The sequence below is a fragment of the Magnolia sinica genome, chromosome 6 (genome assembly GCF_029962835.1).
Source record: "Magnolia sinica isolate HGM2019 chromosome 6, MsV1, whole genome shotgun sequence".
Taxonomy (NCBI): domain Eukaryota; kingdom Viridiplantae; phylum Streptophyta; class Magnoliopsida; order Magnoliales; family Magnoliaceae; genus Magnolia; species Magnolia sinica.
In genome coordinates this window covers 13,223,630-13,295,718 of record NC_080578.1, presented here as the reverse complement: position 1 = coordinate 13,295,718, position 72,089 = coordinate 13,223,630, and the positions used below count along the sequence as shown (strand labels likewise).

General features: G+C 39.7%; 3 protein-coding genes and 1 long non-coding RNA gene across 4 annotated transcripts; all 4 read right to left on the bottom strand.

Annotated features, from left to right (window-relative positions):
* Window positions 1-3,097: 3,097 nt before the first annotated feature.
* On the bottom strand, window positions 3,098-3,694 carry LOC131249502 (36.4 kDa proline-rich protein-like). Its single transcript, XM_058250313.1, has one exon. It carries the CDS (start codon window positions 3,692-3,694, stop codon window positions 3,098-3,100), a length of 597 nt encoding a protein of 198 aa, XP_058106296.1.
* A 29,479-nt stretch (window positions 3,695-33,173) lies between these two features.
* On the bottom strand, window positions 33,174-33,713 carry LOC131248321 (14 kDa proline-rich protein DC2.15-like). Its single transcript, XM_058248570.1, has one exon. It carries the CDS (start codon window positions 33,639-33,641, stop codon window positions 33,228-33,230), a length of 414 nt encoding a protein of 137 aa, XP_058104553.1. The 5' UTR covers window positions 33,642-33,713; the 3' UTR covers window positions 33,174-33,227.
* A 15,095-nt stretch (window positions 33,714-48,808) lies between these two features.
* Window positions 48,809-49,725, bottom strand: LOC131249876 (uncharacterized). Its single transcript, XR_009172886.1, has 3 exons — window positions 49,480-49,725; window positions 49,256-49,342; window positions 48,809-49,142 (listed from the first exon to the last, which is right to left on the bottom strand). It is a non-coding gene; the product is annotated as an uncharacterized LOC131249876 (long non-coding RNA).
* Window positions 49,726-51,895: 2,170 nt separating this feature from the next.
* LOC131248320 (L-lactate dehydrogenase B-like) lies at window positions 51,896-60,936 on the bottom strand. Its single transcript, XM_058248569.1, has 2 exons — window positions 60,230-60,936; window positions 51,896-52,538 (listed from the first exon to the last, which is right to left on the bottom strand). Exons 1-2 carry the CDS (start codon window positions 60,830-60,832, stop codon window positions 52,086-52,088), a joined length of 1,056 nt encoding a protein of 351 aa, XP_058104552.1. The 5' UTR covers window positions 60,833-60,936; the 3' UTR covers window positions 51,896-52,085.
* Window positions 60,937-72,089: the final 11,153 nt, after the last annotated feature.

Below are 72,089 nucleotides of genomic sequence, written 5' to 3'. Positions count from 1 at the left end.
AAAGTACTCCAAACATTCTTGGAGATCTTCAACATGTTATATCATTCTCTTACTATAACACTTGTCATTTCCAATTGAGTTTTGTAAAAACGATCAGAAATATGATACAAAAACAATGTATGAGCATCCATACACATGGCATAAGTGTACGCTATCCAAGTAGTTCAAGTAGTGAGGACATCTTAGATTGGTCATAACCCAAAAATCGCATTCAAGAATCACCATGACCGTCCAATGTATGGGGAAAAAAAAAAAAAAAAAGGATGGCTACAATGTAAAATAGTAGCAGATTCAACAAGGAAAATTCCATTAATAAGAAGTGAGGATGGCCCAATTAGGCTGATTTGGGGATATGTCATGCATGAAAGATGGGCCCGTGATCTGCCAGCGTTTCAATTAACCTTTGGCTTGTTATTTTAAATTTTTCTTTGGGCAGGCACCATGGTAAAAAGACTCGTATTAACCCGTTTAGCCTGAGTTGAGTCGGGAGTGTTCTTACCGGGCATGTACCCAATCCAGGTCCACTCAAACTCGTCACATTGGGCTCGCCCGAGACCTAAAACCTACCTTCCTTTTACTCCCAAACGTATAAAACTCTTTCTCCTTTCCTCACACGTGCCACTTATGCATTGCAATCCTCACTACCTAAACCATTAGGTGCGTTAAGGATGATGGAGCACATCTCTAGAATCTCTCCGAAATAAGCAGTCTCAGCAATGTAATTGAAGGCTATCTAATGGTTATTCAAAGGTAAAATAGTAAGTAGTCCAAGTCCCAGGGCAAAGTAGATGCATTCTACCGTCTTCTAAGATCACCATTCATAATTGGGTTTGACAGTTTGGCGAGGGGATTAGGTATTTACCGGATAACACCGACTAAGGTGTTTCCCATGATGTGGCACCTTCGCATTCACTTGCAGTGCCTGTCAGTAAAGATTCGAGTACATACTCAACTTGTAAAAGTTGATGGCACCTTAACACCTAATCTACTTCCGATAGTTCGGACTGTGGGAATTAGTACAACAATGCCAAATGTCATGCATATGGTTAATAAGTCACGCCACTTTTCAAATGGTGGTAAACTACCATAAGAATCCAGTAGACCTAAAGAAACCTGATTGAACCAGTCCCCACCAGATTGAAATTAACTCCTCTCCAAGCAAATTGCGTGTACCACATTTCTATTTCTATTATTTAATATAGAATTTATATTCTGATATTTTTAAAAACAAATACCTCATTAATCGAGGTGATTATTGGTTCCTTACTCATGCCTCAGTGGTAGATTCACAGGAGTCAACACGAGGTCATGGGTTCAAGTACCTATTGTGTAAAAAATAATAATAATAATAAAATAAAAATAAAATTGATCGAACAAATGGTGGGCAGCACGGGTGAGCCCATAGGGCAAGTGTGGTGAATTTTGATGTGATGCAAAACCACTTTAACCACACATAATTCCTGTTTAGGCCCATAGCAAAAAAAAAAAAAATCAGACTGACTTGTGACTCAAGTGGGCCACACGAAAGAAAATAGTAAGATGAGAGACATTCGTCCTTAATTTTTATAGGGTCCATTGTGATGCTTATATGAAATCCACTTCATCCATTAGATGACACACCAAAAATTTAAGCCTGAGACCTAAAAACCAGTACCATCCATGATTCATGCGGCCCAAAACAAGGTAAATAATTTACAGTGTGATCATTGCCATGTGCATTGTTTCCAATCATGTGGTCCACTTGAATCATGGATGGGGATGAATTGTCGGTCCTTGGCCTAACATGAGGTGTCACTTCTCTTGGTTGAGCTGGATTTTACATAAACATGATGATGTGGCCCACACAAGCAGCAAACCCATTTGCAGGCGAGGATAATTATATGGCTAATGAGGTAGTGTTTTGATAACGGTACCACAATGTAAGTTCCTATAGTTTTTTTTTCGTAAAATTCCCTATTTATTATGAAGACAACTCTTATGACCTGGGCCAAGCTCTATCCAAGCCTGGTTGCAATGTTCAATATAAGCCCGAGTCAGGCCCGGGTCCTTGATAAGTCAAAATAGTCTAGCCGAAGTCCTGATAAAAATGTTTACGCTGGGCCTAAGTCTGAGCCCGAGTTTTTCTTAGGTGAATCATAGGATACAAAACAAATATGAGTTGTGCAGTATATTAAATAGGAATTTTTATGGTGTATGTTACAAAATTGCCTTTGCACACCTTAACAGGCTGGGGGGCTTACGGACTGTTGGACATGGTCCAAACCCGACCCAATTGAGAGAAGGGCCTGAATTAAGCCCCCAAGTACAGTCCTAGGCATGCCCGGCCAACAAGCCCATGGGCCAGCCTGGCCCATTGACAGCCCACTGGCACACTAACTAAAACAATCAACGCCATTCATCCGGTAGAACGACGTACGAAAAGAATGGAGAGTTAGAATAAATGAACGATTCAAGTTACATATGTGACCTGCTTGATGCTTAGACTTGCTATTTTTAAACCAGCACGTGCTCCAGTGAACCCCATCTAATGAATGGCCGGATCATCCCCACCATCAAGACTCTAAAAGAAAATCAGGCTCGTCCATTCATCAGATCGACCCTCTACTATACAGCACGTGTTTATCCATAAATTCATCATCCAAACAGTAAGAAAATCCTTTTTTAAGGGCCTGTTTGGCTTTATCATGTTCTGTATTTGGGCTTTGTGATATGAATAACTTCCTTGTTTTGACAAAAAAAAAAAAAAAAACAGTAAGCAAATTAATCCCAGCTCTGTGCAACATGAGGTACCGCCCAATTAATCAATCGAATTGAAACACCACAAATCTGCATACATTACGTAACCAAGATAAGATTTGAATAAATTAGATAGAGAAAGCTCAAGACTACACAAATCACAACCTCCACAAACTAGTAGGAAACTCATCCATCATAATCGACTGGCAAGAGCACCCTACCTAAAAATGAGACATGAGATATATCCATTTTTTCCCTTCTATCTCGACAACTAAAAATAAGAAAACAAGCTAACCCTAAAACAAGAAAAAGACCCACTGGCCGAAACCCTAATACAACGAAAACCCTAGAAAAAATGGAGTTAGTGAAGAGGTGGGCAAACGAAACCCGGTGGGATGGTCTTCCCACATGTGACCAAAGCTGTAAGAGTGAGTGGGATGATGATGTTGAGGTTGAGAAGCTTGAGTCTTATAGTGGTGCAGAGGCAGACTGCAGCTTCGATCTCTAGCAACCCTTTAAGCACAGGGCAGCAAGTATTGACTACTGGGTCTCCCAGCCCAGTATGGATCAGCCCTCCAAGAACGTCGACGCACAACCCTAATTTCAGGTGGTCGATCGAGCACGTTGCTGAGGATGATGATGGAGGGTTGGTGATGGGAATACCACTTGAAGGCGGCGTTAGATCTCCCGAAGGTGGTTTTTGATAGACGGGCGGGGGATTCACAACCGGAGGTGTTATCACTGGGGGTGTGATGATGATCGGTGGGATGATCACGGGTGGGTTCATGGACGGTGGGGATGATCTGGGTGGTCTTTTGAAGTAAGGAGGATGGGTGGTTTTTGGCGGGTACGAGCCGGAATAAGGCGGGGAGCAGGTGGCGCATGCGTACGTTCGTGGCAATGACGTTGCCGTGTAAATCATGAGGATGAAGGACGTAGCGGTTAGTCTGGGACCCATGTTGAGTTAGACCGTTTGATTGGAGGATTCGGATCTTTGTGAGTCTTGATTGATTAAGATCTAAGCAATATTTATAAGTAGATATTAGGAGCTTAAGAACAGCCCGTGACTGTTATTTTGTTTAAGCTCCTTGAATGAAAATTAGAATTAAAACTCATTAGTTGGCGGGAAAGAGTAGAGTACTTATATATTTTAAAGAGAGGAGTTTGGAATGTTGTTGCATATGAGGTGTGGATTTCGAAAGAGGATAATCGCAAACCATGTGTTCTCTCTCTCTCTCCACACACATAAAACACCCACCTACTTTTCACAAGACACGAATGTCCCCAATACAAACCATCCAAATTATAGATCCCAAGGTCGATGGAGTATTACACAAAAATCGCATTGATGAGGAAATCCTAATCTTCAGATGAATGGACAGCCGCATTTTGAAGTTGAACTAACTATCCTATGGCCACTGAAAAACGGTTAGACCCTATATTCGTTGCGTTGGGTTTGGATCATCCAAAGTGGACCCACTGTTTGGACGGTTTGAATTGAGTCACGTGTAAGCTAGGTATATGTATGAATATGAACTCACATGTAAAGTGGATATGTGCAAGCATATGACATGCCATACTCTAGCAGAGTATGTTATATAATAGGAAGTGGTTGGACCAATCCCACCGTCCATTGAGACAGTCGGAACTACCTACGTACGAACATCCAACATGTCTCCTGAATTCGGGGTGGCAAGGGGCCTGACTGACCCGTAAATCCCAGGCATGAGCCCATCAATCAGAAAATTGGTTGGGCCGGCCCATAAGTTGATAACATACATGTTTCACACTTGAATGTTCCTAATCCATCTGTTGATCAACTGGGCCACACATGCAATTGAAATTGACACTCAAAGGAGTGATACCAACGGTCTACATTCAAGATTCATGAGTTACCTAATTGAGAATTGAAATAGCATATTTGTGGGATATAACATGGAGTGTCAGGCCAGATGGTATTAAAATGACTTGAGCCCAAGCCCAGCTCAAAATTTTTATAAAGCCACGCATGCCATGCACATATACGGCCCGTGGGCCAAGGTAAATGGGCCAACTTGTTAGGCCAGGTAAATATGAATGTGCAGTGGAATACCTTGCCCACCGTCAACATACCGTGGGCCATTGGGATAGACTGGCAGGGGCGGCTCAAATGGGTAGGGCAGGTGAGGCAATCGCCTAAGGCCCCCTAATTATGAAAGCCCTATATCATAGCAAAATTAAAATTTCTTAATTACGAAGGTCCTATATTATAGTAAAATTAAAATTAAGAAGAAGAAAAAAGTCTAAAATTTTTTAAATAAAATTTATTAAAGGGCCTACAAAATAGAAACATCTAAAAATTAGTTTACAAATTTGAAATTAAAAATTAAAATACAAATCCTAGAAACTATCACTATCAATAATAGCAATCTAACTCTATCATCTCATTTCAAGAGAATAGCATCATTCCTAATAAATTCTTCACCTAAAACCTAAGACCACAACTACCTACTTTATTGCTAATTAAGTTCTCAAAAAATTAAATTCTAACATCATTTTTCAAAATTAAATTCTAACGTCCGTTTTCTAATGGTTTCCATTTATTTTCAGAATTTAAAAGCCTCATTTTTATGACTTGCCTAAGGCCTCCAAAAATGTTAAGCCGATGCGAGTTAAGTGTCAATAAACATTAGACAGCGTGAGTGCACGATAGTAAGTGTACCTACGGATACACGGAAATTGAGCTCTATCAAAAAGCGAATAGCTCCCTGGTGTACTCATTTTGATTCAGAACGTTGATACTGTGAGACTGATCGCAGATGGTGGACAACACGTGGAAGATCCTAGCCATCATCCTTAGCCTTGTTTTTGGGCTTTACGGCTAACATATATAGGGGGGCTAACATGATGGATGAGGTGGATCTGATGCATAAATCACGTGGTGGTGCCAGTACATTTGAGCGCAATTCTTTTTCTGCAAGGTGCACTCACTTGGGCTCGGTACCACCATACTTGTGGGTCCATATGATGTGTGCATAAGATATATTCCGTCCACTACGTTCGCCCTTTTGATGTTAGGCGATGGCGCCATCAGACTTATAAAATACTCACGTAGACCACACACTACAAGGAACAGTTGGGAGTGACGCGCACCCAATAAATCCTGCTAGAGCTTTTAGGATCGGATTTGCCGCGTTGTACATATGCCATCTAATCCAATCACCAAACATTAGGATGGAGGGTCACCAAGAATCAGGCCATTCGAAAACTGAAGGGCGCCGCACCATCCGAATTTAGAAGCTTTAGGCGTGATTGGCAATGTTTCCTACTGCATATGTTAGGTAACTGCAGAGCGCACATGGACCAATCAAGTAAAGTACTACCTAACACACATGCACTAACAATTCACAATTTACATGGAAAAATTCTTTCAAAATAACTATAGGAAAACAGAAATTAAGAGGGAGAGTTATAGTTTCAATCTACCTCACAAGCTTAAACTATGCCTTTAAAATTCTTAAGAACGAATGAAAAAGCTCTAAAACTCATCTCGTACTTCTTAATTTTCAATTACGGCCGATATATATAGTATCACAATTGTAATATGAAATAAATCATGTACTTAATACCTTTGATGATATCGAGTGACAACACCAAAACATTTTCAGCAATCAATATGAATTTTTTCAAATTTTTCCGATGACATCAGGCGTTGTACGTTGATGGCATTGAGTGATTTGTCAACGGCACCAACAAACACTCTTGTTTACGCATTTAAGACATCAACAACGGCATGGAACCCTAAGTTCTTTGGATTCCGCTGTGAAAAGGAGTGATATGGATTTGGTGAGTCCAAGGGAACATCGACTTCGATGAGGATTATGATTGCGCTACCTTGATATATATGTGGATCGTGGACCACACCACATGAAACAGATTGTGCGGGCCACACCACATGTTGATGTCGAACCCTCACCAGATTATGCGGGCCACACCACATGATACAGTACTGGTGGTTCAACGCACATCAATAAAAGCTTCCTAGGGCCCACCGTAATTTTTATTTTCCTTCAAACCCGTTGATATGGCCACACGGACCTCGACGAAGGAAAAACACAAATATCGGTTTGATCCAAAACTTTTGTGGCCCCACAAATATTTAATCACCACTATTTCCAGTTGTGTGGGACACCTGAGATTTGGCCCTGCTTCATTTTCAGGTCCATGCCATAAAACGAGCTGCCAAAACAGATGGATGGCATGGATGGCATGAACATACAACACATAAATCAAGCTGGGCCCCACAGTCACGGCCTCACCAAATCCGCGTTCCAACAGGAGGGGCCTAACACGATGAAATGGATTATCTGTCGACCCAACAACAGATCCGTACCATGTGAATGCACCTCTGTACTGTTTAGTGTCGGTCTAAGGACATTGATGGAAGTTTTAGTTCCAGTACATTTTTTGCTACCATCCATCCGCCCACAAGTTCCAAGAGTCTGGATTATAAAACCATTGGCGACATTTGACCAGACCGACGTGGACGACAACTAACCAGCCTGTCGCATCAGGACCCTATCGTGTCCTGAGGTACCAGGACTTTATAGTTACTCCTTGGTTATTTGGATTCTATTACTCTATAGGCGGTTTGCAGAGAGAATATACTCGCAAGGCGTATATTGGATTTGATTGACAGAAGATTATCTTTAATTAATTAAGTTGTTTCTCGTGGATCAGCATAATAAAAATTGAATGATGATAACAAGGGTCGTGATTCAATGAGGGGCCGCTTATGTGATGGGCCCGAAATAACCAATGGATCAACCGTTGAATGGTACACATGTCAGAGATCCGGCCATTCTTTTGGGTAGGGTGAATAATGATCGTGTGATGGACCCAAAAAATCTCTAGTCTCTGATTGGGCTAGTCAAACTTGTATGAAAGAAATGGGCGGTTCAAGAAAAAGCTCGGCCGTCACAAGTCAATGTTCACGTGTGGCTCACTTGGTGAGTTTACTACCCTGATTTTTGGCACATCCCATGTTTACAGTGTCCACTACCTAATGGATGGACCGGATATCTGACATGCTTGTTATTTGATGTGGGAACCAGCCCCGCGTGGCAGCTGTCATGCGGGCCCGGCATTCTATCCCAATCCCAGTAGGAATCTTTTGGGACGCGGATTGGCTACTAACGCTGCCAGCAGCGAGGTGACTACTGGACAGTGCCCGATGGCCCACCATTATATATATGGATTTATCCACGCCGTTCATTTACTTTTAAAGATCATTTTATAGCATGACCCCAAAATTTATGTAGATCTAAATATCATTGGACCACACCACAGGAAACAGTGGTGACTGAATGTTTAATAACCACTGTTTCCTGTGGTGTGGTCCACATGAGATTTGGACCTACCTCATTTTTCTGTTCCTGCCTTAAAATGCTCTGGAAAAATGGACGGACGGCGTGGATAAAACATGTACATCATGGTGGTTCCACATAGCACAGTCCAGTACCTACTAGCTGCTGACAGCGTCAGTAGGCAATCGGCGTCAAATCTTTCGTGTCCTTCGCCATCCTCGAGGCAAACATGTGAAGTTCATTTCCTAAATAGAGACTACGGTGATAGTTCACCACCACAACTAAGTAAATATTAAGTTCATTGTACATATGGCATACACCTACTGGAATCTAGACCGTCGAAGTCTTAGTTTCCATCGTGGATGGTACTTAGCCTGAAACTCGGATTGATATGATGTCTATAGCCATATGATTTTTACTATTTAATTTGACCCGTAGACCATAATAGTTTTAGGCACATTTCACAGCATTCAGTACGACGGTTATATAGGATCATTTGTCGACCAATGTCACTCTGGGCCCATCCTCCATGCATAGTGGGCCTTACTATTTGGATCGCCCTGGTTTTCGTACTTCTGAGGATGAATCATCACTATTTTGAAAATGGTATAATATAGGCCACGCTCCTTCTTGCAATTGATTTTGTGAGCATTTGCCACAGAGAGAGCAACATGAATACAGGAGTTCACCATCCCGAGCAACCTCGGTGTAAATAGCAAAGGCCTGAAAGTAACATAACCAATGAACTATACAGGCCACCCGTTCAAGCCTCCCCATGCGAATGTTACACGTGTGTGCATATGAGAAAGCCATCAGCTATGCCTAAATGCCATCGCCAGTAAAGCCAATCCACAGGACTGGTTCAGCTGTCAATTTATTTTGTATCCTCGTTGATTGATGTCTTAAATATTTAAAGCAGTAAGTCTGTTGACGGCAGCTTGGTGCTTGATGTAATCTGAGTTAACTTCGTTTTTATGGAAGGTTGCTCAATGTCATTGGAAAAATTCAGAAATTTAATAATTGATTATTGGAAACTTTTGATATCCTACTCGGTGCTATCGAAATGAGTTTGATGTCATTAAAGTCGCATCAAAGTGTCATCGAAAATATTCAGAAAATACATGTTTAATTGTTGGAATATTTTGGTGTTTTATTCAATGACATCAAAGAAGTTTGATGCCATCGAAGTGACATCAAATGCGTCATCGAACAATCGCACAGAGTAACGCTGAGTTCCGTATCTGCGGTATTTGTTTCCTATTTCGATTGTAATTCTCATAAAAGTTATATATATAGTTGTAATCGGGAATAAGTGATATTCTAAGAGCTTTCTAATTCATTCATAGGATTTTAAGGGCTAGTAAGGGGAGATTTAAAGCTTGTTCGAATAGAGTATTCTTTATATCTCTTGTTGGGAATTCTCCACCTAAGCAAGTTGATCGGGTTGGTTGGGTGTATACGTGATAATATTTTCATTATCACATTAGTTTATTATATTTTAATATAGGACCTATTTTTTGTATCTATGGTTTTATTAATTATATATGTGATTATTCATCGTAAAGAACTTCATTTTTTTTCTTTAAAAAAACAAGCTAAAATACAGGACAACTACTCCTTTAAAAGTCATGTAGCATAGCACGCAATCTATTTGGGAGAGAGAAATTCGGCATATCTTGTTAGCATAAGTACTTGGAAATGACGTGGACAAATGAGACCCGACATCACTAGTGTGCCTTCGACACAAACGATCCACACTCAATTATAATTTATAAGCAACTAATATATTGATCGGGTTTGGGTTGGGTCGGACAACTAGAGACCTCAACTCGAGCCCAACCCAAGTTTTATCAGGTTGGTGTTTGTGTAGCCCAAGCTTGAGATCGGACTCGATATATCCTGCCCGAGTTGTAATCGGGAATAGGTGATATTCTAAGAGCTTTCTAATTCATTCATAGGGTTTCAAGGGCAAGTAAGGAGAGATTTAAAGCTTGTTCGAATAGATTATTCTTTATATTTCTTGTAATTTCTTCTTTCCTAGTGTGTTAACGTCACTTTGTGCCATAACATTTTTTCAAAATGGTTTTTCCACGTTAAATTCGGAGGGTTTATGATTGGACTTAATTGTTGTGATTAGAAAATTGCTTGATTCATCTCTATGTGCTTCCATGGTCTCCAACAATTTTGTGGTCTACCAAATAAGGACTAGCCTTATTTTTGGATGCGGGTACCTACAGTGGCTGGGCCACTCACACCAAGAGGGTAGAAGTTTATCCAGAACCAAGCAATTAATAGTACTGGGCGAGAGAGAGCTTTGCTAAATGCAGAGCGGTGTGCAACAAAACTCATGTACAGGCCACAAATCTGCCCGCATGGAACAAAGGTGCGAGATCTAATCCATCCATCTAGTTGGTCTGACCTTCTACGTGTTGTCCAATCCTCTCAGCATGTGGACCTAATATTGGAAACAGGTGGATGGGTTAGAGAACTCCAGCCAAAGTTTTTCACTGTTGTACGTACATTTGTTTTGTAAACAGTCGGATGGATGTATGGATTGGATCTTATGGAGTGTTTGGTAAAGCTAAAACAACTACAAAATTACCAAAAAAAAAAAAAAAAACATTAAATTGTAATTATATCACATGCGAGGTCTATCAAACCGTTCCTGATCAATTAGATAGATGAAGATCTACTGCATAAACGGTGGATTGAGGCTTGTTTATCTCCCACCCATTGCGGGATAATCAAACTGTTAGTTGTTACGTTGCCACTGGAATAAAATAAAATAATTAAATGAAACTGTTATAATAATTTATAAGGCATGTGAGAGTTCAAATCTAGATGTGTATGTGCATTATTATTGAAAAAGGGAAGAACAAGATGACAAAAAGTATTATACTATATCACATGATCACACATGGAATGGACCAGATATTCATGTGCATATAGATATCTCTTCCCATACTCATATCAGTGAAGCTACTTGGCAAGGGTAATCCAAGGAAATGAAATTTCTTTCCAATGAAATGTCTTTCTTTTTTGTTTATAAGATTTCTACCGTAAAATTCCTCACACATTAAGATTTTACCAAATAATTCACCTATGAACTAATAGAATTGTTAAGAAAGTGCTTTTTGAGCAGTGAAATTGCGCATTATTCACATTTTTCTTTAGAAAGTTGTAAAGTGAATAAATATGAGGCCCATGTGATATTTTTATGACGTTCACTTGTCCAAAAGAAATAATCCACCATGTTGTAATGAAGAATCAAAATTTTGGAGTCACACCATAAAAATAAAATACACCACTTAAAAACATCAAATTAAGTGATGGAGCGTAAAACTCATTTGATGAATTGCTTAGAAAGATTTCTTCAGATGTGATTATTATGGTTGGGGGCGGGTATGTATGGTTGCCAGGCTTGATGCCACGCACATATCTTGTGGGCTCCTAAATTTTCTGACTTTATCACTATTTAAATAAAGACAATATATAAAGGTACTAAAAAAAAAAAGCACTAGCGAGGTATTTTGATTCGTGAAAGAATTCTTTGGAAATCTTAAGATTTACGAGGACTTTTCCTGTAAAAATCCTGTTTATAATACTTTCCCATCATCTAAAAAGTGGCCATAAGTACTCTTCAGTGTATGCCATGCATAGTTGTACCAAATCTCTAACCTATCTTGACACACTGTTGCTGAGCGATGATCCAATGATCTGATTGGTTGAGCAATTCTAACCTCCAATCAGTGGACACATGTTTATTGAAATAGAACTATTGGATATTTTTCAATTTTAACAATCCAATATTTGTCCACCATTGCAACAGTAGATTTAATTGTATGCTAAGTATAAATTATCTTACTAATTCATGGGTATCATCAAAGGTATCAAATAAAAAAAATTACAAAAAATTCACGAAAAATGCAGTGTACTGCTCTTTGGGAAGGGAAGTTACCATGTAGTGCTTTTTGGGTAGAGCTGTACACGAGCAGAACCAAGTCAAGCTTGGCCCAACTCATCTTACTCATCTTGGCTGGGCTAGTAGGCTACCCCAGCTCGGCCTGACCAATAGGCTACCCCAGCTACAACTCGACCTAGCTTGATCCTCAAGCCTAATTGGCCAACTCAGCTCAATCAGCATTTCAGGCTAGCTCCAGCTGAGTTTGAACTCGATCTTTCGAGCCAAGTTTGAGTTCGAGCCTACGAGCTAAGTTTGAGTTTAGAGTTTAAGATTTTTAATATATATATATATATATATATATATATATATATATATATATATATATATATATATATATATATATATATTTTTTAAATATAAATATGTGTGTATTTTAAATAAGGGAACCTAATCTGAGTCGAATCAATTCGAACCGAGTCAAGTTCGAGTTAAGTTCCTAGTGGAGTCAAGTCAAGCTCGGTCTAACTCGGACTCAGCTCAAAATTTTTTTAGCTAAAAAAATCAGCTCAACTCTGCTCGAACCCAATTTCAAGCCAAGTCGAATCGAGCTCTTCCTTGTCGAGTCAAGCCGGTTAACCAAGCTAGTTGGTTTTGTGTACAACTCTATTTTTGAGAAAGAAAGTTACCAATGTACCCCATATATAGCTTTTTCTTTAGAAAATAATAAAGTTATAAATTTTAAAGCCGCATCATAAGTGACTTCCAACCTTTCAAATATAAGCATTCAATTGTTATAATCATATTGACCAAAAATCTTTCTAATCCAATCACCAAATGGGCAGTACTTGCATTTTGATGTTTTTTAAGTGGTTTATATTATTATTTATGGTATTGCTTACTTTATGTTTAGATCATCAAAAAAATTTCTTTGCTTAAATATTATGTCAATTTACATCTATTAAATGGGTTGGATATCATATAAATATCACGTAGGGCACACAATTCTCTATATTATCACTTCTAAAGGAAAAAGTGTACAATAAATGTTATGATAATTTCACCACTCAAAAAACACTATCCCCAAGCATTATTTGAAAAAATATATATATATATATTCAAGAATTTTTACGATAAACATACTTAGAAATAAAACCTTTGTTGTTTTTTATGTCTTAAATTGAGTCAGAAACAGGGTCTGTCGATGACATCGACAAATTGTTCGATGCCATCTAACAGTGCTCAATCCCATCAAAATTTTTTAAAATTTTCCCAATTGGTTGTTGGACTAAGTGTTTTTTTGATGCCATCGATGAGTGCTCGATGACATCTAAGATTAGTTCGATGTCATCGAAGATGGCTCAATACAATCAAAGAAAATCAGATTTTCATGTTTTGTCTCTGTACTATTTAAGTGTTAGTTTGTTGTCATTGAAGGATATGTTTTGATGACATCGAAGTGTGTTCAATGACATCAATCGAATCTCATAGATTTACACATAATTGTGATTTTGCGGGATTTGTTTTCGAATTTGCTTGGGATTCTTCTATAAGTTATATATGTATGGGTGTAAGCAGGATTGGGTTGGACAACTAATGTTTCTTATTTGTCCAAAGGATTTCAAGGGCGTATCAAGGGGTTGATTCGAGGTTGTTCGAATCAAGTAAGTTCTCTTCCTTTGTAATTTCTACTTTCGTAGTGATCATCTATCGCTTCGTGTCATGGGTTTTTCTCCTGTAAGAGTTCTTTCTCGTTAAATCATTGTGTTATATTTGTATTTGCTTGGTGTGATTGGATTACTCTCCTAGATTCATTTTTGTACGCTTATGCGGTCCCCCAACAACATTTGCACCTCTCTCTCTCTCTCTCTCTCTCTCTCTCTCTCTCTCTCTCATATATCCACACCCACTACTCTAATAATCAGGTTGGTTGAGTATTTTGAATGTCGATGTTGATCCATCGTGTATTTTGAAAGTGGATGGTGACCATTTTTGCTAACCTGCATGCATACTTGCATACAAAATGACCAGAACAGACAGTTTTCAAACCAATGCAAGTATACGGTGGGAACCACCTGATTAACAGCCAAGATCTCACATTGTAGTGTTAGGGCACAATTAAGGAGATGCCATTGGAATAGTAAAATTCGATGCACCCCTTTTTACAAAGGATTTTATAGGAAATACCAATTGGCTCACAAAAATACAAACTTGGAATTTTTACATAAAAATCTTAATAAAAACTAAATTTACCAAAGGCGGTCAAAATACCTAGGTAGTCCTTTTTGCTTAAAAAGTGGCATCTGACTTATCAAACATATGCATCCAATCATGATGATCATGTTAACAAAAATAACTTCTAATTGTATCACCATGAGTTGCATTTGCTTTTAGTGTTTTAAAGTGGTGTATGTTATTTTTCGTGGTGTGGCTTATTTTACTTTTTGAGTAACTAAATTTTTTCTTCTTCTAAAAATCATAGCAGATTACATCTAAGTAGATGGGTTGGATATATATCATAAAAACATCACATGGGCTTAATAATTCTTCTCTTTATCACTTTCTAAATAAATAAAAAGTAGATGTTGGTCAGTATGATAATTTTACTGCGCGAATTTTGGTTGGTAGTGGTGTTATTTGGTAAAATCCTAGTTTGTGAGAAATTTTGTTTCGGTGGGTAAGTACTTCACCTTATATATCCAGACCATGGATCTGTTGGACCCCTAGGGGTCTCTAATTATCCCCAGGTTCAGGAAGCTAGCCCTTCCATAATTGTTAAGAAGAAAATACAACAATGGGGGAAGATAACATCACATGTCACGTGAATATATTGTAATTACCATATGTGCCCACCCATGATGTTTATGCTGAATCCAAACCATTCATCTGGTGAGACTCATGATGGACACCTTGTTGGGTTTGTATCCCAACTACTTGCCGATGTGTGGCTGCAGCCACCGTAGAATAAAAGACTGAAAAGAGAAAGATATGAACTGTTGCTGTATTCTCTTATGAATAGAAACGAATTACATTGCTGCCTTTATAGGCTTTCTTATACTATGAAATTACTAATTTATCCCTGTCTAGATTCATCCTAGGGGCATCTAAAGAAAGAAAAAATCCAAAGGAAAAATCTACTGTTTATCTTCTCCAACTAATATTCTAAACTTAGAAGAATCTCACAGCTAAAAAAATCTTACAGCTAGCATGCACAGCTAGCACACACACCCTTCACACGGTTTTGGATTTGCAAAATCCTCTACCGTATCCAACACTCCCCTTCAAACCAAAACCGGCTTCATTCCGAGCATCGTTCTTAGTCGTTTGAATGCATCTGTCGACAATGCCTTTGTGAAAATATCCGCCACCTGTTCCGTAGTATGACAATACTCTAATTTCATCGTTTTCTGCTTCACATGATTTCTCAGAAAATGGTATCGGGTATCGATGTGTTTGCTTCTTCCATGCTGCACCGGATTTTTGGCTAGCTCGATTGCCGACTTGTTATCCACATATATGACTGTGGATTCTTCCTGCGGATGTTTCAGCTCCTTTAGCAGATTTCTCAACCAAATTCTTTCACAGACGGTGGACGATGCTGCCATGTACTCTGCTTCACATGTGGACAGGGCGACCACACTCTGCTTCTTCGAATTTCATGTGAATGCTGTCGACCTAAGATAGAAAACATAGCCTGTGGTGCTTTTTCTTTCATCTTGATCACCACCCCAATCACTATTAGAGTATCCATACAACATCGCATCATCATTGTACGGATAAAAGAGACCAAACCCAATAGTCCCTTTGATATACCTCAGTACTCGTTTTGCAGCTAGCCAGTGTGACTCTTTTGGGGCTTCCATATACTGGCTTAGAAGCCCAACACTGTAGACTATATCTGGCCTAGTGATTGTGAGGTACCTTAAGCTTCCGATTAGGCTCTTGAATAGGGTTGAGTCGACATTTCTTCCTTCTCCATCTTTCGTGAGCTTCAGGCCTGTTGTAACAGGTGTATATACGGCTTTACAGTCGACCATCTGAAACTTCTCAAGAAATTCCTTTGTGTACTTCTTCTGGGATATGTGAATGCCGCCGACTTGTTGCTTCACCTCAATGCCCAAGAAGAAAGACATCAATCCACCATCAGTCATCTCGAACTCTTTGAACATAGCCTGCTTGAATTCTTCAAACATCGCCTGACTGCTCCCAGTGAACAGCAGATCATCAACATATAAACAAGCGATAAGCATATCACCACGGGCATTCTTCTTTGTGTAGATGGCATGCTTATATGGACATTTGACGAAACCATTTTCTTGAAGATAACTGTCGATCCATGCATTCCAAGCACGAGGAGCTTGCTTCAACCCATACAGGGCTTTCTTCAGCCGATATACCTTGTGTTCCTCCCCTTGCATGACAAAGCCTTCAGGCTGGTCAACGTATACTTCTTCTTCAAGTACCCCATTTAAGAATGCAGATTTCACATCCAGTTGGTAAATCATCCAACTGCGATGAGCTGCAAGGGAGATTATCATTCTTACAGTGTCAAGGCGAGCAACTGGGGCGAAAACTTCTTCATAGTCTACGCCATATTTCTGTTTGTAACCTTTTGCTACGAGCCTTGCTTTATATCGTTCGATCTTACCATCGGCATTCCGCTTGATTTTGTACACCCATTTGAGACCAATGGTCTTCTAGCTTTTGGGGAGTGAGGTCAACACCCATGTTCGATTCTTCTCGATGGCATGAATCTCTTCTTCCATAGCCTTTCTCCAACATTCTTCAATCACAGCCTCCTCGAATGTGAGAAGCTTATGGTCCACATACAGGCAGAGTAAATTTACTTCCTCAGTTTCTGCATAGACATCGTTGAGGCTTCTCATTTTAATAGGAGCCAAGGGTGAAGAAGAATCGGATGAAGATGTGCTGGATGAATTCTGATTTGATGAAGTACTTCCATGAGAGATGGAGCGTACTCCTGGACTTCGGTGATTCGAAGGGGGTGATGTCTGCTCTTGAATCTCAGGTCTCTCTTCTTCATATTCTTCGACCTCGATCTGCTTTTCTTTGGCCGAGTTTCCCTCGTTCCATTTCCATGCTTCTTTCTCACAAAATACCACATCTCTACTCACCACCAGCTTATTGGTTAGTGGGTTGTAGAGCTTGTATGCCTTTGACTCTTCGCTGTAACCGATGAAGATGCATTTCTCGCCACGATCATCAAGCTTTTTCCTTCTCGTTTCTGGAACTTGAGCGTAGGCGACACACCCAAAGATCTTAAGGTGCGCCACGCTCGGCTTGTATCCACTCCATGCTTCTTGCGGTGTCTTGAATCTAACACTTTTGGTCGGACACCTATTAAGCAGATAGGCAGTACATGCAACTGCTTTTGCCCAAAAATTCTTTGGCAGACTTTTCTCCTTTAGCATGGTCCTCGTCATGTCGAGGATGGTGCGGTTCTTCCGTTCTGTAATTTTATTTTGTTGTGGCGTGTATGCTGCAGTGTGTTGTTACTTAATGCCATGTTCCCTGTAATATTCTCGAAAAACATTTGAGGTGTACTCCCCACCTCTGTCAGATCGGAGAGTTTTGATTTTAAGACCACTTTCTTTTTCAACAAGGGCCTTAAAATTTTTAAAAATAGTAAAAGCAGCAGACTTATCTTTAATTACATACACCCACAATTTTCTACTGAAATCGTCAATGAAGGTAATAAAGTATTTATTACCTCCAAGAGAGATTGGCTCTAATGGTCCACAGATGTCAGTGTGAACCAACTGCAATGGTTCTTTTGCTCTTCGGGATACTCCACTCGGAAAGGAGTTTCTTTGTTGTTTCCCAAGTGTGCACGTCTCACACACATGTTCTGGAGCTTCAATGGCAAGCAAGCCATGCACCATGCTTGATGAGGACAGAAGTTTCAAGCCACTGAAGTTTAGATGGCCAAAGCGAAGATGCCACGTCTAGGAATCATTCTTTGCTTTCCCATAAAAACACTTCTCAAGCATTGTGTTTATATGGAGAGGAAACATACGATTCTTCGCCATCTAGACTTTTACAATCAAACGTCCATGGATATCTCTTATGGAAAGAGAAGAGTTCTCCATGTGTATGACATACCCTTTTTCGAGGAGTTGTCCGAGACTCAGTATGTTACTTTTCATGTTGGGCACATAGTACACATTAGAGATATAGTTTGGAACACCATTCTTCTGAAAAATTTTGATTTTGCCTTTACCTTTCACTAGCGTTTTTGATGAGTCTCCAAATGTTACATCGCCATGAACTCCTTCTGTGAGTTCCACAAAAAGTTTCTTGTCGCCACACATGTGATTACTTACACCCGTGTCGAGATACCATACATCCTGCTGATCACTACTTTTCTCTTGTGCAAGGAGAAGTGTGGAGCTTTCTTGTTCATGGCCTGATGCTTCAGCATAGTTGGATACCTCGTCTTGAGTTACCGGCTTGCTCCATCAATCAGATGCATAGTGGCCAAGCTTGTTGCAATTATAGCATTGGATGTTCTTTGAACTTCCCCGTCCACGCATAGATCTACCTCTACCATTTCCTCTTCCACGGAAATTGGTATTCTTCTGTTGGTTTTGGCCATGACTTTGTTGGTATCCGCGCCCTCTGCCTCTTGCGCGATTGTTAGTAAAACGTCCACCACATTGTGAACTTCCACGTCCACCATTGTTATCATTCAGAGTCAATCTTGACTCCAAAGCTTGTTCCATCGGCATGGAACTGGCATTCTTCTGCATTCGTTGCTCATGAACTTGCAACGATCCCATCAACTCCTCAATGGAGAGTTTCTCAATATCTTTTGATTCTTCAATCGCCACAACCACATGCTCAAACTTGGTTATGAGGGATCGAAGTATCTTTTCAATAACTCGGACATCTTCAATCTTTTCACCATTTCTTTTTAAATTATTGACAGTTACAAGCAAACGCGAAAAATAATCAGTAACATTCTCACCTTCCTTCATGTGAGTCGCTTCGAACTCGGCTCTTAATGTTTGAAGGCAAACCCACTTCACTCGATCTACACCCTTGAAGATGGTGCCAAGGGTATTCCATGCTTGCTTGCTTGATGTTGCTTCGGCAATCTTTTCGAAGGTGGATTCATCCAACCCTTGATAGAGGAGAAACAAAGCCTTATTGTCTCTCTTCCTTTGATTTTTGAGCGCAGTCTTTTCTTCGTTGGTGAAGGCGGTTTCTTCTTCCATAGTGGGTTCTTCATACCCATCGGTGACGATCTCCCATAGTTCTTGCGACCCGAACAATGCCTTCATTTGGATGCACCATTTTTCATAGTTGTCCTTTGACAACTTAGGAACCTACAGCTGGATTGTGCTAGCCATCCTTTTCTATTTCTTTTTTTTTTTAAAGGATGGACTAGAAGAAGAGATTTTTTTTTTTTTTTTGTGTGCTGAAATCTGATTTTTTTGAATTTTTTTTTTTCAATCTCTGATTTTTTTTGAAACAGATTATTTGCTGCAATCTGATTTTTGGAAAAACAAATTTTTCGAAATCTGATTATTTTAAAAAACAGATTTTTCTGCTCTACTGCAATTTGATTTTTGAAAACAGATTTTTTTTGAAATCTGATTTTTTTTTTTAAAACAGATTTGCAAACCTCCTTCTCACGGCTTTTGAAAAACAGGTGTTGAAAAACAGCTTTTGAAAAACAGCTTTAGGATCTGATTTTGAAAACAGGTTTTTTTTTTGAAAAAACCAGGGAGTGCAACAGGATCTGCCTTTTTGCTGATGAGGCCCAATGATCGAATGCTGCTCTGATACCACTTTGTTGGGTTTGTATCCCAACTACTTGCCGATGTGTGGCTGCAGCCATCGTAGAATAAAAGATTGAAAAGAGAAAGATATGAACTGCTGTTGTATTCTCTTATGAATAGAAACGAATTACATTGCTGCCTTTATAGGCTTTCTTATACTATGAAATTACTAATTTATCCCTGTCTAGATTCATCCTAGGGGCATCTAAAGAAAGAAAAAATCCAAAGGAAAAATCTACTGTTTATCTTCTCCAACTAATATTCTAAACTTAGAAAAATCTCACAGCTAAAAAAATCTTACAGCTAGCATGCACAGCTAGCACACGCACCCTTCACACGGTTTTGGATTTGCAAAATCCTCCACCGTATCCAGCACACCTTACATCCCAAGAATCATCCCTGTCAAAATTCAGAGGCAACACACCAGAGATAGCAATGAACAATCATGCCTACAGCTTATATATTCACTTGTTGCAGCCCACATAGATGTTGAAATAAATTGAGTTTCAAAATGTAGTGCCCGGGTGGGGATTAGTGGAGCTCTCACCCTCAACTGTTGTTTGGTGACGTGGAATTAAAGATTTGATTGACAGGGTTGTATGCTGTCAAAAATAAATGGGCCGGGGCCTTTTTTTAAAGTTTTTTTTTTTTTTAATGTCAGGTACCTACTCAGCCATATCTGATAGCATACCGCATATCAATCAAATCTCACCACTGTTGTGGATAGTGGGGGCCTCACTGTATAACCTAACTGGGTTGGATAACATATTTGTTTAAAAAAATGTGGTGGACCCAGCATTCCATCTCGAAGTTTGTATGGTAGGTGTCCCTTCCTGTCCCTGTATCACACACTGTTTCCATTGGTGTGGCCCACCTGAATTATATAACAGTCTGGATTTGGGATCCAGGCCTAACATTTTGGGGCGCATCTGGTTGGATGGCACTTGCACATAACACGTCATGGTGAGTCCCATGTAGCTCAAACGTACGGTAATTAGGGTGCTTTGGAATGCATTTGATCACTCTCCTGGATTAAGTCCACATTCAGCTGAAGTAACAAAGACTATTAAAAAAATACAAATAAATAAACAGATACGATGAATAAGAAGTTTTTTTAAAAAAGAAAGGTAGGAGTTGACCACTTGTAACTTTGTTGATATGAAATAAAAAATTATACAACTATTTTCTAAGTGCCACATGAATTGGGGCTCACCTATCAAATTGCACTAAAAACTATACAACCGTATGAATGGGTACCATTAAAAGAATCAGGCCTCACCTATCATATCACACTGTTAAACAGCACAAAAATAAAAATAAGAAAAAAAAACAAAACAAAAGATTAACAGTAAAACAGATCTGAGGAGGGCAAACCCAATCCCTGCTGCACCAAGAAAGCATTGAACCGGCCTCCACAACAGCAAGCAGCTCAAACTCCAACTGCCTCAAATGAACACCCGCAGCGAAACACAACTCCGTTGCATGTGGAGGGCGTGAAGTAACCAAACCCAGCTCCAGTAGCCTGTAGCACTACTGATGTAGAGCGGGTCGCAGACAGTTTCATGGCCAAGATGGATCAGATAAGGCTTGATCGGAAGTGGAGGTGATTTGGATCATTGGAACTTAAAACGGACTGATCTGGATCATCGGAACTTAAAACAAACGTATCTCGCAAACGGGAATGAGCTATCGGACGTACCATATATGATTTTGGGGTAGGACAAGTTACTTTCACCACCCAACCCTGCTACACTGGGTTACCCATGCCTAATTTGCAAAATACCATCAGATCGACGGTCAAAATCCTGTTTTAATTTTGTTTGTACTATTTATAGTAAGTTTAAGTTTGAGTATAACTCTTCATTCGTTGGGCTTTAGGAGTTGCGCCCAACATGAAAAGTGCTTAGAATAATTAGGAGAACAATGTGGTGAAGCCAAATAGGACACTATTTTTGGCCGAAAACCATGCATACTAGTAGGAATCACGACCGTTTATAAATAGTAAGTTTGTTATTTATAGTAAGTTGCAAATTATAAGAGTTTTAGTTGTAGTTAAATTCCGAAACTTCTTCCATGGCTTAGTATCCCTATTTAAAGAGGTGTAAACTCGTTTATTCATTCATCAATAAATTTATAAATTTTATAGAATTTATTTCTATTTTTCTTACTTTTCTTCCCCGTGGATTCGAAAAGTATCCGTGAGGAGTCAAGAGAAGCTCCATGGATTCGGAGTAGTTATCCTTGAGGAAGACCATGCCCGACCTCATCACATTCATCCCCGCGTCAACTACACTTTTCAGCTACAACCACAGCTACAATCAGGCCTCATCAAGCAAGAGGGCAGACTGGCTCCCCTTCAACTACTGAGGACTCATGTGAACTACAAGAAGTTGTCCCCCGCAGAGCCTCTAGGCACATCATAACATATCCACTTTTACAAGACTATATCCACGTTATAGTAGACCATCAAAACAACCACCCACGCAAATCCTTGAACAAAAACTAGACCTTACTAGCCCTAAATAAGAAGAAACCTCAATGACACCAGCCTTGCGGGATAACAACTTCAAATCTGGGAAATATCTGGCATGGTCTATCCATGTTGGAGCCCATCAGATCAACGGCCTGGATCATTAAGTTATTGTGCTTGTTGGGGAACCATAGAAGCAAACTCCAAATTCAAATCAAATAATTAAAAGACAAATGCAAACAAAGCACGCACAAAGGACACAAATTTTACGTGAAAATCCCTCATACGAAAAAACCACGGCATAAAGTAACAACAATCACTATGAAAATGAAAAGCACAATGGATTGATGAACTTACAATTTAGAAAGCCCCCGTTTTCTCCTCTCCAAACCCTAGAAACGTTTTAGCCCTGATTAGAATCTCCTAATCCCACAATTACACCCATATATATGGTACAACACCCAAAATAGAGAATAAATCGTGCAATTCCACAAAATAGTGTGCACCATCAATCTAAGCAATAGTCTATCGACATCGCCATAGCAATCCCTGATCAATCGAGCTCACATGCTTGATCGATCAATCGAACATGACCAAAATTGTTTAGAGCGCAAACTAACCAAAAATAGGATTTCTCGATCGATCGAGCTTGTGGTTCGATCGATCGAGCTTGTGGTTCGATCGATCAAACTCCCCTGTTTCAGACAGATTGAAGACATCTGAGAACAATCTCTACCATGACTTCAATCATCATGAACCACAGCTCCGAGATCCATCTCTAATCGCCTCCATCATAGTTTCACTATCGTCGTCCTTTTTCATGCAAACTCCATCTTCATCAAACATTTGTTAGACTGAGAGAAGTAGAACAGAATATTAACTTCTCTGCATGAACCATCTTCATAAGCATATTCGTCGAATTCACACAAGTGTGGATCTTCTCGAGAGTGATACCGCCTTCCTTAAGCACCTGTCAGATAAAATGATAACAAGCATCAATATACTTAATATAAAAATGATATTCCGAATTCTTTGCCAAATTGATCACGATTTCACTGTTAAAATTAACCAGCACGGCATCATGCTGAAGACTGAGTTCATTATTCCACGTAACCAAACACCTTCGTTGAATGACTCTATCACTACCATATTCTCAGTTTCAGCTGTGGAAAGAACAACTACAAACTGAAGCTTCAACATCCAATTGATCACTCCACCCACTAATACAAATGAGTAATCGGAAGTCGACATTTTATTATCAACATTCCTTGCGTAATCGAAATCCAAATAGCCTACTAACTTCTCCTCTAATTTAATTCTGAAATATCAAGACGTAGTCCGTTGTACCTCATAGATAATGAAGTAGCAATTTCACTACCTCCCAGTATTGTTTGCTAGAGTTTAACATGTATCTACTCACAACACCAACTACATGTGAAATATCCAATCTTATAGAAACCATGGCATGCATCAAACTGTCAACTATGCTCGAATATAGCACACGAGACGTCACTACCAAAAAACAGAGCAAATCCGACGGCTCAAAACCGTCAGCATTGACCTTCCCGGACGGCTTCTAGCCGTCGGACGGGCCGTCGGGAAAAGGGGCGTGGGCGTTGCTCGCTGACGGATTATAGCCATCGGCGTTTCCGACAGCTAAAACCGTTGGTGTTTCCGACGGCAAGGACAACAGTTTTAGCCGTCGGCGTCTACGACGGCTAGAACCGTCAGTATTTCCGTCTGATATGGAGGACAGAAAAAACCGTCGGTATTTTCGACGGCGAAAAGCCGTCGGTGTTTCTCATAAAAAAAAAATAATAATAATAATTAATTGCCTAATCGATGCACATCAAAAACTAGATGATCCTAACCATTCTGATGGCATTTCAAACGCATTCATAAAAACATAGTACTACAAGCAACAAAATATAAACTAAAGCACAACAGAAATTAAAGATGATCCTAACCATTCCAAATGCATTTCATTGGACAAATACACAAGTAATGTTACTAATTGCAGACGAGAAACATATCACCTTTTTTTTATGTTGTTCAGGGACTAATCTTCGAGTATCACTGCAGTAAGCCACGACAAAAACTTAAACCTTCTTGAACAACTTAAGAACGATGGTCCCTGACTGCAAAAGGCTGCTATTCCAGCCTGACAATGGTCTGCAACCCGAATCTTATACAAGGCAATGACACACATGCTAACTTAACTGGTTCAAGCTTAAAACTATAGCTAGGTCACTACACCACTATGTGCTTGCATAATATGTGAAACCCAAAATAACAAAAATTATGCAAAACATAATAAGAGCACTTGTATATGAAACACTAGTCATCCCAACTGCCATTTGCCACCACACCGCCTCTGGGTTTTCTATTTGTCAAGCTCATGTGAAGTTATCTAATAGTTTCATCCCAACATGCAGACCCAAGTGTAGAAAAAGATCCAGCTCAGCCTACACAGTTTATCCAAAATGACCAAAGACTTCTTCACAAGAAATACTGTGAATACAGATTCAAGGATAACAATAGGAAGGAATAGTAAAGTACCCCTTGCATCTTCCCAATATCCTTTGTTCGGAAATACAATCAACTAATCTTTACAAATCTGGATACTATCCTATATATATATATATATATAACCCTTACAGCTGCACGTTTGAAACCCTCTTGTTTAAAAAGCATTCCTCACATCTTCATGGTCAAAGGTAACATTTGCTTTTCCAGACATTTAAAGATAATTGATCTGTCCATCAAGTCTCACAAGATTGGCAAGGATTGATGTATAATAAATCCAGACCACCAGCTACTGCAACAATGATTTCATCCAAAATCTTCTTCTTCTTCTTTTTGAGAAGCGATAATTTCATTAAAAGGCAAAAAGCCAATATGTACAAAAGAATATTAGAAACCAGTAAACAAAACACTACTTGCACCCCCACAGAAGTTGAATCAAACTATTCGACCCTACCTCCCATTCGATAACAATAGATTTAGCCCTCCTAAAAAACATAAATTGCTTTCTCGCTCTTGTTCTTGAAACATCAGCCATTTCCTTCTAGCCATAGTGCCCAAAGACCCACTAGACAAGTCAGCCGCCATGTCTTTTTCTCTGAATTCCCTATGACCCCTCCATGCCAAGATAGCAGAAAATCGTCTATAGTGGCCGGGAGCACCCATAGTACCCCAAAAAACTGAAAGAAACAGTTCCAAACCTCCCTTGCAAAAGGACATAGTAGGAACAAATGATTCACTGATTCCACATCTTGGAGACAAAGAAGACATACATTTGGAAGAACCATATTTCTCTTACGAAAATCATCAATTGTTAGCACCTTGTTCCTTCCAACTAGCCATCCAAAAACCACTACCTTCAACGGAGCCCCATATTGACATACATATGTTGTCGAAGATATCTAAATGTTTCCCTCACCCTCAGTTAGAGATCGATACAACGATTTAACTGAAAATTTTCCTACTTTATTTTTTAACCATCTTAGCGAATTCGTGCTTGAAGAAACTGGAGAAGCCTTTGCCAAAAGTTGGAGAAGCCTAGTAAAATCTTCAAATTCATCCAAAATCACCTTTACAAACATCAAATTAGTATTATTTGGGTTCTTATTGTTTAGGATACAGTTAAAATCAAACTCTTTATTGAAAGACTATGCTGTCTCTATCATCACCGCAGTCATCATCATTGCCTTGTCACAGCCATATCATGTTTCACCAATCATTACAAAGACAGACTCTGTGTTCTGTTAAATACAAACACTAAGTTTTATTAGTAATAAAAAAAAAATTAGCAAAGCAATACATACACGTAATTACAAGATCAGATTTCTGAGATTCACTAAATTTAAGCAAAAAATTATTATTATTTAACAAAAAAAAAAAAGAAGCAAAGCAACACGCACAAACACTAGGGGAAAGCATTGAGTCCACAGTTCAATGGTTATGGATCAGTGCAAATGACATAGTTTTGATTGACGAAATAAGAGGGTAAATGCAAAGCCAAAAGGGAACATAGAAAGTACATGACTGGAAATAATAAGTTGGTTGAAGTTGTAGGCTACAAAGGGGCAAGGGCACAAACCAAAAGAACATGGTTGGAGGCAGTAAGAAAGGGTTTGATGACCTGTGGTTAACTGAGGCTAAGGTCCTTGATAAAGTGGAATGCCAGAACGGGATTCGTATAATCCGATCCCAATTAGTTGGGAGCAGGCTTAGATGATGCGCAAAGCGCGCGCGTGCAAACACAAAATAACACTTAAAAGTAAGTTAATGACGAGAAAGAACGGTTGCTCCAGAAAAAGGTCTTGTCACACCACCCCCATTATGTTCTTGACCCTGTTTGCTGCTGGGTATACAATGGAAGGAAACCTCCACGAGAGATTTGTCACAGACATCCTTTGCAAATCTACATGAGAGAGGACATCATCATTCACCTAGTGGAATAAAGAAATTTGCCTTCAACATGTTCAACATGAAGGGAGTGAAGATGGGAAAAATAAAATAAAATCTAAAACTCGATCCAGCAATTAAGAAAGCACAGCCTCATTAGAGCTTTTGACACCTAACAGGCCAGCACGGGCCATCCTCAACTGATTTCCAATAAATGTGAAAAATGAGGACCCAGATTGCCATTGAGCTTCCATCACCCTGGTACTCTTCATTTGAACCCAAGTGAAAACCCCAGCTACAATCTCCATTGATGCAAACAGCCCCCATAGGCAAGTGAATACCCCAAACACAATTCCTTGATGCAAACAACTCTCACAGGCAATGCACATTGTACACAAATGAACATTAGAAACAATCCAAACACAGTTGCTCAGATATTTCTATAATTTAACCAAACAGTGCATATAAAGCTCTGGAAAATAAGCCATTGTTTAACAGCAAACCAAATTCAAATGGTTTTGAAAGCTTTAGTTTAAGACTGTCAGACAAGAACAAAACTACCTACAGAAGGGTGAATGAATATATATTATCTCAAAAACACTCACCTGCATCTGTAAGACAGCCCTGTGAATCCTGTAAAATGCAATGCAATCCTAACCTCTGATTCGTGGATGCTTGTTTGTGGAAAAGGACTATAAAATCAGTTGAAGCATTTACTTACATTAAAACTAGTCAATGATAAAGTAGGAGGAAGTATAAGCCATTGTTTAACAGCAAACCAAATTCAAATAAAGCTCTGGAAGTATAAGCCATTGTTTACATGAATCCTATTCTAGCATTCCACACCATCAAGGACTATTCTTTAACCTGTACATGTTCCATAGAAAAAAAAAAAAAAAAAGCAGTTAGGAATTAACTTTTACCATTGAAAACTTCCTACAATCCAACATAATGTTTATTTGCCATCCAATCTATTAATAAAATCACATAGACTAGGATGAAGAGAAAACATAAATATCTACTTGATTCAAAACTACTGCTGTCCTGTTAAGTTTTCAAAGGTAGGCTTTCAATTCCCATTTTTCCATGTGATGTAGTCAGCTTAAGCTTTTAACCTGTCCCCTTTTCCAGCTCATGCCTTAAACTAATAAGTCAAAATGAATAGATACATGAATAAAATATATGCATCACGGTGGGCCTTATAGAGCCACTTATAGGACTGTCTGTCTCTAGCTTGGTAGAGACTGGACCAGCTAGAGACAAACAGTCTTGTCCTACCCATCAGGACCAAGATAGAGACGGACGGTCCGTATTTTATCCACCGTCTATTTAATTTGACAGGTCATTTTAAGGCATGAACACGAAAATGAACTAGATTGAAGGGTTTGTGAGGGATAATCTGGATAATCCAGTTGATTAGCATCTAATCTATCCATCCATCAGTGGTCAGAAATTTTGATGGTACTATAAATCACCGTGGGATTATGCCACATGTACGGTAGAAGAATCGCCACCATTTTTAAGATGATGCTGAAGAATGATACCAATACAACAGGAAAAAGAGAAAGAACAGTAAATTAAATTTGCCCTTTTGTCTTACGTTCTTTCAATTTTGTATCTGCATGAGAAGGAAGGCTCAACACAGCTTCTTGGGCTACAATGCACTGATGATTCTCTTTCAAGAAAGCAATGACTCATACATTGCGCACATGGCAAACATATAACACGATCAGGACCGTCCAAATCATAGGCCTCATTGCAAATGAAGTATAGGCTGAAAATTGCATATAAGGGGCCATCTTCACCGTCCCATTTTGATCATTTGATTTGGACAGTATGCCTACTTTTCTTGTAGTGTGGATCAATGCAGTAAAACTCATTGCAATTAGAAGATCCTAGCCACCAATCATGGCCTTTGTTCAACAGAATGCAGTCCAGTGCTATCGTCCCCAAACGAAGCACCGACTACCATCTGACGTTCCAACGGTTATCAACTAAATACAATCGAATGCATTCAAAAAGATCTCTAATAAACAGATATTATGAGAAGCTCTTTTTAATAATTCCTCCAGCTACATCATATTCACGAGTTTGATCAAGTTTGGCCAGAAAATGTAAATGTGAATACAATAGTCCAAGAACATCATAAAGAAAAAAATCTGATTACATTTCATGACTCACCTTAGCATGAAATCTGCATATGAGCTTCTGAATGAACGATCTGTATACGAGCTTCAAAAAGGGCGATCAAGGGCGATGAAGATGGCGCTCGAAAGAGGGAAGGGAGAGGAAGAAAAGGGCGGTCGAAAGAGGGAAGGGAGAGGAATAAAAGGGCGGTCGAAAGAAGGAATCGAAAGAGGGAAAATGAAAATTCCTCTTCAGCGAGAGGGAAAGGGAGAGGAGGAAGCGGGCGTTCAGAGAGGGAAAATGAAAAAATTCCTTTTCTGAAATCGTGGAAGAATTCGGATCCGTTAAAATGTGAGTTTTACATATTTTATATACTAAACTATATTCACAGCCGTACAGTTAAGGGTCCATTTAGTGGATTTTTAAGATATTATTCTATAAGATAATTGTAAATATAAATCATCTACAACAAGACCCATTATTCGGATGGTCTGGATAGCCATATATCAAACCCACATCTTATGTAGACGAGTTTCCACTATTTAACATAAAATGGAAATTCAACATTCATTTACCGTAAAATGAAAACGGTGGCTTGGATATTGGATCTGGTAGGGCTCTATGGGCCCCACCATGATGTTTTTGTTTAATCCACACCGTAAATCCATTAGTAAATAATTTTTTATGGTTTATTTTAAAATATCAGATCGAAATAAAACTCAGGTGAACAACACTACAGGAAAACAGTAGCGATTGAACGTCCACCCTTAAAATACAGGCTATTGCTACGGATTATTTATGATTTAGCTACGGATTTTAGCCGTCGGAATTCCCCACAGCTAAAATCCGTAGCAAAAACAGCCACACATCCGTCGGCTTTGCCCTGTTTTTTGGTAGTGCGTAACCTATTTTTCTTCTTCTATAATGGGACATTGCTCTAAAGAAAGTCCAAACTGAGTAACATGAGGTGTGCTAACTGGCTTAGCCTCGTCAATCCCAAACTTCACCAATACCTTCTCAAGGCACTCCTTCTGAGATAATTGTAACATGTTCCTCTCCCTATCTCTATGTATGTCTATGCCGAGAATCTTCTTTGCAACCCCAAATCTTTAATTTCGAATGTCTCTCATATATAGTTGAATCTCCAATAGGTTGATTTTAGACTTGCAATGACTGACAATAAGCATGTTATCAACATATAATACAAGTAAGATGAATTTTTCATCACTTGGTGTCTTAAAGTAGACACAACGATCATAGTCACTTTTAGTAAACCACTAACTCACCATAAAAGTATCAAACTTCTTATACTAGCTACCGCGTAAGCAACTGTTTCAGGTCATAGAACCAGATATAATTATTCTGAGGTTTCCGCTCTTTCATCTAATTCTTTACAATATTCATTGCTTATAGTCACATGATACTTCGTTACACTAAGAAGTACTTGTTACAATCCTTACTAAACTAAAAGACCTCTCATCTTCACTTTTCATATTTCAAAGTTATTTTTTCTAGTGAACTTCTTCATTTCATAATTCATGTTTGATCCCTCCATCAACATGTTTCAGATTCAAAATTGGATCCCCAACATATAACTCTGATACTATTGGTTAAGGAACCGCATAAGCAAACCCCGATACGAATCATACAACGATAAAGAAAATGCAAACAAAGCATGCACAAGTACACATAATTTTTACATGAAAAATCCTTACAGAAGAAGAAGGAAAAAAAAAAAAAACAACGGCACAAAGTGACAACAAATCACTATAAAAATGAAAATATAAGAGATGGATATACTTATAATGTCGTAAAACTCTCGTTTTCTCCTCTCCAAACCCTAAAAATGTTTAGGCTCTAATTAAAATACGCTAATCATGCAATTAAACCCATATATGTGGCATAACACTAAATATAAAACTAAATGTGCAATTACACAAAATTATGCATGCCATCAATCAATCAATCGACATTGATTGAGCAATCCTCGATCAATAAAGCTCCCAATCGAACAAACTCAGAATTGTTCAGATAATTTACAAGAATATTCTAAATTCTGTCGAACAATTAACCGGATAGTTTGATCTATCAAGACCGTCTAAAAGTGTCCAACGATGAATCTGTAAAATTCAAAGGCCCACTACATAGACGGTCGAGATATACCTCACCACCTTACACATTTGAGTTATTGGACGACGAACGTTCCTGAGTCACCTCCAACGTAGAACCAAAGTTACCAAACACCTTTGTGCAGCAAAAAAAAAAAAAAAAAACTGTGCAACGCATCTATGAATTTTAAAAGCTACTTTTAGGCATCTTTGTGGTCCGCGATTCAACGAAGGACCCTCATGCACACGTGTGAGGGATCCAGGCCATCCATTAGCTAAGTTGGTGAATTTATAAAAGAATAAATAGACAACACCTCTGACCACATTCTTCCGTTCGAACAGGTCTCGATCTCATCCATGACACGCACGTTACCAATAGCTTTATTTATCTAACTAAAAGGCGAAAGGGAAGGTTCAGGTAACGGAAACACTTCGATACTCTGGCAGGGTGTGATAAATGATATGCAGGCACTTAAAAATTACAGGGGTGAGGTACAATTATTTCGAATCAAACCGTTCAATCATGATCCCATTTCAGATGTGCCATGATCCAAAAAATTACACTATTTGGTTATATGACCATCATTTTGGTGGACATTTATTGGACCGTTAAAAATGAAAATATCCAATGGTCCTATTTCCACAAACAAGTGTCCACGAATCTAAGGTTAAAAATTGTTCAACCAATCTGATCTTGGGTCGTAACTTAGCGAAGTGGGTTTCCACAATTTCGTTGGCTTAACTTAAGATAATGTATGCCACGTGTACAATCATAAGTGCCTGCGTATCAAGCACGCAAGTATCAAAATATTCTCCTTCATGAAATTCGAGGTCCCTATTTCGGGCCAATTCCCAATAATTTTATTTGGTTGATTGCATGGTTAGATAGACCACTTTTTTCTGTACAATCAATAACACTATATATTATAATTATAGAGCCAACAAAAGAGAAGAGGTACACATCCATACACTGATGCATGCGTCACAATATGACACGTGTGTAGGATCTGAACTTTCAATCAATTGAGATGCACTGTTTAGATCTTCTAGTAGGTGGGCCACCGTATACCGGAATAAATGAATGGCTAGAAAGAAATTTTAACTGTCACATTGTGGCCTAGTTTGATAGTGAAGTTGTCTATTTTCAGGTAGAAGATCTAACCATAGAGAAAGCTAAGATCTCACACACATATTTCATATTTGCGTGTGCCACGTGTGTGGATGTATGTGACTCTTACACGCATATGTGTGGAATTAGCAAACCTCATAAAAGAAATGTCCACGTACCATCCAACATACATTCTTATCATTCTTGTTTATGTGCACTGACATCCCAGACGTGCCCAAACAAAATTACACTTCACTCGGAGGCTGGAATGCCTATAAACCACTGGCAAGAAAATATGGGAAAATAAACATGCATACAAAGAAGGCAAACAGGCTAGCTGCAGATATCCTGGTGAATTTGGGCCCACCTAGTTGGACGGTTTGGATCAACGACCTTTGCATAGTCGTTTGCATGAGGTGCTAGATCAGATGTATTTTCAGTTGTGCCTGTTCACCGGTTTTCGTTCGGCTTGAGCCTTTGGTTTGTTCAAAAAGAACAGTTTATCATGATGGCTTCATGATGGCTTGGTCCATTTATCAGGTGGGCCACAGTCAAAATCAATGGACGTCACATCGTCCGAATCAACATAGAGGCTTGGATGATCTAATGAGTAGACCAACCTGATTTTCCTTTGTTATTATGATATGGTTGTTGTAATGGAGTAGGATAGGAAAGGGTGTTGAACTTTGGATGGTGTTGTTGTTTTGGGATTCTCTTCTGTGTTGCTTTGCTCTCTGTTAGTATATATAGTCTCTTTCCAAGTCACAAAAAAAAGAAAAAAAAAAAAAGACCAGCCTGATTTTCATAGAAGGCCATTTTCATGGTCTGATGCATCTTTTGCACGGTTTGGATGTCCCACATACGAGATATATGTGAAAGCCCACATGCAGTACCTGTACATTACACATTAATACATTGCTAAGAAAGCACCCATCTTATTCCATCAGGAATCACTTTTCTCATTAATACCCATGAGTACATTATTTATTACTAGCCTTGACTGATATGTTTATTAGAATAGAATGGCCTAATCACAACAGCCTTTCATCTCAAAATCAATACACTACTCCGAGAAAAAAAAAAAGGACTTGCACATCAAACCCACAACTTCAAACCCCATAACACAACAAACCAGATACCAGAGAGAGAGAGAGAGAGAACCCCATAACACAACAAACCAGATACCAGAGAGAGAGAGAGAGAGAGAGAGAGAGGCCTTAGGCACATTGGAAACCAGATGGGCACTTCTTCCCACAAGTGTTCAAAAGCAAGGTTAGGGAGACTGGGACATTGAGGTTTATGCCCAAGATATTGGCTTTAATGGCAGTGCAAAGACAGACAGCTGCTTCAAGGTCAACTAGGCCTTCAAGGAGACTGCAACAAGGGAGTGTTGGTGGAGAGCCAACAACCACATTCACCAACCCTAGCACATCAGCACATACACCAAGCTTCAGTGTATCTCTTGGGCAGGTAGGGTAGGCAGGTGGGTACTTGGTGGGGGGCTTGTAAGGCTTTGGAGTGGGCTTAGGTTTCACAGGTGGGCATGGAATATATGTGGATGTGACCAAAGAGAAGAATAGAAGGTTGACAGAAAGGAGAAGGGCTGTGGATGCATAGGCCTTTGAACCCATTTCCAAACCCTAGAGAGAATATCAAAGGGATAGTAGTGTATTTGGAAAGATGGTTTGATATTTGAATTGGGTTTTGGGTCTTTTTATAGGGAGAAGTGGGAGATTTGTGATGTGTTTGGTATCAAAAAAATAAGATGGTACCCATGTGGTATGACGGGCCAGCATTGAGCTGGCACTGCAAGTTGGAAGACAGGATTGTGGATTGGATTTTGATCTTGTCTGCATCAGCCCTGATAAGGTTACTCGAGGGAATAGGATTTGGAATTTGCCATTGCAAGATCTAGACCACTCATCATTTGGGTTGCACCCTTTTGCATTGTGGCCCAAAACAATAGACTGATTCGTTCATCAGATGGGCCATGCCTATACGTCGAATGCGAACCACCGGTCAGGTCTTTTATCTGTCTGTATTTTCATTCCCATCGAACAAGCCTCATTTTCACGTGATGGCACATGCACTGTGGACCAACATGATGAACAGCCCAGGTCAGCCGCACGTATTTTGCACGTGTGGAAGAGTAGGATTCATCCTCTCTAGTCTTTTGCGTTTCTCCTTCTGAACATGTGATCGACGTACGCATTCTCACTTCCGCGAGCGGATTGGGTGGTGTACCACACACCACCAACCTAGCTGGTGTGGGTACGTGTCCTGCGAAGACGAGCGCTGACGCACCTCGAGCTCCCTGTTGTACCAACGGTTTAAAGCAGATCTAAGTTACATGGGCCCCACAATGATGTATTTATCATATCCACACCGTTCATCCATTTTTTTAGATTATTTAAGACCTTCATCCAAAACATGAGTCATATCTAAAGTTCAAGTAGACCACACCACAAATAGCAGTGGCACAACTATTCTCACCGTTAAAACATTCGTAGGGCCCACCATAACGTATATTTTCCATCCAATCTGTTCATAATATCACACAGACCTGGATGAAGAGGAAAAACAAATATCATATTGATCCAAAATTTCTGTGACCCCCAAAATGGTTTCAATGGTATACGTTGAATCCCCCACTCCATTTTACAGTGTGGCCCAATTTGTTTTTGGATCTCTCTTATTTTTAGTATCAAGCCTTAGGATGATCTCGCCAAGTGAACGGACGGTTTGGATATAACTCATACTGCATGATGGGATCCACAGAACTTGGTGACGTCAACACTCCAACTCACTTCCGCAAGTACTCGACCTCTGCCTACACTGAACGTGGTCACGATCTTGCATATCATTGAGATTATTCTGTACTCGGGAATTGAAAGGTCCGATGTCTGATACACCGACTTCCACACATGTGAGGCCCATTGTTCGGTGATCCAAACTATAGATCTTGTACCACTTGTTGCAGATGCAAAACTGCTCAAGAAATATCCATGATTTGACAATCCCATCCATTCTATTAGTTTTCATCAAGTAGACTTTTAATATACAAGATGTAAACATGTTTCTCGTAGAATGGAAAGACTTCCAAATATCAAAGTGTTATGATCTTCTAATCTATGATATTTCTGAGGCATCCCACATCCACAGTGCGGTCCATCAGATGAACGGTTTAGAACACGAGATCATAGGGCCTCCATGTTGAAAATCCTATGTGTCTCTAAAGTATGCTTTTTGCCGATGAACATTAATGTCACATGATTCATTCATCTAATCATCTGTATCTGTATCTAATCTTTCTCCATGGGCATGTAGTCCAGCCCTTGCTACAACCCAACCCTTTTACCCTCTTTAGCAATTTCTCTTACTTTATCTTTCTCCCATCAATTTTGTACGTGCACTACTCTTGCCACTCACCCTGTTATACCATATATAACATGATTTAGGTCTTTTTTTAATTAGTTTCATACAGTTAAAATAAAAATAAAAATAAAGCTTTGAATATTTAATGGACATGGGAATTCACTTTGAATGATGACTGGGTATTCTGATTTTCTTGGGGAAAGTTTGGATTTCAGGCACAAACAACCTGCAAAGCTTAGATTTTATTAGCATCCTTTGAGTTATTTTGAATTTTATATAATAAATAAATAAAAACCCACTCAAATTTCTCTTCCTCTTTTCATGTAGCTACAGAAGCATAATATTAAAAGATATCATGCAACAAAGGCTTTATGGAGCGTACGACAATAATTACATGAACTTCATATTGTACATATGTTACACTGGCTCGTCTTAAAAAATTATCTTAACAAGTAGACATATTTAAAACTTGAGTAGGCATATGAAAAGGTGGAAATGAATTAACCCGTCCTGGAAACCATGAGTGTGCCCTTCCCTCTTTACCTATATATTTGCATATAGCTAGCACTTGTGTACATTTTTTCCCTCCTTATTTCTAATTTTTCCCATATATATTCTCTCCTAGCCTCACTGTACGTGCGCGAGCCACACGCTCTAGTAAATTAGATGGGAGCCATTTTAGCAGCATGACTCATTCATATAGAGCCCATTTGGATATCATCAAATAAGTTACTTTTTACTACTTACAATAACGGATAAGTAAATTATTTGAGATAAGTAAGTTTAGTTTAAGATCAATTATAAGTAACATTTTTATTTAAAGGTCTTTGATCACGGAATTCTACTTATTAGATTGAAGTGATTAAGTAACTTTAATTTTTTTTTTAAGCTATTTATAATTAATTATAAATCGAACTTATCTTTATAGAGATATGTTGAGTTATCGTAGTATTGGATTCATCATGGGTCTGGTCGGGCTCATCATGGGCGAGTTGACTTATGTGAGCATATCTCTATAATCTTAAATAAATTACTTATATGTAAGTAGAAAAAGTTATTTGGTAATATATCCAAACTGGCCCTAGTGACACTAATGAGATGCATCACTTTCAATCATTTTCCTTGTCTCTCTATTTTCCTTGAGCCCCTATCCTCAAGTTGTTTTTTAATTTTTATTTTATCTTCCGCCTGCTACATTTTTCCCTTCCAATTTTCCTTGTTTTTTTTTAAAAAATAAAAAATAAAATCTGCCCACTACATTTTTTCCTTCCTATTTTCTTGTTTTTTATTCCTCCCTCGGCTACATATTTCCTACTATTTTTTCCATTTTTTTTCTTCCACCCGTTACATTTAAGTCTACTTTGGAGGCTGAATGGACCATGTAATGAGGTAATCGACTGCTACGATTGTGAAAGGTGTCACCCATCAAGTGATGTGGACCGATGGTGGACCGCACCCTCTATTTGACTACTCGACTAATTTTCACTTAGCATTAATACAGATTAAAAGGGGCAAGACCCTCGTGAAAACCAATCAGCAGATAGAGATGATCACATGGTGCATGAAGCTTGAGATGTTACAATTGCTTGGTTATAGCTAAGATGGCATTTTGAATTCAATATGGACCGTTGATGTGATCCTAGCACTATCTACCTTAGGAATGTAGTATATTACAAGTCCAAATTAACTAATTAAGTAATTATACAGATGATTAAAAAGAGGAATTATCTGGTGTAAGTTGTATACCATTCCAGAGCAAACGAGTTTTCCAGTACAACCATCTCATCTTGATCAAGCGCTTGCCAATTGTGGTGGTCCACCAGACTCCTGATCAGTTCGGGTAGTGGTCCTCACAAATTTACGGTTGTAGCTCACATACGATGTACCACGCTCATCTCTCAAAACTTGGAAGGTCCACTCATCTCCAAAAATTCGCAAAGGTGTTTGGGGCCATTATCCAATAACGTTTCTTATCTTGTCACAATGCAAATTCCTGTGGGGCCAGGTTGATCACCCATGTTTATGGTATGCCATTGGATAGTAAGGGCCTGCAAAATGGACGGTATAGTGGTTTCCAGTCTTATCTTCCTTTTTCGTATGCCAGATGAGTGACTAGCATGCCGAGAAACTGTGGGGCCCACCGTGATGTATGTATCTTATCCATGCCGTCCATCCGTTTTATCAGCTTATTTTAGAGCATGAGCATAAAGTTGAAGCATAAAGCTCAAGTGGCCCACACCACAGGAAACAGCGGGAATTGAATGCCTACAATTGAAAACTTCTTCGGGGCAACATAAGTTTTGGATCAAGCTGATATTTTTGTTTTCCCTTCATCCATGTATCTGTGACTTTATGAACAGGGTGGATAACGAATAAACATCACTGTGGGCCCAAGGAAGGTTTCAACGGTGAATGTCAATTATTCCCACTGATTCCTGTGGTGTGGTCCACTTGAGCTTGGGATGGATATGCTACAATTGACGACACATGCCTAAAATGGGCTGTTAAAACAGATGGACGACATGGATAAGACACATACATCACAGTGGGCCCCCACGTACTATTGCCATAGGAAAGGTCGTGAATATAACCATTGGATCAGGGTCATATTGGGCGATCCAAACCGTCCATTTGATGATATAAACATATGAAGGTGACCAGTTAGAAAATTTTCAAGATTGGAAATCTTAAACTTTAGATCACTGGCCCATAAAACAACAGTTACGGAGATACTCCATATTCAAATGAAGAGAGTTAAATGATCAAAGCGTTAAAATTATCTATAATATCGAGACTCTCTTATCAAGGACGACCAACCATCTAGACAGTTTGTATTACTTGACATGACTCTAGATCCAACGGCTGTAGTTAAACATATCTAATTTCAGTACGTCTGGATGTATTTAGCAAACTCCCTCATTACCATATTTGCTAAGGAAGCAGTAATCACAATTATTGCTTCTACACAACTTATAAGAAACATTCCAAAGAGATATCTCCATCCACCCGGATTCTTCACATGGTTTCTGGGGCCCACCTAATTTGTGTAGACCACAGGCCACAATCACGCGTATTTTATGGACCCAAGCAACTTTTGTAATTTGTCTAGACGACAGCCACAAACATCCAAACATGCCGACTTAGCAAAGTTTTACTGAAATCTACCCCTTCCATGTCCTATCCTCTCCTTCGATAGTAATGAATGGTTCCGATTGATTCATCAAGTTCAATCAAGTGGGCCTGTGGTTGACTTTAAATATCCAAGGGTCTTATCGCTCTTGTGAAAGTTACAACTGGCGCTTCTACAAGTACATTTCGGAGGTTAATACAATTTGGAAAGATTTTTCAAAACATGGTGCAAGTCACGTACAGAGCCCGACAGTACTGTTCCAAGTGGGGTCCATGATACAGTCATTTGTGATTAACATCCACCATACACGTGTATAATGGAGATTGGGCAGGCAGAAATGTATTTTGAACTATGTGCCAGTGCTACGCCCAGCACATGATGTACTGCTTAAAGATGGCTCCACCAACGTTACTTTTTTTTCATCAATCTATCATATATGCTCCATACACGTGTCCCAGAATTTGGGACCATGGTCCTGTTATCCAAGCCTTTGATCTGATGGGACCTACAGTGGATGGGGAATACATCAAAAACGAAAAATCCTTCGGATTGGAAATTCTTACCATCAATGGCCTCCGATTAGAAGGTTCCAGAGAAAATACAATGACTGCTCGCATTCAACAGAAAACAGTCCAACAGCCAAAAGTTAAAATCGTCTATTCTGGGTAATTTTTGAGCTGTTCCCCTTCCTGTGATCAGTCCCATAAAATCAACGGTTAGATCATCAACGCACAGTCTCTGTAGATCGAAAAATGCAGTACTGAATATAGATCTACGGTACGTCCAATAGTACAAAGTATTGAGCGACCAGCTGTAGGTGAAGGGGACACTGATTGACGTGGCAAAGTTTTGTGCGCCCCATCATAATGAATGTATTATATCCACACCTTCCAACCATTTTGTGAGATCATTTCAGGGCATCAGGCCAAAAATGAGGCATATACAAATTTCAAGTGGACCACACCACATAAAGCAGTCGGGATTGAATGGTTACCATTGAAAACTTATTGGGTGCTACAGAAGTTTTTGGATGGGCTTCATTGTCCCGACTGCTTTCTTTGGTGTGGTCTACTTGAGCTTTGGATATGTCTCGGTCCATGCCCTGAATCTCGAAAAATGGATGGATGGACATATACATCATGGTGGGGCCCACACAACTTTGCCGCATCAACACACCATGGAGGTCGGTGGTGTGTGCCCAACCACGCAATCAGCGTCGGGGTGAAGGGCATCTCAATGAAGATGGGTTTGACACCCGTCTAGTAGCGACGGTAGCGTACGTCTCCTGACGCAGTGTAGTAGTTCCAGGATCGGACCTTGACACTTCGGCTCTGCGAAGCAGTGGTCCCGTACTTTCAATCTTGCCCATGTTCCCATGCTCAGCGATCCACACCGTTGATCTGATGGGCCTCACCGTGAAAGGGCATGCTCAATTGCCTCTCAGATTGGAATATCCAAATTCTAGGACCCAGGGCCTTCTCTCACTAGATACAGACCATTGCTGCATTCTTTTTTAATTGGCTATTTATATGCTAGTTATCAAAGGGTTAGGATATCTGATCAGGCCTTCTCATTAAACGCAGAGCATTGCCATCTTTTCTCTAATTTGACTATATTAGCAATGGATCGAACGGTTGTGATATGGCAATTTTTTACGTGAATCCCCCATCTAGAGGGGTCATCATATCAATGGTCTACACTTGGACCACACTTGCGAAATCAATGGCAAATCGTATATTTGCTTAGTTTCAGAGGCCTGTAAATCCAGTGGCTATTGATTCCTAAATAACCAAAAACAAAATTTTAGAAATTCAAAAAGTAGCTTCTTTAAGGTTATTGTCCGCCTAAAAACTGCAAATTACTCTCAAAATAAGGTAAATGTCTGACCAAAGCCGTATTTTGGAAATGATCTCATTAGCAAATCACACAGTTTCAAACATCTTCCATTAACATCATATGGGCGGATACATTGCATTCCGGGGCCAGCCAACCAAGTCGAATCCAGCAATCTTTTTTTCTTTTTCTTTTTTATTTATTTTTTCTTGTTTTTTAAAGAGTGCCGAATCCAGCAAAATGTCTACCAAGTATTAGTTAAATTCAGCTGCTTGGGGTGTAAGATGATTTTGTGTTAGGATGCACTAATTATTTTAAACTATTTTGCCTTATGCATTTGGATGCACTTCCACAAACCTCCACTGCTAAATGCCCACTCATAGAAAATGTCAGCTATGAAAGGGATTGCATTTACCCTTTTTTGTGGGGGAGAGGTCTTTATGGATCTGGCACCAAATTGCATTTTGGTTGCTTTCAATTAGACTAGGAAGCCTTCCTCCGAAATTTTAGTAATAAACAATTTCTTTTTCTGCCTCCTTTATTCAAAGACTACTCTGATTTATAAGAAATATTATAACATTAAACAATTTCTATAAAATAGTAAATCCCCTACACATTAATAAATTCCTACAAAATAACAAATCCCTTACACGTTAAACAATTCCTTAAAAATAGCAACAACTCCCTACTTCGACTAGAAAACTTCAACATCAAGTAACCCAACCCACAAATAACTGACCCCTTAAAATCTCTCTAACATTCACCTACTCTCTTTGTTGATGATGATGTGGCATTGCATGTACTTGCTTGTGGCAAACACGTGAAAATCCAAGCCATTAATCATGAGCACATAACATCAACTTGCCACTGTGGTGAACCATAGGACCCAATTGGGCTCGAAAATTGGAGGACCTTTCTCACCCCTCTCATGTCATCCCAGATAAGCCCTCCAACCCCACCTGCCTAGATTCTCACACAAGCAAAGATCGAAGCTGAGTTTGAGGGAAGCCACAGCCGCAGGTTCTCCTTGATAGAATTTTGAAGCATGACATTTTGTGGAAATCAAGCAACTTGGATACACTTTGTAGGACAATTGTGAGACATCCATTAATGAAGCTATATGAGGATTGCTGATAGAGTTTCTGTCCGCTAACAAGCTCTAAAATTTGCCAGTAGACAATGGGAAGCTATATTCTTTATGAATGTTATTTTGGGTAGTAAATCACCATCCTAAAAGAATAAGATGAAAATGAGAAAAGAAAAGGAGATCAAATTGTCTTAACTCTTTTAAGGCTAACAAGGTTGTTAATGCTTTAGCCAAAGAGGGAACCAGGCAATGTTGTTATAATCTTTATCATATCGTGAATTTTAATCAGAGATAAATTGTATTTGTATCATATCGTGAATTGTACCATAAATCGTAAGTTTTTTCCAATTTTCTTAAATAAATAAATCAATCAATCAATTATCCATTTTCTCATAAAAATGCACCAAAAATAACACTAATCATGATATTATCATGTGAATGTGTCATTTTTGTGATAATCAAGTACAATACATCAACCCTTTGCCCCTGTATATGTATTCATCTGTATAATTCAGAAAAAAAAAAAAAAACTTTCGCCATTTACATGTATTCATTTCTATAATTTAAAAAAACAAACAAAAAACAAAATGTCCAAAAAATGTCCGGCCCAGGCCTCAACATCTACCCTTTGCCCATGCTATAGCCATTTGAGTCGACAACATCATCCTCACCGTCACTAATATTAATATCAATGTTAGCAATAGTATCAACTTCTTCTTTAGAATTTGATATTGAAACACATTCATCTTCCTCATCTTCTCCCACTTTTGCTTTTCCCATTACTTCTAATTGAAAGTTTTTTAAGACTTATAAAATAGCTTATGCTTATCGGTTTAGTATAATTAAATGACACTAATAAATTTTAGTCTACAAGAGTACAAGATCAGACTACAACATGCAATCATACCACATTGCCCACGAGGTTGAGCATACAAATTCATCACCCTCTAATGCCTTGACAAAAGATTCAACCATATTCATTCGGTCATTATTGACGAGTTATTCCTATTCGAAGACAAACATAGTGGCAAAACACCGCAACAACAATTTGCAAATAAAACAAAGTCTTTAAAGCAATGCGGGGGCTAGAGAAAGCTACTTCTTCCCCTTCCTCATCTGAGTGCTGAACTAAGAGGGAAGGAACATTCCATGCATGGAATGATAGAATAGAACAACCATCAACTACTTAGGTTAGGTTAATTATATACCATAGTTAATTATGAAACTATAAGTTCATGCAGATATGATCCAAAAAGAGAAATAGACTCAAACAATAGAGATTGAATGCCCTCTTATTGTAAAATACGATCTTCAACTTGAAGTGTGTCATGCGAAGAGAGAAAAATCAATGGCCCAATCCAATCTGCTTAAAGAATCCAATAATGAGTAGATCATCGAGAAAGAGAATTTTTCCCTTTCTATAGATAATGACTAAATGAATATGAGTGAATGTTTTGTCAAGGCATTAGAGGGTGATGAAGATGCAAGCTCTATCTTACGGGAGAAATTGTATGATTACATGTTAGTCTAATCTTATACTCTTATAGACTTATACTTAATAGTGACATTTAGTTAGACTAAACTAATAAACATAAACTAATTTTTTAGGTCCTCAAAAACTTTCAATTAGAAGTGAAGTAAAGTAACAGAAAAAGCAAAAGTGGAAGAAGATGAGGAAGAGGAATTTATTTTAACATTAAATTCTGAAGAAGAAGAAGAAGACGTTATACTAAAATTGATATTAATATTAGTGGGAGGATGATGGCGTCAACTCAGATGGCCAGGGCGAGAACCAAGAATAGATGTTGAGGGCCAAGTTGGCCATGTTTTGGACATTTGTTTTCTTTTTGAATTATAGAAATGAATACATGTAAATGAGCAAAGGAATTTTCTTTTTGAATTATAGAGATGAATATATGTACAATGCAAAAGGTTGATGTATAGAACTTGATCATAAGAAAATGACACACTTATACACTTATAGATACACCATATACAATATATCACATGACAATGTCATGATTTTTTTTTATTTTTTTTTTTTTGCATATTTATGTGAAAATGGACAATCAGTGTGTTTATTAATTTTTCTTATTTATTTATATTTTTTAAAAAAAGTTATGATATATTTAAGAAAATTGAAAAAAAAAAATCTTATAATTTATTATGTGATCTATCCCCGCTTATGAATCATGATAAGATTTATCCCTGATTACGATTCATGATACGATAACGACTATGACAACATTTATACCCACAAAAGCTGCATTTGAGGTGAAGATTAGTGCTTCCGGTCACTTTTGAGCAATAATCCAATGTAGGATCATTATCCCTACGCTTAGACTTTTTCACCATCTTCGAGAACAATCAACACAATCTTAGCGTAAAGACAATAAAATAAAATAAAAAAACAAATATTAGGAAAAACAATTATTCCCTTAAAATAAGCATAGAAATCTTTAAGATTCAAAAGAATCTTGAGTAAATAAAAAGACAAATATATTGAATATTTTTCAACTTATTTACCCTAAAAAGTGAACAAATGAAATGGGAAAAAAGAATCTACAAGTATTTCTATATATTTTTGTATCTACAAATATTTCTATATATTTTTGTACCAATTTCAATATAAAATCTCATGGAGACAGCAACGTTTGATTCGACCAACAAAAAAAATGTGGTGAATTCTTTCCCCTTGTTTTTTTCTTTTTTCTTTTTTTAAACTCCAAAAATCTTCTCTCTCTTAAAAGAAACAAAGAGTGCCTTTTTTAATATGGGTGGACCTTACAAGTATTTTAAAAACAAATGGGTGAAAAAACAAACAGCAAAAAGGAAGATTTTATATATATATATATATATATATATATATATATATATATATATATATATATATATATATATATATATATATAAGATAGATCTAGGATCAGGTTTTTCAGTGAATTACGCATATTATTAATGATTTGGATCATATGATTCTGTCGTACTTGCGATTTGGGTGTACTATTTGGATCATGCACCACTGTGATACGATCTGAATCATATGATTTGTATCGTAAATCCTACAACTCAGATAAAACTTGTAAGACCTGAGGCTCCGACATCTGGTTTATACACTGGATAGCCATTGACTGTAGGTCCATTGGCCCTGAGAATATTTTGACTTGATCAAAATGTTGTTCTGTTATCACGCCGCAAGCCGCATTTCAACCCAATGTCCGAATTTTAATATACGGACTTACAATTAAACAATCTGAGAAATGACAATTATGTCCTTATTTTATCTGGCAGTGGGCCATCATCGAGTTTTCAAAATCCGTTAGGTCCGAGAGCCTAACCGTTGTGACCGTAGTCGAGTTATGGAGTTACTAGCGAAAACGGAATGTTAATAAGACACCCAGATTGTAAATTATAAATAGATATGCACATGTATATTTTGATAAAATAACTCAAATGACCTCGATGTTTTTAAAATCCTTGGAATACTTTAGTTTAAATTACTTAAACACTTCTCAAAAACATCACAAAACACTTCTCAAACCTTCTTTTTAGACAAAAACTAATTTTAAAACCAGTTTCAAGTCCATAAAATTTAAATAAAAAAAAAAAAAAAATCCTCTTTCAACAACTCATTTCCAGCACTCTCTTTCTAGTTGAGTTTCAAATTGAGAGGAAGAAGAAGAAGAAAAGGAAATAGAAGCTGAGTATGAGATCTAATCCTCTGATTGTTACAGGTGAGTATATAGATTAGTAGCACGCATATATGTGCGTTCGGTTTCCCTTGAAAATCCTATGGCTGAATTTTCTGATTTAGTTGAATTTTCCTTGAAAATCCTTGAAAACTCTATTGCTGAATTTTATGATTTAGTTAGAAATCTCCTTGAAAACCCTATTACTGAATTTTATGGTTTAGTTGGAAATCTCCTTGAAAACTCTATTGCTGGATTTTCCTTGAAAACCCTATTGCTAAATTTTATTGATTAGTTGGAAATCCCCTTGAAAACTCTATTGCTGGATTTTCCTTGAAAACCCTATTACTGAATTTTATGGATTAGTTGGAAATCCCCTTGAAAACCCTATTGTTGGATTTTCTGACTTAGTTGTATTTTCCTTAAAAACCCTATTGCTAAATTTTATAGTTTAGTTGGAAATCCCCTTGAAAACCCTATTGTTGAATTTTCTGACTTAGTTGGATTTTCCTTGAAAACCCTATTGATGGATTCTCTGATTTAGTTGGATTACGTTATAGTAGATTTAGTTGGACAAAAAACTTGAGAGAGCTATCCTTTCTCCTTTTGATGTAGTTAACTCTTGAGAAAAAACATACTTGTGGCATGAAGTCGTATAGCGGAAATGAATCTAGGATTGGATTTAGATTGGTTAAGTCATGTGCATATCATATACATAGTTCATAGTTGTTATATCATTGTATGTTTGACAGTGACTGAATAATATCATGGTATGGTGATCATAGTGGATTGTGTTACGACACACGATGTGTCTATGATTAGTATGCGAAGCGTCTAGATACAGGATGCATTACATGAGACCCCTATGAGAAAGTTAAATTCATGAGGAGACCACATGAGGAAGGTCATCCTATACTTCCCTTGAAAAATATGATATATTGTGATTGTGTGTAGACTCATGCATACGGTGATTGTAAATACGATAAAACATACTTTGTTATGACTTGAGTTGGACACCACACCGAAAAATGTGTAATTCAACAGGACATAATTAGAGGGTCCGTGGGTGAAAGTCCCTAAACCCCGATTGATACCATTAGGAATAACCAATGCCTAGACCGGGTGGAAGAACAGAACGCTAAAATGCCGAAATACTAAAGTAAACGGCGACTCCCACCGACGCATGTCGATTAGTTGAGAGGTTTTAACCTGACTTGCTTATGGGCGAGCAAAGATAGGTTGTGTGTAACAAGCTCGTAAATTATCCGCTCGTTTTGTCAGGTGACTTATGCCTTCTCGCTGTTAGGTAGATAGTGAGGGTCAACACAAGTGGGTTAGACTAGTTTGGCCCAAGAATTATGTAGTCCCACCTCTGTAGTTGACCACGATAGAAAAGCCTGTGCAAGTGGGTAGCAATCATATGCAAGTCCCACTTCTGTTTCAGACCTTGGTGATCCAATTGGGAAATGTGGAAAATAAAACAAAAGTGATTTGGAATATGAAAAATGGCATAATGCATTGTATCTTTATTTTATTGTTATCGGTCCAATAAGCCTGTGCATGATATGAGCATGACGTGAAACATGCATTTTCACTGCACACACGCACTCACTGGGCTTAGTCGCTCAAGGTTTCCTTTCTATTTTTTTCAGGTGCTAGTAGGGCGCTGCAGGAGTAAAGGTTACAGACTCCAGTTGTCCTTTTTGTTTTATACATATCAGTGTATATATATATATATATATATATATATATATATATATATATATATATTTTTAATACCCTGTATATGTACATCAGGTATAGTAAATATGACATGGTTTATGTTTTGGTTTTGCCCTGATGTGCTTAGTTGTACACAGTAATACATGTTGAATATGATGAAAGTTTGAGAAATGATACGTGTTTGTCGTCTTTACTTCCAGAAATCCTCCTTATAGAGCCCCGCTTATGGGACTTAGTATATGATTGTTGGAAGCCCCAAAATTGAAGTTCTACGGCGGCTGTCAACCAAAATTTGATGTATAGTAATCACGGATTACTAACACTAGATTTAGGGACGTGATAAAGCTAGAGCAAGGCATGAGGATTCCTATGTCAGGAACTTCCTCCTAACTTGTTATTGTTACTTGTCAAGAACTCGTTCCCAACTTTATCTGACGAAAGGGAAGTTGTGGCAACTTCTTTCTTTTGTAGCTAGAAGATTTGGAAATAAAGGAACAGTGGAATCTTTTTCTTTTTTTTTCTTGAAGACGGGGTGTCCCCACCTCTTTTTTGAAGTGAGACTAATCCCTGCAGATACACGCAATCACCTGCTACCACGTGTATCGGGTAAAGCCAAGGAGGGGAATCGAACCCTCACCTATAGGGAATAGTGGAATCTTTAATGATGCGTCTATCACGATAAGATATTTGGTTGAGAGAATTAAAAGTTACCTTGCAATGTTCCAACATGTGTCAGTGTTAGGATCTACTTAAAGATTGGCAAGCCATACCCATGAGCAAAGCATCAAAAGATAATTTGATAGCCGCTTGGTCTCCCCCCCCCCCCCTTGGGTGTTGGATGTTAACTGCAATGGGTCCTTTCGTGGGAAATTTGAGACCTCCTGGCACTAATGAGTGATCACCCAATCATCAACCATGATCGACTCAATCACACATGATACCAATATATGCCATGTTGTGTAAGAAGTAGTGTACAATGAGTATCAAAGTATTCCATAACGGTAACGGAGGCCATAACAGCCACCACAATTACCTATACAATACAGGTCGTAACAACAGTTACAAGTCCCGTAATGGCTATTATGGTCTCCCTTTTTATTGAAAAAAAAAAAATCTCAAAAAACCTATATCTACCCCGTAATGTTGAAAACAACATCCGAAAAACCCGTATCTACCCCGTAACATACCATTACAAGGTTGTCATGGCCTTTACAAGGGGTGTAACGGGCGGTTAACGGCAATTACAGGTCATTTTTTCCATAATAGTTGTTATAGCCGTTATGACCCCGTAACATGTAACCGTTGCCACCCTTAACTTTATATAACGGCCTTTACGGTCCTGTAACAACCTTTACGGCACACCATGATGAGTATCTAAGAGATGACAAGGGTTCTACTTTGATGGCTTTCTCGAACCCCAATTCTAGTGGCAAAGTGCACGTATTAAAGGCTTTAGCCCTCGAAGAAGCTTTAAGGAATTTTACCAAAGAGTTTTCCAGGAATGTCCAGCCATCCTTGAACCACATCTCCAATTGACTAGAGACAACGCCGTAGAACACATGTACATCTGGTAGAGCTGCTGGTCATCAACAATATCATGGACAGGAACACATCCTAGAGAGCTGTGACCCAAGTCTACATTTAGCTGTACAGATTACTTGAATTGCAAACATTCCGCTAAATGAAGAGCCGTGAAAGAAATCAATTACAATTCCTAGTTTTCTTAATGCGTAAGTAGCCCCCAAATGATGGTTATGCTCCTCCAAAAGCCATATTGAAAGTGCCATAGTTGCAATTTGGATCCCAACACCCCATACAAAGACTACGGAAAATAGCAAATTGTACAGTGCATCTGGACATGCCACCAACTGAAAGTGTTGGGCCCCTGACCATCAGAAAGGAAAGACCAAAGAGTTGTAGATCATTGAGACTCTGTGACCGATTGCATGTGGGAATTGATAATGAAACAAAGTAAAGGTAAGTGATTAAACTCCTCCAAGGAAATGCATTATCTGCGGCAATGTAATTACAAATTATCATTTTTTGATGTACTACATTACACTATACATCTAAACTAACAGCTCGAAGAGGAGGAACATATCATTTTCATATCAAAATGCAATACAAAATCTGCCCATGGCTTCTAGTATTATCACATGTTAATAAAACGGTAGTATCAAGACCGAACAGCGGAACTTACAAAGGGAATCTTAGATGCTTTGTCGTTCTAGACGGCCAACAGTCCCAGAGCAGCAAAGAAACTCAAGCCTTCGCAAAGCCATCCTAATGCTTCATACTATGAGAGAGAGAGAGAGAGAGAGAGGGCCGATTACCGACATTTGAGAAGGAAGGAACAATCAAAACCCTAAATTGAAAATGGAGAATGAAGCAATATGTGGATTTGGATACCTTTCCGATGGTTGGGGCGAGCCGATCGATGCAGGGTTCGGGAAAAGGGGTGCCGTTGTCCCAAATGAGCTAGTCGTTGACGGGAAGCTGAAATCAGAAAAGAAGAGATTTTTCTAGGGTTTCATTTTCTTCTTTATTCTTTTGAAACAGAAACGAAATAGAAGAGAAGCGAAGAGGATAGGAAATAAGGATTTTTTTTTTAAATTTTTTATTCTGGGAATTACCGGCTTGTCAGGGACGATGTGTTTGCCGACGGGGAGACCCATGCCAGTTCGAAGGCGAAGGGAGGAAGAGACAGATCGACCGACGACTCCGTTTCCTCCCATTATCCTCGATGCTACTCTGCTCAGATTTCCCGCCATTTCTAAGGAAGAAGAGATCTCTTCTCACAATCAATGAAAATCTGCTTGCTTCATTTGCTGGAGTGGTTTTTAAGGAGGAAGAAGCCTCATTTGGCAATGGGCCGGGTTTGATCGGATCGAGCTCGATAGAACCGGACCCGACACCATGAGACCTAAGCTCGAGGCCAAAGAAGTGTTTAGGTGCACCCGGAACCGGCTTAGTTGAAATTTATCAAATCCATAAGGTTAATATTCCTCATCCATCTTTTATTCAAGTGGGCTACACATGGACTAAGAAATAAACATTTACAGTCTAAAATGAAATAGCATATTTTTAGTATAGAATTGCACGTGTACATATGAAGCGAGCCCTGACCAGGACATAAGCCCAAGCCCAGCCAGAATATTGATGGGGCCAATATGAACATTCCACATGGGCTAAGCTAATTACTCCAAGTGCAGTCTAGAGCCAGGCTGAGTTCAACAGGTCGGATTGGCCCGTTGCCACCAATGAAGTATAAAGGGGAGTTGTTCGTATGCAGACTGTGTAAATGGCATGCATGTAACTCCAACCAAAGTCATCCAAATCATGGGACATAGGATTGTCAATGGGCCAAGCTGGCCGATCGGGCTTCACGGCCTGCCTACCTTGGGCTGGACTTGAGATAGAGTACTAGGCTTAAATTCAAGCCCATTTGTCACTCAGATTGTGCTTGGACGATGTACAACAGCACGTTAGCTCAGTCCTAATTCTAGGGTTTGCAAAGGATGATTTGGTAATAATTATATTTACACATCTAAGGCTGACAATATTCGAGTTCAGGCCTTATATAAACATTTAGACCAGAGCTTGGGCTGCATGGCCAGTCATAAGCTTTAGTGTTTTTTTTTTTTTGTAACGTACACATACTACGGTAGGATTTGACTGCAATGGGTACTTGGAACCCATGACCTCGTGAGGAGCACATGCCAGTCATAAGCTTGAGCTGAATTTGGGTCTAGGGTGAAAAATGCAAGCTCAACTTGAATTGGGTCATGCTAATCTGGATGGACGATTAATCCCTCTCCATCCAGGATCCGCCACTTTCGGGTTTGCAAACAAGGCACCGGATATCGACTCTGACAAGTGACGCCCAGAGTATGGTAATCCAGTGCATTGGCCTGATACGTCCCACTTTTGATGGCCCATGCCTCCAAATTCTCCTCCATATATGAAAGAAATACACCAAAGATCAGCTTTTATAATTTTAATAATAAATTATTATTATTACTTTTTTTTTAAAAAAAAAAAAGGCCCCAACAACAATGCCCGGAATCTTTCACTCTTTGGATGCAATATATCAAGGGTCCGGATTACCAAACCATAGGCCTTACATGTCAGAATAAAAAACCCTCGCCTACATTTCAACCTAGGTTTGCAAATCAGTTTCGTCGGGCAGTAGTGGTCCACCATACGGGTGTATTGTATGGACCCTAAGTTGGACACTTTGCGCTGACACAGCTGGTACGGCCATATCGTAAGTGGGCGATACCAGTATGTATTGGGCAATGCGTGCCAGTTTCAGACGACACATCAAACCATGTTTACAAATCATTGGGTTCTGGTTGGGCATTAGAGCATGAATGTCAATAGGTTGGGCTATTCCTCAGACCGTTGGGCCTGGCACCAGGCCCATGTTTGTTTATGTGTTAAGCGGTAATAAAAATTTAAGCCAATCGCCTATTGGCCTGGCTTAAGTCTTCAAGTTCATTCAGCCCATAGGCTCACTGCAGCCAGTGAGTAAGCCAGCCTGACGTTTGGTCTCAATCATCTATCATGCAGGCAACATCCAGGTCTAGCTCTTCTCCATCGTCGATCGATTTAATCATGGCCCACATTCAGACCGTTTAAAGGCTTGGCTTGGCACGAAAATGCAAGAAATCCTCATCCATGATGCAAGTGTAACAAGTCCCAATTCGAGACACGACTATCATAGATAATCCATGTGCATTGGATGTGAACCATGACACATCTTGCTCAATATCTTCTCCACCATCCATTTCAAACCACTAATGCAACCATTGAGATAGCCGCAATCGGTCCGTTAAAAGCGTGCCACAAATACAACAGATATGCTGTATATACAAGTGAGTTGAAAAGCGATCGCTGAGGATGGGCCATATCTGAAATATGAAAGGGCTGGAAACTGCGATACTAATTCGACCAGTGGTTTGCATAAAGAATAGATGGTTTGAAATAGATCCACGGCACACATTCAACCGGCAAATTCAATGGTCTCAGCTCCTAGGCCATGACCCATCCGAAACGAAACCCACCACCAGATCCAGTTCTAAAACGCGAGCTGCACTATTCCATTTGTGGTAGCTGAAATAAGGGTAGTAATGTAATTTAAGATAAAACTAGCATCTATCTTCGAGACCAAAAACAAGGAGGAAGAAAAACAGGCACTCCTAGAGTCAAAAGGTCGATGGTCAGGCCGCCCTGCTCATCAGATCCCAAGCTGGTTTTGGACGTCCCATATGGCCTTGGCAGAATCCCTGAGCCGCTGCGCCTCCTCATCTGTCAGGTGCACGTTAGTCACGCCCAGCACCCCACCTTTCCCAAGCTGAGCTGGCAAGCTCAAGAATACCTTTCCACAGCTGCTTTCCTCGATCCCGTAAAAGCCGTTGGCGAGAACGGAAACGGGGTGGATCCGGCGCTGATCACGGAGCAGGGTCCTGGCTAGGCTGGCCACAGAGTAACCGATGGCCCACGATGTGTAGCCCTTGAGGCTGATGACCTCGTAGGCGGACCCCACCACGGCCTTGTGGATCTTCTCAAGCGTTTCCTTCTCATAAGCTATCTCTTGCTTCTCTAGAAAGCTTAGGACTGGTACTCCCCCAACGCTTATGCTCGACCACAGCGCTACCGAGCTGTCTCCGTGTTCCCCAACTATATACGCCTGAAAAAAAAAAAAAAAAAAAAAAAAACGTACAAAAGCCAGTTGATTAGCGTCTGCTTACCAATCTTGGCCCTTCGATTAGTGGACCACCTCCAATCCTATCTTTAAGGGGGTGAAAGCTCTAGTGCTGCTGGTTGTATTGGGGCTGTCCAATCCATTGATTTAGACCGTTCATTAGGTCCAGCCCATATTTAAAGGTGTACCATGCAAGAATTACCCCAATCTAATGTATATTAACCATTCAATCACTGGTGTTTTAATCTGGATAGTCAATGTCATTTATAGAGTTGTACACGAGCAGAGTTCGCTCGGTGACTCGCAAGACCCGGCTCGAAAAAGCTCGACTCGACTTACATCGAAACTCTATTCGAACCGAGTTGAGTCAATTTTTAGAAGCTCGGTACATTTTAAGTTGAGTCCGAGCTAGACCTAGCTCGACTCGACTCGGATCCAGTTTTAAGTGAATATACAAGGGTTTAAAAAAAAAAAAAAAAAACTCTCATTCACCCAACCCTAACCATTTTGTCCGACCCAACAACCCTAACCCATTTCTCCCTCCCTTTTGCCCAAATCGGCTGTCCATTCGCCCAATACTCTCGTCGTTCTCCACCGCCCGGTGAAATTCCTTCTTCCAGCGTCTGTCCGGATGATCTCCTCTCTCAAAGTGAGTCCTCTCCTCCACTCTCTCCATTTTTTTCCGACAAGTAGGCCCATCTGAGTGGCGAAATACATCCGAAATTCGGCTCGAACTCGGCTTGAACTGGACCGAGCTGTTGGTCGAGCCGAGCACGAGCTGTTGTTCCAAGCTCGAAGGCCAAGCCAAGCTGAGACTCAAGTTGTCTGAATCGAGCACAAACTAGGCAAAGCTCGGCTCGACTCGTGTACACCTCTCATTTATATAAAAATATCATCCATGAGAATAACTTTTGTGAGATCATTTACATTAAAATATCATTATGGAGAATCACTTTTGTTATGCAATCGTAGCCATCCGATCCATGGCCTGGAAAATGGATGGCTATAGAAAACAGTCCAATTCAAAATCCACAGTTCACAAGCCACCATGAAAACATCCCATCCATGAGAGCAGATTACGTGCGGCCTGGCCTCACCTAAGAATCAAGATAGTACGGCCCTTTCAGTGGGGCCCACCCCGATGTATGTATCCTACATCCACACTGTCCATCCATTTTGCCAAATCATTTCAAGGCATTAGTCCAAAAATGAAGCAGATCCAAATCTTAGGTGGACCACATCATAGGAAACAGTGGTGATTCTGTTGGGGATTTGTGCTATAGAATCACACAGATCTAGATCTAGGATAGCAATCCAAGAGCAACAAGCAATCACAAGAGAACTCAAAGATTTAACGTGGAAAACCCTTTCGGAAAAAAAACCACGGCACAAAGCGACAGAAATTCACTATGAAATAGAAATTACAAGAGAAAGGACTTACCCAATTTGAACAATCTCGAATATCACTCTTGCTACACCCTTTAGGAACCCTTGGAACCCCTTTAGAAAGCTTTAAAAAATACTTTAAAATAACCCTAGGGATCCTTATTTATAGTTTAAGAAACACCCCTTCCGCACCTTTGCGAAACCGCCTCAAATTTACGCAGTCTGCACAAAATCCGCGCAGAATCTGCGTAACCCTCGACTAGTCGAGATAGGTCCTCGATTGACCTTCGACTGGTCGACACCAAAAAATATAGCACGCTAGACTTCGAGTCGAGTGGTGCTTGACTGGTCGAGCAACCCCCTCGACCGGTCGAGCCAGGTCCTCAACCAGTCGAGCAGACAATAAATTTACAGATTTAAGATATTCTGACAACAATCTCCATCATGTCTTCAATCTTCAATCGTGTAGTTTCTTGACCTCTTCTCTTATCTCTGCATCACATCATAGCTTCAATCAACGCTTCTCGTGCACACTGTCCTTCTTTTATGCCATCGTCAAGCCCAGAGAAGTTGCACAGAACTTGAACTTCTCTATACGAATGACCTTAGTGAGCGTGTCCGCTGGATTCATACTGGTATGAATCTTCTCCAGTGTTACGCCTCCTCCCTCAAGCACCTGTCGGATAAAGTGGTGACGAACATTAATGTGTTTAGTACGTGAGTGATAAATAAAATTTTTAGCCAAATTGATAGCGCTCTCGCTATCACAGTTAACTGGCATGGCCTCCTTCTGAAGTCCCAACTGATTTATCATGCCTCTTAGTCAAACACCTTCTTTAAATGCTTCCATCACTGCCATATATTCTGCTTCAATCGTGAAAAGAACCACCATGGACTGAAGCTTCAACATTCAACTGATTGCTCCACCCGATAGTACAAACGAGTATCCTAAAGTAAACTTCCTAAAATCTATACTGCCTGCGTAGTCGGAATCCACATACCCTACTAACTTTCTCCATGTTTTCTCAAAAGTTAAGACGTAGTCTTTCGTACCTCGAATGTATTTAAGTAGTCATTTCACCGCTTCCCAATGTTACTTGCCAGGGTTTGACATGTATCTGCTCACAACACTGACTGCCTGTGAAATATCTGGTCTCGTACAGACTATGGCATATATTAAACTACGAACTGCATTCGAATAAGGCACATGAGACATAAACTGCTTTTCCTCATCTGATTTAGTACATTGTTCTAAGAAAAGCTTAAAGTGAGCCGCGTGGGGAACGCTCACCGGCTTTGTTTGGTTCATCCCATACTTGATCAACAACTTTTTAAGGTATTCTGCCTATGATAATCAAAGCCTGCTCTTCTTCCTGTCTCTATAAATATTTATGTCGAGAACCCTCTTTGCAGCCCCCAGATATTTCATCTCCAATGTCCTTGATAACTGAGTCTTCTGTACATTGATTTCAGACATATCATGACAGGCGATCAACATATCATCAACATACAATACTAGGATGATGAATTTTCCATAACTCAGTGTCTTGTAATAGACATAGTGATCGTATTCACTCCGAGTAAATTTCTAACTCAACATAAAAGAATCAAATTTTTTATACCACTACCTAGGCGACTGTTTCAGGCCGTACAACGACCTTATTAACCTGCAAACCATTTTTTCCACCCCTTTAACTTCGTAGCCCTCTGGTTGCTTCATGTAGATCTACACTTCCAATTCCCCGAACAGGAATACAGTCTTCACATCCATCTATTCCAGCTCGAGATCGTATTGGGTAACCAGCGCCAACATGAATATGATAGACACCTACTTAACCACTGACGCGAATATCTCTGTGACGTTGATTCCTTCTCTTTGAACAAACCCTTCGCTACCAACCTTGCTTTTTACCTATCCTGTTTTCTTTTGAATAACCACTTGCATTCGATCGTCTTTCGGCCTACTGGAAGCTCCACTAGCTCCCATGTGTGATTTTTGTGCAATGAGTCCATCTCATCGTCCATAGCCACCTTCTGCTTTTCTTTATCAGGCTCATCAAGAGCCTCCTGAATAGTAGACGGGTCTCCCTCATCTGTAATGAGGGCATATGCAATATTAGAGTCGTCCATGTATTTTGCCGATAACCTGCAATCACGCGATGGATTTCTCCTCACAGGTGGCTGCTCCACCTGATCGTGTACCTCTGTTTACGTATCTGTCTCTGCCTGAGTATCATCTGAGTCAATCTTGACGTCTATGATCAACCTTTCTGGTTCATCTTGCTCCTCTTGATCATTCTTGCGGAATAGAGAGCTTTCATCGAATCTGACGTCATGGCTAGTAATGACTTTGCGTGTGACCTTATCGAATAACTTGTAACCTTTCACACCAATGCCATAGCCAACAAAAATGTACTTTTTGGATCTATAGTCTAGCTTGTCTCTCTCATCTGACAGTACATGAGAATAAGCCTATAACCAAATATGCGTAGATCTGAGTAGTCGATTTTCTGACCACTCCATACTTTCTCTGTGATTTTACATTCAATTGCCGTTGAAGGAGACCGGTTTACCAAATAACAAGTCGTGTTAACAGCTTCAGTCCATAGGTCCTTGCCCAACGCAGCATTACTTAACATGCATCTGACTCTCTCTAGGAGAGTTCGATTCATTCGCTCAGTCACACCATTTTGCTCGAGCGTGTGGCGCACTGTGTTGTACTTAATGATCCATTCATCATTGCAATAATCATTAAACTCAGTGGAAGTAAATTCTCCACCATTATTAGTCCTTAAAACCTTTATTTTTCGCCCTGAATATTTTTCCATCATTGTCTTCCATTGTTTGAATATGGCGAAAACTTCGGATTTATGTTTCATGAAGTAAACTCAAACTTTCCTGGAGTAGTCGTCAATGAATGAAACAAACCATGACGACCCCCAATGAAAACTTCTGGCGATGGCCCCCATACATCAGAATGCACATAATCAAGCACTCCCTTATATACATGTTTTCCATATTTAAAAGACAATTTAAATTGTTTATCATATGTACAATGCTCTCATATATCTAAATCAAAATTTTTAAAAGCTAAAATCAAACATCGATCAGAAAGTACTTTCATGCCCTGCTCGCTCATGTGATCCAGACGAGCATGCCACATATGTAGAGACGTGGAATCTGTAATAGCTACTGCCACTCCACCTGTTGAGGTGCTCCCGATCAACTTGTAGAGGTTTCCGTATCTTTGTACTCTCATAACCAGGACTGCTCCTTTTGAAACTCTAAGGATATCATTGATACCGGTGAACTTGCACCCTATAGCCTCGATTGCACCGAGAGAAACCAGACTCTTCTTCATATCAGGAACGTGCCTGACATCAGTCAGGATATGCTCCATCCCATCGAACATCTTGATACCCACCGTACCAATAGCCACAACATTACAGTCATATCATTACCCATAAAAACCTGTCCACCATCGCATTCTCTGTAACTAGCGAACCAACTCCGATGAGGCGTCATGTAATATGACGCTCCTCTGTCTAGGATCCACTCATCTGCATGATTGTCGTGAATATGTCCGATCATGGACACAGACAAAATATCACCACCACTTGTTTCTTCATCAGATGTGACAACATTGGCCTCCTTGGAAGAAGGCGCTGAATTTTCTTTATTCGCTTTAGGATTTCTACTATCCTTCTTCATGTGTCCAGACAACCCACAATTCCAACACTTTAATTTTTCTTTACCCCTACCCTTGGATTTGAATCTAAGTCTTGAAGATATTGTACCTCGCTCAGAATCTCTACCCCTCGTAATCAGTGCATCGGAAGATGCCCCCATGTCGTCGTTTGACTTTCTCATAGCCTTCCCTTGAAAAACTGAGATAACGATATCGACACTTAGGGTTTTATTTGCGGTGCACATCCTGTCCCTGGAAGACTCATACGATGCATGAAGAGAATTCAACAATATATATGCATGTTCCTCATCTTTGATCACTTCCTCCATATCCAGCAATTTACACATCAATTTATTAAAGTTACTGATGCGGGCTTCTAGATCGCCACCCTCTGCCATCTTGAAGGTATAACACTGTAGCTTTAAGTGTGGGCGATTTTCAGAGAACTTCTTAGCATAAATGTTCTCTAACTTCGCCCACAAACTAGCCGCAGTTTTCTCCCTCAAAACATTATAGAGAACCTCATCCGTAAAAAAAAAAAAAAAAAACGAATAGCGGCTAAAGCATTACTATCAAGGTTTTCTCATTCTTCATCTTTCATGGTAGATTTCCGGTCCTGAAGAGCCTTAATCTCGCCTTGCTTAGTTAAAAGGCTAATCATCTTAACCTTCCATAACTCAAAACTATTTTTGCCTGAGTACTTCTCAATATCAAACTTGTTGTTTCCCATTATTACTAATCAAGTAGATTCAGATCTGTGCCCCAACGATTGCTCTGATACCACTTGTCGGGGATTTGTGTTGCGGAATCACACAGATATAGATCTAGGATAGCAATCCAAAAGCAACAAGCAATCACAAGAGAACACAAAGATTTAATGTGGAAAACCCTTTCGGGTAAAAAAATCATGGCACAAAGCGACAGAAATCCACTATGAAATAGAAATTACAAGAGAGAGGACTTATCCGATTCGAACAATCTCGAATCTCACCCTTGCTACACCCTTTAGAATCTCTAAAACCCTTTTAGGAACCCTTAGAACCCCTTTAAAAAGTCTTAAAAAAATACTTTAGAAAAGCCCTAGAGACCCCTATTTATAGTTTAGGAAACACTCTTTCCGCACCTTTGCGAAACTACCTCAAATTTACGCAGTCCGTACAAAATCCGCGCAGAATCTGCGTAACCCTCGACTAGTCAAGGCAGGTCCTCGACTGGTCGAAGGGCCCCTTCGACCGGTCGAGCCTGACCCTCGACTGATTGACACCAAAAGATATAGCACACTGGACTTCGAGTCGAGTGGTGCTCGACTAGTCGAACAGCCCCCTCGACCGGTTGAGCAAACAATAAATTTACAAAATTAAGACATTTTGACAACAGATTCATCATTAATGAACCACAAAATTTTCGGATCTTCTTCATGTTTGGATTCATGCCCTAAAATGATATGGAAAAACAAATGAACAACATAGATATAAAATACATACATCAAGGTGGGCCCCACTATAGGGGCCGCACCTAATCTGCTCCCCCTGACTGGCTAAAAAAATTGATAAATGAGTACTAGATTATTTCATTCAATCAGTGTGATCTTTTAATGGTAGATCACGACGTGTTCTCAACAAAATGAGGTATATCCCAATCTCAAGTGGACCACGTTACATGAAACCATGTTGAATGAGTGTCTACTATTAAAAATATTTTGGGGCCATAAAAGTTTTGGATTAACCTGATTCTTGTTTTTACCCTTCACCTGAGCCTTTATGACCTAATCAACCGATTGGATGTCAAATAAACAGTACAGTAGGCCTTAGAAGGATTTTAATGGTGGATATCCACTCACTATTGTTTTCATGTGGTGTGGTCCACCTGAGATTTATATCCCTCTGATTTTTGGTATCAAGCCCTAAAATCATCCGTAAAAATGGATGAAACACATGCATCATGGCGGGCCCACAGAGCACCGACCACCAGCCACGGGGCTGGTGTCAGGGGGAGTAGCCAATCCGTTTACAGTAGCGTTGCTTTTTTCCCTATTTCCGTACCTTTACCATCAGCCAGACCTAAATAACCTAAAATGACCAAACTACCCTCTTTTGAAAATCACTCTCAATGACTTCCATCATACCATCAAAGGTCTGACTTGTTTAGGATGGTGATATCTGTAGTCTGTATCCAAACCATCTAGACCGTCAAAATAATAATCCAGTCATCCAGGCCATCGATGTTATGACGCAGGCAATCCACACCAGCATTCCAATCCTTCTACATGACGGGCCCAGCGACGAGTATTGAAGAGGTTGGCCCCTGGTGTGGACAATCAAGTGGTGCCTGCAAAAGGATGCCGATACCAAAAATCAACCAAGCTTCCACATTCAGTTAGAAGAAACCCATCATCTGCATCTTCCTTTCTGGATGGTTCTGATTATTCCGTGGCAGGCCATCCACGACTGGAACTACCAGATGAACGAATTCGATCACTGAAAATGAGTATTGCGTACGGTAAACGGCATGCGGACCGCATTTTTACAGTAGTATCTCAGGAAATAGAAAAAGAACGAAAGAGTAAAGGGCGCAGTAGAAAAAGTCAAAAAGCCGGATGTACCTGCACGTCCTGCGCGTTAACGTCCAGATGATCGGCGATGAGGAAGCGGAATCGGGACGAGTCGAGATTCGTCCCTGACCCGATGACCCGGTTCGATGGGAACCCGGACAGCTTCCACGCGATGTAGGTCAGCACATCGACCGGGTTGGAGACGATCAGCAGTACGGAATCGGGCGAGTGGCGAGCCAGCGGCGGGATGATTTCCTTGAAGAGTGCGAGGTTCCGGTGGAGGAGGTTGAGTCGCGACTCGCCGGGGATCTGACGGGCGCCGGCGGTGACGATGCAGAGATCGGAGTCGGAGGTGACAGAGAAGTCGACGGAGGAGAGGATGCGAGTGCGGGGGAGGAAAGCAGCGGCGTGCTGGAGGTCGAGCATCTCACCGCGGAGCTTGTCGGGCTTGGAGTCGACGAGAGCGAGGATATCGACGAGATCTTGGGTGAGGATGGTTTGGGCAATGGCCATGCCGACGTTGCCAGCTCCTACGACGGAGACCTTGGTGTGGCGTTTGTTGGAGGAAGGAGGTGATGATTGCTGGATGGGCTTGAAGAAGGCGTGGGCTATTTCCAGGCCCAGGTCCATTGACGATGATGGAGGGGTTTCCATGGTCGGAAGAGAGGCGTTTGGTTGGTGCAGGGAGAGAGGCTTTTGCTTCTGAGAGGACTTTAAAAAGAGAAAGCGAGGCTTTGGGCGAAGTGCGGGAGTAGTTTGATGGTAGGATTTTTTATTTTTTTAAAATATAAATCAGCACTTACTTATTATGGAATTTACGTTCCATACCCTTAAATAGGTTTTTATCCAGGGAAGCTGGATTAGCTGGTGTACCACACACCAGCAACCTAGCTGGTGTGGGTCCGTGTCGTGCTAAGGAAGGTGCTTGAGCTCGAGTTGTACGAACGGTTCAAAGGAGATCAAAGTTACGCGCCCACAACAATGTATTTATCATATCTACCCTGTTTATCTATTTGGCTAGATCATTTTAGATTTTGATTAAAAAATCAGTAATTTCCAAGGTTCAAGTGTAGCACATAATAAATAGTCAGCGTGGACAATAATTTTCACCATTAAAATATTCGTAGGCTCATCCTGGAGTTTACTTTCTATTCAATTTATTCCTGGAGCCCCACGGAATTGGATGAAGGGTAAAAACAAATATTATATTAATCCAAAATTTTTGTGATTCAAAAATGATTTCAATGGTATGCATTCAACCCTCCTCTACTTTTGACAGTGTGGTCCACTTGATTTTGAGAGTTGTTTTATTTTTAAGTTAGCCTTAAGACAAGTTTACTGAATGAACGACGGATTTAGATATAACTCAAACCTCATGATGGGACTCACAGAACTTGACATCATCAATACACCTCATCAATACACCATCTGGGTTGGTGATGTGTAGTACACCAGCCAATTTGCTTCCCTGGTTAAGCTGTCTCATCGAGTGTCTTTTTCATAATGAAATTGCACTCTCCTTAGAAATGCCCTTTGAACACGTAAGCGTTGAGGAGATCAGGAGGTTGTGGATTAGGTGCAATCCCGGCCTCACCAATACATTGAGGTACATACCCTGGGAGCCATCGTGTTGTATGTATTACGTATCCACGTTGTCTCCGTTTTATCGTATCATTTTAAGACATGACTCCAAAGATAAAGCGGATACAAACGTCTGGTGGATCGTGGCATAGGAAACAGTGATTGACCGTTAATGACTTATAATGGGCCACGAAAGCTGATATTTGATTTTTCCCTCTGTCCACGTCGTTTACGTGGCCTCACCAACAAGGTGGCTGGTAAATAAACATTGTAATGGGGCCTAGAATATCTTTAATCGTGGAATGTTAAAACAATACTATTTTCTATGTTATGATACACGTGAGAGTTGAATATGCTTAATTTTTTGGTCCATACATTGAAATGATTTGTCAAGATAGATGGAGGGCGTGGATATAAAATAAATACATCAAAGTGGGAACAACGGTAAGGATTGCAGCATCTTGTGTGAAGTAGGGCTGCACCTAATCCGCTTCCAAGGACAATTGTTGAGATATTTGCGACTGTACGACCCATTTATTTACATTTGTAGGCTATTACTTTTTACCTTGCAAGAATAAGCCCCGTACGTACGGACGGCTTCCCAAAGGTCGAAAATGCTCCTGCTTTTCCTTCCGCAATAGGATCGGCTGGTGCTCGAAGACGAGCGCTGACGCCCCTAGATCTCTGAGTTGTACGAACGGCTCGGAAGATATCAAAGTTACATAGCCCTCCAATTATGTATTTATTATGCCCCTGGATCTCTGAGTTGTACGAACGGTTCAGAAGATATCAAAGTTACATGGCCCCCCAATTATGTATTTATTATGTCCACAACGTTCATCCATATTTCGAGATCATTTCATAACATTATCAAAAAATAAAATAATCATATCCAAAGATCAACTGGACCACACTACAAAGAGCAGCCTGAAAATTGATTTTCTCCCCTCCGTAGGGCTCACCATAGCATTTATTTTCCATCCAATCTACTCATAAGGTCACAAAGACACGGACGAAGAATAAAAATAAATTTCATAATGATTCAAAGCTTCGATAATCCCTAAAAGGGTTTCAATGGTAGACATTCAATTCCCCATTACCTTTTACAGTGTGGTCCACTTGATAGTTAGATCTGTCTTATTTTTCGTCTCAAGCCTTGATATGAGCTCGCCAAATATATAAACAATTTAGATATAACAGACTTCGTGACGGGACTCACAAAAGTAACGAAAATTCCACAGCAAAAAAAAAAAAGCCCGACTACCGCAGCACTACCACTGGTATGGCGGATTGCCGCAACACTACCGTGGTACAGCTGAATTTTATTTATTTATTTATTTTTACAAGGAGAACTTTTTCTCCCTTACATTTTTCTCTAATACATAATTATGTAAATATGTATATATAAGTATATAAAAATATTTTTCTATCTTTTAATTCATTTCTTTGTCTATTTATTTAACAAGCATATCTCCTGAACTATAATGAGTTACTTAACGTACCACATATGATTTTGGGTTAGGAGAAGCTAGTTTAGCCAACCAACATAGTTATTTCCCAAGATTCCATTGGGTCAATAGTCAAAAATCCATTTCATTTACCTCGTGGTCAATTTCATTCATTTTATTCACTTCGCGGTCAATTCGCTTTACTTCACGGTCATTTCCATGCATTTCACGATCATTTCCGTGCGATTCCGTTTATATTCACGGTCATTTTCATGCACTTCATGGTCAATTCCCTTCACTTCTTGGTCATTTCCATGCATTTCACGGTCATTTCGCTTCACTTGACGGTCATTTTCATGCATTTCACGATCAATTCTGGCGATTCCGTTTAGATTCACGGTCATTTTCATGCACTTCACGGTCAATTCCCTTCACTTCACGGTCATTTCCGTGCATTTCACGGTCAATTCGCTTCACTTCATGGTCATTTCCATGCATTTCACGATCATTTTCAGTGATTCCGTTTAGATTCACAGTCATTTCCATGCTCTTCACAATCAATTCCCTTCACTTCACGGTCATTTTCACACATTTCATAGTCAATTCGCTTCACTACACGCTCATTTCCATGCATTTCACGTCATTTTTGGCAATTCCGTTTAGATTCACGGTCATTTCCATGCACTTTACGGTCAATTGCCTTCACTTCACGGTTATTTCCATGCACTTCACGGTCAATGTTATTTCCATGCACTTCACGGTCAATTCCCTTCATTGACCGTGAAGTGCATGGAAACTACCGTGAATCTAAACGGAATCGTCGGAAATCACCGTGAAATGCATGGAAATGACCATGTAGTGAAGGGAATTGACCATGAAGTGCCTGGAAATGACCGTGAAGTGAAGGTAATTGGCTGTGAAGCGCATGGAAATGACCGTGAATCTAAACGGAATCGCCGGAAATGACCGTGAACTACATGGAAATGACTGTGTAGTGAAGCGAATCGACTGTAAAATACATGGAAATGACCGTGAAGTAAAGGGAATTGACCGTGGTGGGCATGGAAATGACCATGAAATGCATGGAAATGACCGTGAAGTGAAGCGAATTGACCGTGAAATGCGTGGAAATGACCGTGAAGTGAAGGGAATTGACCGTGAAGTGCATGAAAATGACCGTGAATCTAAACGGAATCGCCGAAAATGACCGTGAAATGAATGGAAATGACCCTGAAGTGAAGCAAATTGACCGTGAAATGCGTGGAAATGACCGTGAAGTGAAGGGAATTGATCGTGAAGTGCATGGAAATGACCGTGAATCTAAATGGAATCGCCGGAAATGACCGTGAAATGCATGGAAATGACCCTGAAGTGAAGCGAATTGACCGTGAAATGCATGGAAATGACTGTGAAGTGAAGGGAATTGACCGTGAAGTGCATGGAAATGACCGTGAATCTAAACGGAATCATCGAAAATGACCGTGAAATGAATGGAAATGACCGTGAAGTGAAGCAAATTGACCATGAAATGCGTGGAAATGACCGTGAAGTGAAGGGAATTGACCGTGAAGTGCATGGAAATGACCATGAATCTAAACGAAATCGCCGAAAATGACCGTGAAATGCATGAAAATGACCATGAAGTGAAGCGAATTGACCGTGAAATGCATGGAAATGACCGTGAAGTGAAGGGAATTGACCATGAAATGCATGGAAATAACCGTGAAGTGAAGGGAATTGACCGTGAAATGCATGGAAATGACCGTGAATCTAAACGGAATCGCCAGAAATGACCGTGAAATGAATAGAAATGACCGTGAAGTGAAGGGAATTAACCGTGAAGTGCATGGAAATGACCGTGAATCTGAATGGAATCGCTGAAAATGATCGTGGAATGCATAGAATGACTGTGAAGTGAAGCGAATTGACTGTGAAATGCGTGGAAATGACCGTGAAGTGAAGGTAATTGACCATGAAGTGCATGGAAATGACTGTGAATCTAAACGAAATCGCTGAAAATGACCATGAAATGAATGGAAATGACCGTGAAGTGAAGCGAAATGACCGTGAAATGTGTGGAAATGACCATGAAGTGAAGGGAATTGATCGCGAAGTGCATGGAAATGACCGTGAATCTAAATGGAATCGCCGGAAATGATCGTGAAATGCATGGAAATGACCGTGAAGTGAAGCGAATTTACTGTGAAATGCGTGGAAATGATCGTGAAGTGAAGGGAATTGACTGTGAAGTGCATGAAAACTATCGTGAATCTAAAAGGAATTGCCGAAAATGACCATGAAATGCATGGAAATGACCGTAATGTGCATGAAAATGACCGTGAAGTGAAGGTAATTGACCGTGAAGTGCATGGAAATGACCGTAAATCTAAACGGAATCGCCGGAAATGACCGTGAAATGCATGGAAATGACCGTTGACCGTGAGGTGCATGGAAATGACCGTGAATATAAATGAAATCGATGGAAATGACCTTGTAATGCATGGAAATGACCGTGTAGTGAAGGGAATTGGCCGTGAAGTGCATGGAAATGATTGTGAAGTGAAGGCAATTGACCCTGAAGTGCATGGAAATGACCGTGAATCTAAACGGAATCGCCAGAAATGACCGTGAAATGCATGGAAATGACCATTGACCGTGAAGTGCATGGAAATGACCGTGAATATAAACGAAATCGACGGAAATGACCTTGTAATGCATGGAAATGACCGTGTAGTGAAGGGAATTGGCCGTGAAGTACATGGAAATGATCGTGAAGTGAAGGCAATTGACCCTGAAGTGCATGGAAATGACCGTGAATCTAAACGGAATCGCGAGAAATGACCGTGAAATGCATTGAAATGAGCGTGTAGTGAAGCGAATTGACCGTTAAATGCGTGAAAATGATCGTGAAGTGAAGGGAATTGACTGTGAAGTGCATGGAAATGACCGTGACTCCAAACGAAATCGCCGGAAATGACTGTGAAATGCATGGAAATGACCCTGAAGTGAAGCGAATTGACCGTAAAATGCATGGAAATGACCGTGAAGTGAAGGGAATTGAACGTGAAGTGCATGGAAATGACTGTGAATCTAAACGGAATTGCCGGAATTGATCGTGAAATGCATGGAAATGACCGTGAAGTGAAGCGAAGTGAAATGACCGTGAAATGCATGGAAATGACTATGAAGTGAAGGGAATTAACCGTGAAGTGCATGGAAATGACCGTGAATCTAAACAGAATCGTCGAAAATAACCGTGAAATGCATGGAAATGACCGTGAAGTGAAGTGCATTAACCGCGAAGTGAATAAAATGAATGAAATTGATCGCGAGATAAATGAAATGTATTTTTGACCATCTACCCAATGGAATCTTTGAAATGACTACATTGGTTAGCTAAATTAGCTTCTCCTACCCCAAAATCATATGTGGTACGTTAAATAACTCATTCTAGTTCAGGAGATATGCTTCTTAAATAAATAGACAAAGAAATGAATTAAAAGATAGAAAAATATTTTTATATACTTATATATACATATTTACATAATTATGTATTAGAGAAAAATGTAAGGGGGAAAAAGTTCTCCTTGTAAAATAAATAAATAAATAAAATCTGCCACGGCAGCAGCCGGGGCTTTTCTTTTTTTTTTTTCCTTTTTTGCTATGAAATTTTCGTTACTTTTGTGGGTCTCATAACGAAGTCTGTGTTATATCCAAACCGTCCATCTATTTGGCAAGCTCATATTAAAGCTCGAGAAGAAAAATAAGACAAATCTAACTACCAAGTGGGCCACACTATAAAAGGTAGTGGGGAATTGAACGTCTACCATTGAAAACCTTTTAGGGGTATAGAAGTTTTGAATCATTATGAAATTTGTTTTTCCCTTCATCCAGGTATTGGATGGAAATTAAATGTTATGGTGGGCCCTATAAAATTTTTAATAGTGAAAATCAATTTTCCCGCTGCTTTTTATGGTGTGGTCCGGTTCATCTTTGGGTATGATTTTTTTTTTTTTTTGATAATGCGCTGAAATGATCTCGAAAAATGATGAACGTTGTGGATATAATAAATGCATAACTGTGGGGCATGTGACTTAGATATCTTTTGAACAGTTCGTACAACTCCGAGTTCCAAGAAGTGGGGGCATTTTCGACCTTCGGGAAGCTGTTCGTACGTACGGGGCTTATTCTAGCAAGGCAGGCAAAAAGAAGTGGGCTTACAAATATAAATGGGACATTAACGGGTCGTACAGTCGCCAATTTCTCCGAATGGTTTCGACTGGAGTGGGTTAGGTGTCACCCAATGGACTTTCAAGGAAGCGGATTCCGTCCTAAACAGTAATACATCTAGGCTGGGCTATGTGAGGCCCACGGTAATGCATTGGTTTTATCCACGCTGTCCATCCATATTTTCATATCATTTTAAGCCGGACATAAGCTAAAAAACGAGGCAGATTCAGGGAGCGGATCGGCCGGTGTACCACAGAGCAGCTAGACAGCTGGTGTATTAACGTCAGCAAGTTCGGTGGGTCACATCTTGAGATATGTGTCATATCCAAACTGTCTATCTATTTTTCGAACTAGTCTTAAGGCTTGAACAGAAAAATAAGGTATAACTAAAGATCAAGTGGACCACACTGAAAAAAGCGGTGGGGGATTGAACGTCTACCATTGAAACTCTTTTGGGGGTTACAGAAGTTTCAGATCAATATGAAATTTGTTTTTCCTCTTCATCCAGGTATTTGTGACCTTATGAACAAATTGGATGGAAAATAAATGTTACGGTGGGCATACGACTTTTTTTAACGGTAAAAATCATTATCTTGCTGTTGTTTTTGGTGCGGTCCATTTGAGCTTTGGATATGATTCATTTTTTAGCTAATGCTCTAAAATGATCTTGAAAAATGAATGAAATGTGTTGATACAATAAATACATCATTGTGGGGTCACGAAACTTTGATATCCTTTGAACCGAGGAGCGTGGGCACTTGTCTTCACGTGTCTACACCAGCTATATAGCCCGTGTCTTCCGTAGATTCAAAGCTCAAGTGGACCATAACACAGGATCCATTAGTGATAATGACATCCACCATTGAAATCTTACTTGGCTCACCATGATGCTTATTTGCCATCGTAAGGCCATATAAATGAAAGGACGACAAATATCATCTTAATCCAAAACTTCTGCAGCTCCTAAGAAATTTTTGATAATGGGTGTTCAATCCCCACTATGTGGTCCACCTAAGCCATCTATCTCATTTTAAGGTTATTAACATAAAATGATATGGAATGGATTAAACCAATGCATCACAGTGGACTCTACGTAGCCATGCGTGGATGGATTACATGATCCTAAAACTTCGAGTAGCCCCTTGATGGTGTTACCCTTACCGTGTGGGACCCACCTTGATGGATGTATTTCATATTCACGCTGCTCATCCATTTTTAGGCTCATTAAGCACATCCAAATCTCTAGTGGACCACACTATTGGAAAAGGTGGTGCATGACCATTAAAAACTTTTTTTTGTAGGCCACTAGTTTTGGATGAAGTTGATATTTGTATTTTCCCATTGTCTATGTGTGATGGACCTTATCAATGGGTTGGATGGCAAATATACATTAAGGATCTGCTTACAGTGAGCCTTGGGAATTTTTCAATTGGTGAGTGTTCAATCACCATTGTTTCCTATGGTGTGGTCCACCTTAGATTTAGATCTGATTAATTTTTGGAACCACATTCTAAAATGGGCTGAAAAAAATCGATAGACAACATAGATATACAGCACATTATCAAAGTAGGCCCCACAGTACGGGTAACACCTAATCCACTCCCAGTTTGACAACTTAGTCCGTTCATATTTGAGTTTATATATACCACGTGTAATTTCAAAGTACATGCACATCAAATGACATAATTAAATAACCCAGACAAAACCCAATTACCTCTCTCCCTGCATTAAACAATCTTTAGGCCCGCATGCTTGTCTGACTGCTATCATGCCTGCCATCACATGGGTAGAACTTTGGTTGGATCCAACCAATTCATCAGGTACACTGCCTTTAGTCTAATCTAGAACTCCCTGACAATCATAAACTCAGTTTTAGATTTTATACAGATTAATGTATTTCTGTATAATGTGGAAACCAAAAAGTGCAAAATAATCAGAAATCAGGACAGGTTGAAGCACGTCTGAAACGCTGTCCTTAAAGCGTTATTTGCTCCTACTCAAGTGAATTGAGTATGCTAGTAGGTTACAGGCAAATAGCTTTTAGGATACGACGAGCCTGGTGTGGGTCTACGTTTAGCAAACACGAAGGCCCATCAAATGGAACTCAATTACACACTTTCTGGCAGTATTACATTATAAAGGAAAAAATTCCAAAAGAAGAAGAAAAGAAGAGAAAAACTTCTGCACAGGTCAGTTCAAATCTTCAGCTACTGGTTCAGTTGAACCGTTCTAGACCACACCGCTGATCTGTACTTCAAGTTAAGGTTTAAGCCTTGCTATGTTACTGGAAACACTAGAATATATGAGTGGAGAGGGGCTGACTGTCTCAATTCGTATGGGTTTGTTGGAGTGAGTTGAGATGGTTTGGAAACCCATCCAGGTCCTCCTTTTATAGGCTATGGTGGCTAGGGGGTTATGGTCTAGAGACTTAAATTCTATTAAGTCATTTCTGGCTGTTGGAAAACTAGCCGTTTTATGGCCGTTTTCTGACTGTTGTGCATGAACCATTAAGCTGCTACATGCTGACTGTTGTGAGACAACAGCTAGCCGTTTTCTAGCTATTGGGCTAGCCATGCAGCAGTTATAGCTGAACCCTGCACTAATGGCTCAGCTGTTACAGTTTCTACTGCAACAGCTCTTTTCAGTCCCTCTATTTATACTGAGAGATCTCTCTCTTAGTCCTTTAGTCTCTCTACTAACCAGCCACCCGCCATAGCCACCTAGTCGCACTGCGACTCACACACGTCTCGCTCCGGTTAGCTCAAGGTCGTGAAGGAGCGACCCTCTGCGACACGATGCGAACGTGCGAAGTATGAAGTACGCCACTAGCGCCTCTACAGCCACACTGCCTCACATGCCCATGCCCTCACACCGAGCCCGTGACCGAGACCGAGACCGAGACCGAGACCGAGCCCATGCCCGTGCCCGAGCCCGAGCCCGAGCGCGAGCGCGCGCGCGGGTGTTCCAGTGCTACGCACTGGAACACGCAAGGTCCATAGTCCACGGACTAGGTAGGTAAATATTATAATACTCCACATCCTTCATATAAACCACAGGTTTTTCTCTTCTCTTTTCCATATAGGACTATTCCCAAAAAACCCGTAGAAAAAGTGTTATTTCAAAACAACTTTTTATATTATATTTTATTTTATTATTAAAATATTTTTTATTAAAATCAATATTTTTGTAACAATCCCCCACTTGATTTTTTATAAAATATTTTCTCGGTTAAACAATACTGCCAGAATAATTTGCTTATATGCATAAAGAAAGATATCTTTCGATTTTAATCTTTCCTTAGTGTAAGTATTTCAAAACTCTGTCGAAATGACTGGTAGCCGCAGCTTTGAACCAGTTATTCTTAAATAACAGAATTGAAAATACCACACACATATTCGCTATGTGTTTGTTAGAGTTCCCACAATCTTGCTCAGCACGATTAATGGCCATGTGCTTATCCTAATTCATGAACGATCCCGAGAGAAAAACTCTTAACTCTCATGAGAGACGGCACCATCTCTACGTTCATATAGGTGAAATCCTTCCAGTATCTCCGTTACTATAAGATACTTGTCCTTATAGACTGGATTTTATTAAGAGTTCTAAGACTCAACCCTCTATCGTAACACTCAACACTTATTTATTATGGATGAGGTTTTATAATTTTAGTGCTGAAAAACTTTCCACATATCAGTGACTTGTTCTTACCCATTAAACCCAAAATTAGAGATTTTCTAACTTTAGGTTGGGTTACCATCACTGGTGGAACTTTGGTTGAAGAGTTTCAATCCCATTCCTCTAGATGTAGCCTTTACTACCTCTCTCGGTAGAGGTTTAGTGAAAGGATCTGCCAGGTTATTGCTTGATTTCACATAAGAAATAGCAATGATTCCATCTCGAATCAATTGTCTGACATAATCATGTCGAAGACTAATATGTCTAGACTTACCATTATAAGTCCCGCTATAGGCTCTAGCTAATATGACTTCACTATCACAATGTAGTGACACAGCCGATATAGGCTTTACATAGAAAGGAATTTCTAATAGAAGATCCCTTAGCCACTCAGCTTCTTTGCCTGTTGCAGCCAGGGCTATAAATTCAGACTCCATGGTCGAATGCGTTATGCAAGTCTATTTCTTGGATCCCCAAGATACAGCTGCACCTCCTAGGGTGAATACCCACCCTGTAGTAGACTTGTTGTCCCCTGCACTCGATATCCAGCTCGCATCAGTATATCCTTCCAATACGGCAGGAAACTCTGAATAAAATAGTCCTAAGTCTTTGGTTGCTTTTAAGTAACCAAGGACTCTACTTATTGCATTCCAGTGTTCAGTACTGGAGTTACTAGTAAACCTACTAAGTTTACTCACAGCATATGCGATATCAGGTCTAGTGCATTGCATAGCATACATAAGACTCCCTATAGCACTCGCATATTCTAATTGTGCAACTATTCTTCCAGTATTTTCTTTTAGCTTGATACTTGGATCAAATGGGGTCTTTGCTTCTTTTATATTTATATGGTTAAACTTGTTTAGTATCTTCTTAATATAATGAGATTGACACAAAGCATAACCCCCACAATGTTTTTTAACTTTGATACCAAGAATGGTATCAACTTGTCCAAGATCCTTCATTTTAAATACGGA

Excerpts from the sequence above, each read along its gene's own strand:
- LOC131249502 (XM_058250313.1), bottom strand. The coding sequence starts at position 3,694 with ATGGGTCCCAGACTAACCGCTACGTCCTTCATCCTCATGATTTACACG.
- LOC131248321 (XM_058248570.1), bottom strand. The coding sequence starts at position 33,641 with ATGGGTTCAAAGGCCTATGCATCCACAGCCCTTCTCCTTTCTGTCAAC.
- LOC131248320 (XM_058248569.1), bottom strand. The coding sequence starts at position 60,832 with ATGGAAACCCCTCCATCATCGTCAATGGACCTGGGCCTGGAAATAGCC. Across the intron at positions 52,539-60,229 it reads TTAACGCGCAGGACGTGCAG|GCGTATATAGTTGGGGAACA; the intron begins GTACATCCGGCT and ends TTTTTTTTTCAG.